Genomic DNA, 72089 nt, shown 5'->3' on the forward strand with positions numbered 1-72089 from the left:
AGGCTATTTGAAAATAGCTGACCTACAGGCTCAAGCTTGTGAGCTTGTAGATCTGCTTTTTGAAATTTTACTTTTGGTTCTTTAAGTATATTTTGATGCAAATACTTTTGCCAATTACTTTTGTATATTTTGAATTTCAGATTTTAATTGTAACAGACTATTTCTATACTGCAGTATTGATACGTTTACTTGTGTAAGTACTTTTTCCACCACTGTTGAGAATCACTGCTTTACGGGTACACATTATTGTGTATCATTATTTTATGCTTTAACTATTGAAAAATAGCAGATATACAAGCTCACGCGGTGCCGCGCTCCGAGCTTGTAGATCTGCTATTTTAGAAAAATCGTGAAAATTTGAATTTTGACCCGATTCTATAAGTGTCTTTTGAATCCTTCTAAGACTTTTTGAAAAACCTATGTTTCTATGTCAGCAATCTGGCCTGCCATCGTCAAAGAAAAGGTTCTTTTCACTTAACTGGAGCTCAGTTAGTCTGTTCTTGAGAGACTACTATGTCAGTGGTTCTCAAACCTTTTCATGTGAAGGACCCCCAAACTGATATTTATTTGGCCACCCGTTTTATTTGGACCCCCGTTCCAGGGACCCCTCAGAAGCAAAATTTGAGTTACAAAAGTTTGCTTTGAAAATACATATATTCAAAGATTTGCACACATTTTCACGACTTTTCCCAAAAAATAGCAGATCTACAAGCTCGCAGCGCGGCACTCGGTGCCGCGCTGTGAGCTTGTATATCTGCTATTTTTCACAGGTTAAAGCATTCAATAATTCTAGGCCTAAATTAAAGCTTCATGGCACCGTGACAGTCAGTCCACAAACCAAACTGAACACCCCCAGATGTCCTCATAACGTTCACATCCACTTCCTCCATGATCTCTGGTGGGGGCTGTTGTTGTCTCACTGTCCACCTCAGGCCCTGCTAATCATTTTAACACACACCTAAGCACTTGACAGATACTGTCAATGGGGAGCTTTCTCTTCTATTGGAAGTATAGTCGGTGCATTAATATGATATCAATTATTTACTGTGAGGAGATACAGTACATTTTGGAATAAAGAAATGGGAGAGTCGGCCAAGGACTAGTCAGAATATCTGCGTGTGTATCTGTAAAGGCCCATTCCCACTGGGCCAGATAACAGATAAAAAAAATCTCTTTCTCCAGATATGTTTCCATTCAAAGTGGATGGTAGATACAGATGAAAAAAAATATCTGCCACATACCGTATATTTCTTTTATCTGTGGCAGATATTTCTTTTTATCTGTATCTACCTTCCACTTTGAATGGAAAAATATCTGGAGAAAGAGATTTTTTTATCTGTTATCTGGCCCAGTGGGAATGGGCCTTAAGCCACGCTAGTGGATGTCTTGCTTTCTTTTTTGTAAAAAAGAAATATGCGTGTTACTGTTAAAAATGGAATACGCATATGGAGAGATCCACGTTTGTTTTAATTTAGAAGGGCAGACTCACTCCCCAGCTTGCGCCGTGGTCTGAAGACTCACCTCTTCAGACTCCACCTTACTCCATAGCACTTAACGTAGCACTTGCCTAACCTCATTGACCATACATGTATTATTACTTATTTTTATTTTAGGGTGCTTGGTCTACCCATGTTCTTCTTAGAATACTATTGCCGTGCATTTGATATATTGATGTTGATGTATTGATGTATTTACCTTGCTTATTGTAAATCGCTCTAGATTAAGAGTGTCTGCTAAATGCCTAAATTGTAAGTGTAAATTGTAATTTTGTGAGAGTTTGCGGCAAAATATCAATTTGGAAAATCTTCAGCTATGAGTGCATAATGATTTATTCGTATTCATGCCACACACACACACACACACACACACACACGCACATGTACACACACACACACACACGCGCGCGCACACACGCATGCTTTAATGATTCCACAATGTGACTTGCATCAATATTCAAAGACATGATGTGATTGAGATTATCTAATCAAGTGTCTCTTCTGGCTAGCATTCTTAATGAGCTCTCCACTCCTAATCAGCTAATTACGGCGTCATTATCATCAGCCTATAGCCCTGGTTCCCTCCAAGATGAGACGGTAGATTAGCTCAGTAAACAAAATGCTGCGGATATGAAGAGAAGAACAGGCAGGGGTGTGCTAATGAGCTCGAGGTAGAGGAGAAGATGGAATGCTGTCAAGTTGACAGTGTCACAGTGTACACTGTGTATGTGTGTGTGTGTGTGTGTGTGTGTGTGTGTGTGTGTGTGTGTGTGTGTGTGTGTGTGTGTGTGCTTGTGCGTGTGCGTGTGCGTGCGTGCGCGTGTGCGTGTGTGTGTGTGACAAAAGAAATCACGATTTACGATATTATCGCCATAATCAAAATCCATTATCCTGGGGTGGAACATTTGCTACAAAATAGCAGATCTACAAGCTCACAATGCGTCGCAAGGCGACGCGTTGTGAGCTTGTAGATCGGCTATTTTTTGGAAAAAGACATTAATAGAGAGTGAAAAAAAAGACTGTATTAAGTAAGTATATTATAAGTACCTTTTACCAAAGGGTTTAAGTGGTACCGGATATGCAGCTTGGGCAAATAAAAGGTGAATTGATCCCAGTGCATGATGGAGGACGATATCACGATAATTTAAATCTCCACGATACGATTATCGTGAGTGTTTTTTATCACGATAAACAATAATATCGCGTATCGTCCCATCCCTACTCTGTGCATGTCAGAAGGGGCAGAAGTTGATAAAAGTGTGGACTTTTGCTGAGCAATGGTTTGGCAGTGATCAGTGTGTCGAGACAGCTGGTTTCTCGTGTGTATAGCCTACCGCAATATGTGAACGCACGCATGTACGCGCGCACGCACGCACACACCCTCCACACCACTAACCATAATACATCTCTCACCAATCTTTCTCTCCCAGATCCAGCTCGCTTTGTTTATCCCTTCAGCTTTTCATTTCCCTCCTTCTCCTACCCCCCACCCCTCCACCACACTCCCCAACCACCCCCCTCTCTTCCTCAATATTTCTCCTCTTCTTTCTTATTGCTTTGTTTTGTGTCTCTCGCGCACACACACACCCACACACACACACACACACACACACACACACACACACACACACACACACACACACACACACACACACACACACACACACACACACAATGTGTCATTCTTCTGGCACGCTCCATCAATTTTTAATACAGCCCCCAGTATCGGCAGTGTCTTCTGGGTGGTGTCTGGCCCCCGCGATGAGAACCTATTGGTTATTACAGATGTCCCTTTCCTTTCCCCTCCGTGATGCAGCGGAGAGCGTCCACTGAGCACTGCAGCAAGGACCCCAGAGCTCCTGCTGTACTAAGCAGTTTGTGAACCGCAAGAGGTTTTTCTGAAGGTTTAAGCCTTCAAGACCACCAGTGACTTTCTTTCCCCAAGGATTATATTTTGTCTTTCCCTGGAATTCATTGCTGTTGCTATGCAGTTTTATAGTCCAAGCCCTCGCTAACTTGCTGAAGCTGTACAGTATTTGTCATGGCATTCTGGAGAGGATAGGAGGAGGAATCTGGGGAACTTGTGTTCTCGGACGTGTGTAATGCGTATTTAAAGAGTCATGAAACCCAAAATCACTTTTTCTATAAATATATATCATATCAATGAGTCACTTGTGATAGGGAGCAATGATATGTTTCAATTTGCCCATAGGCTTGTGGATTCAGAGCTTTCTGCTGTCTCTGTAGCTATTTCTGTGTTCTTCCAGTTTCTGTGTAGAAAAAAAAAGAAAATTGGCGCCACTCATTACATATTTGCTCTCAGCGTAGTTTGGCGTGAGGTGGCTTATCTAATTAATATTAACGTTTGTTTTATATATACAACTGCAGATAACCACTCCTACATTTCAGAAACCACTCCTACATTTTAGAAACCACTCCTAAATTTTAGAAACCACTCCTACATTTTAGAAACCAATCCTACATTTCAGAAACCACTCCTACATTTTAGAAACCACTCCTAAATTTTAGAAACCACTCCTACATTTTAGAAACCAATCCTACATTTTAGAAACCACTCCTACATTTAAAAACCACTCCTACATTTAGAAACCACTCCTACATTTTCTTTTCATATTCTGAATTCTGATAAAACAAATAAAGAGGCAGGGTTTCTCGCTCCTTTAACCACTGAAGCTCGACCCTGCCATACAACATACTGTAAATAGCAGATCTACATGCTCACACAGTGCCCATTACTGGTACTGTAGCTACTAATGTTGCTCACAATCCTGGACAGGCAAATTGTAATTCGTGACCTGATCCCAGCCTCGCATTCGTGACAAACTAGTCTGTTGCTCTCAACATTACATTTCAACTTATTTCGGTTAAACGTTAACTATACTTTAATATTTTACATTAAATATACATTTTTTACTATTCAAGGCCAAGTTTACTTTGACCCAAGGCTTTTAAAAACACTGCATTAGTATGATTTATGAGCTGAAATGGAGCAGTAAAATAGATTGATCTACTGTCTGTGTCCATGGGAGGCATTTTATATGTCCTTGCTTTATGGTGCGTATTCCGGGGTGTACTGTGCTGTCAGACTTTCTTTCTACACCAACCTCACCTATTAGCTCTTCTCTGTCTTAGCAAGGCCACTGCAGTGATAACGGGCTGTAGAAGCAAATGTCGTATTTCTCTTCTACAAAGGTAGAAATGTAACTCAATAGAACACTCTAGGCCTACAATGAAATGAAAAAAAAAAAAAAAAAAAAAATCACCAAGGTCTATTTGATAGTAGGTCAACAAGCTAACAATGCTTCAGGATCATGATGCCTTGTTGAGCTTGTAGATTGGACGCCAGGGTTCAATTAGTTAAACTAGAAGCTCGGCCGCCCGAGGCCGAGCGTCTAGGTCGGAGCCTGGCATGCTCGGAAATGATGTAAATAGGGAATGAATGCCCCACCTTTAATGCAAACACCATTATACCTGTTGTCATAGGACCCGTTTTGACATCATTTGCATTACCACCATTCTGGTGCCATTTCTTGAGAGTGCGGCCAGGACCGACCTGCTTGCAGGTTTCTAAGCAGCATGAGGTCATCCAGTTCCAAATATGGGGCTTGTGAGGTCAGACTTAATGAGATGTGTCGGGTATCTCTATATATGGATTTCAACATTCAATATGTAACCATGGTAACCTGTCAACTGCCCCACCCTTTAATGAGAGATTTTCTGTTGACTCATGTAGCGTATGTGATGTCAGAGCCTTTTATGAAGTGATGTCACAATGAGTCAGCACTTGCTCCGGAACAGCATCGATGTCAGACATCTCTGCATACGGAGATTCCGAACCTTTCGTGCCGGATCCGGAAAACCGCATATCGGGTCGGGTCGAGGCCTAGCTAAGAATGTAGGCAAAAGTCTGAGCTATCTGCGTGCGAAATTTGGAGTCTGTAGAACCAACCATGCGCTGTCAGGGCTCTTTCGTGCGATTCGGCCCAATTCGGCCTCGGCTTCAATTAGTAGTCAGGATACAGTGTTGAAGAATCTGCTGTAGCGGTGGTGGAGTTCCAAATGGACCCTCACAGGTCTGTAATTCTGAGAGCGTACAAATGGATGCAAATGGACCCTTAGGTCAATTTCGTTCAATTTTCCACTCCATTAAATTGAGTGGAACGTGGAAGGAAATTAACTTCATAACAAAGAGTGTAAATGGACAAATGTTGTCAATTTGTACACTGTACCCTGTTATGAGGTCCTTGAAATTAAAAAGGTTTGAGGACCACTGATACTGTATGAAGTAGTAGGCTATACTTTGTCTTCAACAAAGGCACAGCACTGGCACCACTTTACTGTGTATTTTTCTGGTCCTGATTGTAACATCTGTTACTTCAGCATTAATGTCCTTTTTTACCCACATTTGAGTGAGGGGTAATTTTGTGAAGATTTCACTCCAAAGTTTGTAAATGCTTTTTATATAGTTGGCACATTAAACACAAAGTGCAATCAAGTGTCGATAGCGGAGCGTGGCAAAACTATCTTGCAGAAATTATTACACTGACTAGAACAAAATGGAGACAAATTTAGGAATATTACGGATGAAATGGTCCTTTAAATTAAATCTTGACAAAGGCGTTTGACTTGAATTGGATTTACATTTCTTGGCATTTAGCTGACATGTCTTATCCAGAGTGACTTAATGGGTGTGACTGTGGAGTATCAAATTTGAACTCACCAACAACACCACAAGCAGTAAGGACTAAGGAGAGTTAAAATTGCAATGCCACTTCCCTCACAGTCATGGACATTGTTGCCCTTTTCCTTTTCTTTCCAAATGGTAGCAATTTCTTGGTCAGTAACACCGGCTAAACATTTAATGATTTTTTTTACTCGTACAAGAGTGTTGCGCAAAAGTCGACAATTTTGGCTATTGGAACATTTTGAAAGTGTGCTTTTTTAATTATTGAAAATTTGTATCCCAGTTTTTGTGACCCATTTTTTTACTCTCCCTCTGCCAACCATGGGGAGATGCAATGAACTGCGCTCATGCTTCCTTCAATGCAAGAGGTGTCTAAGCGCTTCTTATCACCTGACAGGGGGGTGTTTCCCCTGTAGGACGTTCCGGTAGCACGTGAGAGGAACACGTTATTCCCACTAGTTCCTTTCCCCTCCATCAGGCGCCACGGCTGACCAGGGGGAGGCAGTAGAGAAACCAGGATTACTGTTTTCGTGAGGGCAACTACCCAAGGGGACACAGGGAGAACATGAAAACTCCACACAGAAACAGTGTGTGAGTTTTATGAATGTATAAACAATGACAAGTATTAACAAGAACTTGAAACAGTAACTAAATAACTACATCGGATGCATTGGAACGAATACGTAAAGGAAAGGAACGATTTTGGACATTAAGGTTTCCACCTGACAGCAACGATTATACCATTAGTTGGTTGGTTCTCCCAGTCTGGCACTTCCAGGTTTACTTTAAGCTGCTTGAAGCATCCCCATTGGGTGACTAACCAGCTATCATCCAGCTATCAACCAGCTATCATCAAGATATCCATACACGGACAAATGTGTCTTGGGTCTTGGCCTTGTCTGTGGCAGAGTTTAGATTTTCTGTTTTACACACCATTATAATGTTCTTATTTTCATCATTATACCCAATTACTGAATGTCAGTCTCCAGGTTGTCTTCAGAATATGTAATGTAGGCTAGTTATTATTCAGTAATGCTTTTCTAGATAAAACCCACCGACACACTTAATTACTTTCAGTTTCACACTTTCACAAAATGAAAGATGAAAATCACGGATCTCCAAGCTCACAACCCGTCACATTGGGTTGTGAGCTTCTAGATCGGCTGTACTTTTGCTACTTTTGTGAACCACAGTGTTACGGTGAAGTAGGGCATTCATTTACGAGAAACAAACAAACATAACACGTTAAAATATGGAGATACAAAGTTTCTGCCCGACAGCAACGATATAATGTGTGTGTGTGCGTGCGTGCGTGCGTGCGTGCGTGCGTGCGTGCGTGTGGTTGGTTGTGCATTCTATTCATGGTTATGCTGTAATCCTCTAGAGTCATGTCACAGCAGGGTGAACAAGCACACAAGTTCACAAGTTGCGTTCACACCCATGTCAACACAATTCCCTGCTCTGTTATCCCCATATACCTCCCTCTCTCTCTCTCTCTCTCTCTCTCTCTCTCTCTCTCTCTCTCTCTCTCAGCCAATCATTTGATGGCCGTCCACACCCAGAAAACTTTTACTTTACTTTAGAATATTAAAGAAAATAAAAATAAACTCATGTTAACCTATTAATCTATTTGAAAATGGCCGATCTACAAGCTCACATGGGTCGCAATGCAACTGTTTGTGAGCTTGTCGATCTGTAATTCTTTAAAGATATGTACAATTTTGAAAGACAAAAAAAACAACAACTTATGAAATCAGACATTTTGCATAGTGACTACAGTACTTTCGTACTGTCCGTGTTGATGCCGATACTTTTACTCAAATAGTATTTACTTGTATACAGAGTATTGCTCTCTCTCGGGTGGAAACCTCATATGTAACTGTTACTTTTCAAATTGGAAAGCATCAAAATATCAGATCTACTAACAGATCTGCTACTTTTGTGTAACACTGTAGTGTGATCAAAAGCATTTAACCCATTTAGGCCTAGAATTATTGAATGCTTTAACTATTGTGCTGCGAGCTTGTAGATCTGCTATTTTTGAAAAATCTTGTTTTTTCTTTTCCAAGTCTTTGAATATATTTTTTAAAAGCAAACATTTGCAACTCAAATATTTACTTCTGAGTGATCCCCTGGAACAACATATTTTGAGATCCGTGGCCAAATACATGTCATTTTGGGGGTCCTTGACATGAAAGAGTTTGAGAATCCTTAGAAGAAGGATTTTGAAGACATTTATAGAATCGGGTCAAAAATATTCCAAGACTTGCACAAATGTTCACGATTTGCGTTCAGGCCTAAATGAGTAAATGAACACAAAAAGCTAAAATATGAAGATAAGAGGTTTCTGCCCGACAACAACACACTGCTACAGTATCGCCAAGTCAAACCAATAATAATAATCCGATTACTTCTCCCACCATCTCTCTCCCCTCCCTCCCTCTCTCTGGTTCACTTTCACAACCATCAAGTGAATTATTCACCCTTTCCACCCACACCAGTACAACTACTGCAGCATGAAATGTTTGCTGTTTACCAACTTGCACAAATGTGTGTGTGTGTGTGTGTGTGTGTGTGCGTGTGTGCGTGTGTGTGTGCGTGTGTGTGTGTGTGTGTGTGTGTGTGTGTGTGTGTGTGTGTGTGTGTGTGTATGCATAATGAAAGTACTGGGGGAAAGAAGACACAGCGTGCCACTCCCTCATGGAAATATGCACACTCACTCGTGGAGCAGATTGAAGTCATCGCTGACTCATTTCCCCTGGGACTAATGTAGTGTGAACAAGCACGCAAACACAGACACACATACTGTACTGTTCATCATAATTGTGTCTTGTGTGTGTGTATGTGTGTGTGTGTGTGTGTGTGTGTGTGTGTGTGTGTGTGTGTGTGTGTGTGTGTGTGTGTGTGTGTGTGTGCGCGCGCGCGCGCGTGTGTGTGTGTGTGTGTGTGTGTGTGTGTGTGTGTGTGTGTGTGTGTGTGTGTGTGTGTGTGTGTGTGTGTGTGTGTGTGTGTGTGTGTGTGTGTGTGTGTGTGTGTTCATTGTATGTGTTCATACTGTATGTGGCTATATACACTTCAACTGCTTGTTGAAGTATATGCTGTTTAGGTGTATGTGACACCTCTGCATGTGTGTGTCTGCGTGTGCGTGTGTGTTTGTGGGCATGCGTGCGTGCAAGTTTGTGTATGTGTGTGTCCTTGTGTGCTGTACTTGTATTGCTATTTGTAAGGCTAAATGTCCCCACAAGTATTGAAGAATTTAAGAAATAGACATTGTGAGGATGGGACATAAATCCGGCCCTGGCATCTTGGCCCAGACTGGCCCACCACAACCGGCGCGAACCAAACACAGAAAATCTACAATCCCCTATACTCGTTGAGGCAGCGACGCGTTGTGGGCCTGTATCAGCTGTTAAATGTTTGGGTGGGACTCCTGGGCCACGGTAGCCTGTGACTGGGCTGCTAGGCCAGTATTCAGATGATAGACAAGCCAATGGGCCAATCATGTTATGTCTCTCTGCTCTGTGGGCCGGTGCTGCTGAAGGATGGGCCCTCTCCACTTAGTGGCCAAATATACAGTAACTATCCTGTAACACAGGCCCACTTGTACAGTCGGCCAGCCGGGCATGTGCCCGGTATGCCAGATGCCCAGTCCACCCCTGGTGAGGACCATGGTCCACTAAATGTCCACATGCACGATGTCCATTAACCATACTGTAGGCAATGATGGAAAAAGTACCAATTTTTTTTAAAGTATCAATACTCCAATATAGAAATATTGAAAGTCTGGAATTCAAAATGTACTTGAGTAAAAGTATGAAAACGTTGGCATGAAAATGTACTTAAAGTACCAAAAGTAAAAGTACATGTTTGACATGTTTGAAAATAGCAGATCTACAAGCTCACAGCACGTCGCGATGTGACGCATTGTGAGCTTGTAGATCAGCTATTTTCAAATACCTTAAGTATAAAATAGGCTAAATTGGAGTAATGTTTCAAAATATTATAATTTATATCTACGTAACTGGTAAATATTAACTAAAGTTTTCAAACAAATGTAGTGGTATAAAAGTACAACATTTGGATCCGAGACGTAGTGGATGAGAAGTAAAAGTATTGGAATTGGAAAAACTCAAGTCAAGTACAAATACCTCAAAATTGTACTAACGTAATGCACTTAGTTACTTTATACCACTGACAGCGATCGGGTGTAGAGTTTTCCTTATTTCATACTTAGACGAAGTCACAAAGTAATACAAATATGTTTTCACGTTCATTTTCATATGCATTTAAATGTTTGTAGTTGTGTGAGCAGCAGTGAGCACAGGCCTGCACGTTTATTTATTTAATCGGAGACAGAAGGTGACAAGTGGAAGTGTGGAACACATTGTGTAACTGTATATTGTGTGTGTGTGTGTGTGTGTGTGTGTGTGTGTGTGTGTGTGTGTGTGTGTGTGTGTGTGTGTGTGTGTGTGTGTGTGTGTGTGTGTGTGTGTGTGTGTGTGTGTACGAGTAAGCCACCATGACAAGTAATTGCGACCGTAAGGTCGCAGTTTAGTATCAAAACCTCCACCGGCCGTCCGTCGGTCGGTCGGTCGGTCGGTCGGTCGGTCACACGTCACACGTCACACCTTTGCCCTGCTCATATCTCCGCATCAGTATGACATCACACCACGTGTACACAAACCTTTGTGTACGTTGCTGTGGCAACAGTCTGTTGTTGCTGGTCTGTTATGCAAAGATATGCAAAAGCATTGTCACATATGAATTAGAAATAGTTCTTAGTTTTGGTCTCTTTCCCACAATGTCAGATTGTTTTCTCTCCTTTTTAAAATCATATCAATGTCTAGGGCTGGGACATATTTTAATATTCATCATCTATCACAGTAATTGTGTCCCGGGACGTTCTTTTATATTGCCAATCGTGATAAAAAAAATGTTTTGCTCAATTTTCCAAAAAAAGCAGTTAGAAAGACTGAATCGTGTAAAAGACAGCTCTAGTTTGACATTCCATTACCATGCGGTTCGACGTGATGAATGTCATCTACAGTAGATAATTGGACATGAGGTCTTTCCATACAGATAGAGTAGTATGGTGTTTATATCTGAATTATTCTAATTATTGTGGTTTGTTTTATCTATTTATCTCCCTATCTCTTGTCCAGATTTAACCACTTAAAGGGGAATACCACTCATTTCCAACATTGAACTATGCTATTAACTCAGCGGGTGCCCACGAGGTGTCTACACGCCAATCTCTTTCTGGAGGCCCACGACACGTTGACGTGTTTACTGTATTTACAGTATTAACTTTAAATCTCACCGTTAGGTTGGGGCTGCGCCTGGATGTAGCCCATTAGCCGCTAGTCGCTTCGAGTCGACGCTGAGAGCATCGCGCGGCCATTTTTCTCCGTATACTCCAATGCATTTCCCCATCTTTAACGCCCTTTATCTCTGATGTTTGTTTTATGGCTAAAACTGTGGCGTGGTGCGGCAAAATGTCCAAATTTTGATCGGCAATGAACAGCTATGATCAACACTGGCCCATACAGTAAGTTACACAATAACATCCTGTCTGCGCTCATGTGACCAAGTGACGTCATGACGCATGCATTGACACAGCAGGGCCGGATTCAATACAATGGTGGTGGGCCTGGGCAGCAAGAGGGGATAAATGGGGCAATCCAGGGGCACCCGATGTGTTAATATACCTTAAAGTGTGGAAATAAAAAAAAAGTCATGTGTGATCATTGACATCATGAAGGTGTACTCTGCAAGCCAAAGACTACATGATGTCACTGATCACATGACCCCACAATCAATCCTCCAGTTCTAGGCAACACAGAAAGGGGGAGGGGGAGGGGGGGCTTATTTCTTATTTCCACACAAAGGTACAATGACATAGTTCCCCTTAAACCACATTTCATTGATTGGGGTACCCCTCCACAACACAAGAAGCTACAGTATAGTAGAATTTTGGCTAAATTGGCCGATATCATGGCCTATATTCTCACCGCATGTTTGCATATTACGACCCCCAGAAAAAGAAAGGGCCAGAATAGGGTCGCTAGGGTTTCTTGTGGCTATAACCAACATAGTTTCATAGAGTGAACAGAGAAGTTTGCAACTAGCTGAGCTGTAGGCTACAGAATAGATTTGATGATTAAGCCTATCCCTTCCTGTACTGCTATTAATAATGTGTTTGCTTTGGTCCACGCAGCCTTGTTCCTGGCTCAGTGGACTGGTGCGGTTATCAACCCAGCATGTCAACAACAGCAACAACTGTGAACACACACAGAAAGTATAGTGGGATATAACAATGTGATGATGACGATGATGCAAGGCATCGCAATGAAATCTCACATGGCGCGATGCGACAGCACAGCACAACTCAACACAACTCCACCACTGCAACACAACACAATGCAACGCAGTGCAACACAAGGCCTTTGCACATGCATGGCTTCACAGTGACAGGAGATAATACTGTGCAAGCACTATGCTCCCTGGTTAAGGAATATGGGGAGAGAGAAGAAAAGAAAAAAAAAACTCTCGACACAAATCAGCAGAGGAGAGGAGAAAGAACAAGAAAAGTGAAGAAGAACTGACAGAAAGTATAGAAGGAAAAGCCCTACAGTGCTCATTTCCAGGGGCGTCACACCAAATTCTGGGCCCTGGGTACAAGGATTCACTGCGGGCCCCCCATGAATGTTACTATTGAAAATAGCAGATATACAAGCTCACAGCGCGGCACCGAGTGCAGCACTGCGAGCTTGTATCTGCTATTTTTGAAAAATCGTGAAAATGTGTGCAAGACACCTATGATTCCATGTCAGTGGTGCTCAAACTTTTTCATGTCAAGGACCCCCAAGATGATATGTATTTGGCCACGGACCCCCATCTCAAAATATTTAGTTCCAGGGACCCCCCCAGAAGCAAAATTTGAGTTACAAATGTTCGCTTAAAAAATACATATATTCAAAGATTTTCACACATTTTCACGAAAATAGCAGATCTACAAGCTTGTATATCTGCTATTTTTCATTAGCTAAAGTTACTAGGGCCCCTCCACCTTGGGCCCTAGTAACTCAGTCCCACTCCCCCCCCCCCCCCCCCCCCCAGGGCAGAGAGAGCCCAGGGCATGGCTGTACATCCTGTGTGTTATGCCTCTGGATATACAATGACTTATCTATCTGTCCTTGGGTGGAGAGATGGATTAAAGCCTTTTTTCTTCCTCTGTTTTTTTCTTTTTCTTTTTTTTTTACGAATGAACATCTCCAATCTCACTCTAAAACCTCTCCCTCCAATCCTCAGAAACCGCCTCAAACCCTCTTTTTCCAATCTTGTATAACGGCAGAGAAGGCTCCCGTGGTGATATTAAACGCACTTGATGGAGTACAGTGTATCAATAAGAAAACAAAGCACGAGGGAGCTAAAACAGGAGCTTTCCTGTATTGCAAAATGGTCAAAACGGGTCCTATGACAACAAGTATAATGGGGTTTGCATTAAAGGGCGGGGCATTCATTACCTATTTACATCGTTCCCGAGTAGGCCGGTCTCCCACTAGACGCTTCGGGCGGCCGAGCTTCTAGTTAATTGAATCAAGCCGCATGGAATAGTAAGAACTAGAGTTTTATAGACTGTCACTAGAGTCCATGAGCAGGGTGTTCGTTTATGTCACAGATAATAGTATATCGAACCAGGTCTCCGGTGTCCTTTCACAAAGACAAGAGTATCAAATTAGCTGATCGTCTTACTATCCTATCCCTCTTACAATTAACACAATTCTGTCTGTCCATCCTCATCCATTTCACTCCTCATTGGATTGACTAATCAATCTGAAATTGCACATGGGCATTGGCCATTGGCATAATGCATGGAGTGAGGCAGCCAATTCTTCACTTTTCCCAAATGTAAGCTTTTTTTGTGGTGGTGGATATGTGGTCGCGGTCACCGCAGGCTATGGGATCTGTAGTCACTGCCGCGGGCCCATAGCCTGGACAGACGTTTAAGTTCATTATGTTGTATTATTGTATGAAGTGGGATTATACAGTACATGTACTGTAGGCTATTGACAGACTCTGGGGTTGCATCGTTAATGGTTGGATAACGGAACAATTGCAGTATTGACTATACAACTACCACAGTATCCAGCATGCGTCAAATTGGAGTGAGATCTGCTTCAGATGACCAGGACTCAGGCCACAATTGATGACGTTGTACAAATCAGGCCATATTGGAGAAACCCCTTTATCGTATTCAGACTGAGTGAATCCCTATCATAACTCATTTCTCACCACGATCCTGAAAAATAAGTGACCACACATTTTGGCATTTTAATGCGATCTTATGAGATTTGTCAATCAAACGCAGCACTAAACATGACATTATGGACCCTTCAGCCAATGCGGTGACAGCTGAAATTATGGCAAATCATTTCCCACATGTCATTAGTTAGTGAAATGGACTCACAATGAGCCCGCTGATTGGATATGGAGGGCAGCTGCCACTGTAAGAAGTAATGCATATGATTGTGTAAACCAGGGCCATTAAGATCAGGTCATCCAGAAGAATGATTAAATTGGGGTAGGGGGCACTCTGGCCAATCAACAAACAGCCATGTAAATTAGAATTATGCAAATGCCAACTGTGGAACGGACCAAAACAATTGGATGCATCGTAATGTATGGAGATGAGGTTAAGACTTGATACCCTAGCTGGGCAGTTTTGTGTTGTTTTTTTAGTGTTGTGTGTGAGTGTGTGTGTGTGTGTGTGTGTGTGTGTGTGTGTGTGTGTGTGTGTGTGTGTGTGTGTGTGTGTGTGTGTGTGTGTGTGTGTGTGTGTGTGTGCGCGTGCACTTGTATGCTCTATGAAAAACATTCAGAGGTAATGGGTGTTAGTGTTTTAACCCTGGGTGCAGTGAATTATTCTTCAGAGCAAACTAGACACATCAAAGTGTGAAGAAGTGGTTCAATAATGCAAAACCAGTATGGATATTTTACACTTCAGAAGTTCTACAATATGAGAGACTTTCCCCTGTGTTGGTCATTACTATGTCTCGGGTGCACCCCCCCATTCCGACATGCTGCCATTCCGACATCCCCCCATTCCGACACTAACCCTATACCTAACCTAACCTCTATGGAAGTGCCGCCACTCAAGACAATTAGAAGTCAACGTTGGAATGGCAGCATGTTGGAATGGAGAGCGTCGACCCTATGTCTCTTATGGATGACGGTAACATTTGTTACAGTTCTTGCCGAGGCACCGCGTGGCTTGGCTTTGTGCCTTTCACTTGTCTCTAGTGGGTGCTTGTAATGTTGGCGACGTAGGAATTCAATTGTGCTCTATGCTACCATTGCACTCAACGTGATTCACTCTGTCTGGATGAGAATGTCAGCTAAATGCCAAAAAATGTAAATGAACGTAAACGCACCAATGGTTAGAGATAAGACAGCAATCAAGCTGAGTTACAAACTACAAAGAGGGAAGAGAAAAGGATAGAGACCGAGTGAAAGAGACAGGCGCTTCTGCAACGTAGCAGGAACCATTCTTCTCTGCCGCGGCAGCCTTTGGGCTCAATAACAATCCTATTATCCCACGGAGGTTTCTCTGCTCTTGGCTGCTGCCCACGTCTGGTCAACAGATGCCCGTTCTGTCATTGTTGCCACTCCATTAAAACCCTTCTCTAAAAGCCCACTCTCACCCCCCCAAGACCCAGCAGGCCTCTCTCATCCTCCACCTTGCGTGGCATGACTGTACCCAACAGAGGAGGCCTAACCTGGGCAGTAGTCCCACATGCGTAATGTATACCCCTGACCATAATGAGCGGGAACTTAACAGACTTGGCAATGCACTTGCAATAGAAAGCACATCATTTGTGTAGAGGATTTGTTCCAACCAGTGGGAGGCACAAGAATGAGGACGCCAGTCTAGCAAAGGATATTGGATATACCGGTATACATATTTTTCAAATGTATAAAATGTAACTAGCAGATCTACAAGCTCACAATGTGTCACATCGCGCGCTTGTATAGGCTATTTGTCTGTTTATTTATTGACCGAAATGTATATGGAAGTCAATAGGGCTAATTTACAGTATGTTTTGTAATAAGCTAAATCCACAAAGTAACTAAAGTTTTCAAATAATTGTAGTGGAGTAAAGGTACAATATTTGCCTCTGAGCTGTAGTGGAGTCGAAGTAAAAGTACTGGAAATTAGACATTCCCTGTAAAGTGAAAATACGTAAAACATTTTACTCAAGTACAGTACTTGAATAAATAACACCACGTACTGGTTGCCCACATCTCTCTCACGCCAGTGTTTCTCAAACTTCCAAATTTCAAGGTCTCCCCTTAACTCTGACAGTGACTCTGACTTGTATGAGTCAATTTAGACCCCCCTAAAGGAACCCACAGAGTCCCTGGAATCCACTTTGAGAACCACTGCTCTACGCCAATGTCACTGCAAGAAGTTGTGCACCACACTGTGCAAAGCGGTTCCAATCCTTCCGGGCGTGGGAGTGCTTCCAGCCGTCTCTTCACTACATTGGCCGACATATGGCTATTTATGATGTTGTTGTTGTGCTTGTTGTTTCCAGGCACCATGGTATATATATATATATATATACTCTGACTGCCCACCACCTTCTACCCCCCTGCTGAGTCCTTGGCCAATCGCATTGTTTTCCCGCGTCAGTTTCTGCTCCAGGCAGCAGATCCCTAATTGGTGCGAGCCCCTGCAGACATTAGAATTATCAATGTGTTCTTTGTTTCTGAAATCATAGATAGATAACTTTATTGATCCCGCAAGGGGAATTTCAGTCACCCAGAGGCAGCACAGCAGGTAAGAGTTACAGGTACAGAGAAGAAGGAAAGTACTGTCGTACGGTATACAGCAATACAATACAAAGGCAAGAAAAACAAGAAGAAGCACCGGCAATACAGAACAACAGTATACAAGAGTTGTGTATATTTATACTATACAAGTAAGACGCCCTAAGGCCGAGAAGCGACTGTCAGGTCCTGCTGAAAAGCAGCTGACTGAGCAGCGTTCGGTTAAACAGCGTGTTAAAGGGGAATACCATCATTTTCAACATTGAACTGTCATTAATATACCCCCCCCCCCCCCCCCTTTCTGTGTTGCCTAGAACTGGAGGATTGATTGTGGGCTTTGGCTTGCTTTGATGACATCATCAAAGTGTACTTTGCAAGCCAAACCCCACAATCAATCCAATGTTGAAAATGAGTGGTATTCCCCGAAAGCCACAGCCGATTAGCGACACGCCACAGACCCATGTGAGTGAGTGTTACACCAAATGTGCTACTTACCACTTTTCCCTTCATGGTTGGAATGGGAGAGAGGAACTAAAGTCGATAGGGAACGAAATGTTGTGTATTAGCGGGACACACGGACAGACATGAGCTTGACATTTACATACTAACTGCAACCTGACGGTCGCAACTAAACTATCCTGCACTATGCAGAAAGACACAATGTTACAGTGTCCTATTATTATGTTGGGTTTCCTCTTTGTCGGTTTAAAATGATTGATTGATTGATTGATTGATTGATTGATTGATTGATTGATTGATTGAGAGGGAGGGAGGGAGGGAGGGAGGGAGGGGCAAGGCGGGAGAAATATGGCCTCAGCTACTTTTACAAGTAAAGCAAAGGTCTAGAGAGGATCGAGAGACAAGACTGATTTAGACCTGGGTCGTCCACCTCACTACTAGGAGCACATAGTCTGTGCAATAACAAGCTGAGACACCAGGCACCTCATTAACACTTTGAGTGCCAGCCCCCCCTGGCCCCCGTCCCTTACCAGTGCCACCATTAGGTCCCATTCATTCTGCCCCGATTCCAGGGAATATATTGAAAATGATCCGATATTCACATCGGAACAAAAATGGGAGGTTTGGTAAAAGAGGATTTTTTTTTTTACCAAAAAAATTTTGGAGTGATTTCGGTGAGCGGTTTTGGAGATAGGTGCTCGAGAGTGCGCACTGCGCAAACCAGTCAATAACCTCAGAAATCTAGATTCTGAGATATTTGAGTTCAAAGAAAAAAAACTTTAGGAAGCCATAGCGACAAATTGGTAAATGGTAACGGAACACAAGTACCCTTGACAGAAACAATAGCATGCCTACTTTCATTTTCTGCAAAAAAAGTGAAAAAAATATTGTACCATCGTCTAGTTTCAAGGGGGCAAAGTGAAAAAGTATGAAATGACTCAGAAGGTGGAAATTGCCTTACATTTTGATAGAACTATGCACTGTGAATTCACTGTGTTTTTACCTGGTCTAGAAGGTCAGGAAGACAAAAAGTCAGAAAAGCGATGTCAACCTTTTATTTTATGGCAACATCGAACCCTAACCCTGGTGAGTACCTCACACATCCAGCATGAACATATTTATGTTCAACAATATTTACAAATATTTCCAAAAAAAAAATCACAAATATGACTTCACAAAAATAAAATATAACTGGATAAAAGTAAAATAAAATAAATGTGCAGCAAGTAAAGAATAAATAAAATAATATAAAAGTCAAAAAAAGGCATTCAACAAGCCAACATTCAGGAGTCAAAGGCACCACAAATCAAGGTCAAAGATGGTACTGTTCACCGTGTGTGTGTGTGTGTGTGTGTGTGTGTGTGTGTGTGTGTGTGTGTGTGTGTGTGTGTGTGTGTGTGTGTGTGTGTGTGTGTGTGTGTGTGTGTGTGTGCGCGTGCGTGTGTGTGTACCTCAGGTGCCTCAAAATGGCCTGGTACCTGTTCCTTGCCATTGTTCTGGGAAAGTACGGCATGGCAATGTTTTTTTGACCACTGCATGGCAATCTCCGGCTTGTGAACGATAGCTGTGAGGAAGAGAAGTCCCAGAAAGTTCTTCAGCTCCCCTAGAGTGACATTGGTCCAGGCAGCGAACCTACAGTGTGTATGACCTATGCCTGACTCCTCCGCTCTCGCTATCTCCGCCATCATACTGTCCTCTGCGTTGTCATTGGTCTGGTTGCAGATCGGGCTCCCATCCTTCCTCCATCCAGTCAGACTCCACGGGCCCTGTATATGATAGAAATAAATACAAAATACTAAATGAACGTGCTTCTGTATAATTTGTATGTTCTTTAGCAAAGGCCGTCGCACAAAAGTAGTGAAAACAGCAGATCTACAAGCGAGGCGTTGTGTGCTTGTAGATCGGCTGTTTTCACTAGTCTAAATAATTTCAAATGTATATATGTATATATACGTGGCCACTGAATTCTATAGGCTCTGCTTTGATACAAATTTGATACAGATTTGAGATCGATTTGATAGATTATTATGTCACACACACACACACACACACACACACACACACACACACACACACACACACACACACACACACACTGATTGTATTACTAAACTATCTATCTAGGTATACACACACAATAAAAAACTAAACTATAAAGAAATGTATTCTTACTGGAAGAAGTTGGAGGAACTTCATACACCTACTACAAACCATGGATTGACATCTAGACCTACTGCACATACAGTATGAAACAGAGCTGATACCTTTATGTACTATGAGGAAAATAATGCTGCTATTTGTACCCTGTATATATATAAAATGACAATGCGACATAGCTCTGTTTGAACAATGCTGTACCCCCTCCAACTGTATATTTTCAACTGTTTTTTTTATTGCATTTGTGATACTTGCTTTGGCAATGTAAACGTATGTTTTCTCATGCCAATAACGCTCCTTTGAATTGAATTGTATATTACCAAATGCACCCTACGTGGAAAAAAAACAATAGCAGGTCAGGCTTATTGACATCGGTTATTGATTGATTGAAGAATGTATTACAAGCTTGCATTAGAGTAGACCTACAGATTCATGGCTCATTTCCACAGGAACACACTTTATGCATATCATACAGTGGTGTGTTCTAGACTTTTTTTGAGGGCATACGATCAGCTACTATTCGTTTGGCCAGGGCAGACGCTATAGTACATAATCCCTATCAAATACGCTACTTTGAAAGGTTCACGAGGGCAGACGCCGTTCATATTTTATTGTTCCTCCATCACGGAGGTATAGAGGCCGGCGCCTGGCGGCGCCGTGCCTGCGAGGGTGTCCCAAGTCGGGCGAGGTGTGGAGGGTAGTCCCCGGTGCTATGGAGGTTCCAGCGACCCCCTGGGCTAATCCTACCTGCCCCTGCCTTTTATTTTCCGACAGCAGACGCCGTATACGTGCATTACAGGTAGAACAGAACACAGCACTGATCTCATATAACATTGAAAGACAGACAGACGTATAGAACATATTGAAACGTAAAAAGCATAGCTTTATAATGCTTACCCGGTTCGCTGATCGCAGCACACCTCAGCAGTGCTTCCTTCAGGGCAGGGAGAGAGACAGCACCGCAGCGACCGGGTCGTCCTCCTCGGCTAAATCCACGCACGGCCTCATTTGGGTGTATTAGCGCCCGCTGCAACTCCGCTCTCCGGGGCCATACCTATCGGTGCAGCCGGTGGGCGCCGTTCGATGATACACTGCTCCAAACAGCCTGCCTCCGGTCCGGATCACCGCCGTAGCTCCTCCGTCCACTGTGGATGGCTGGCGACGTTCCTTGGCTCCCCCGACACAGCAGCAAAAACACAGAATTCTCTTCAAATCGCCGGCATCAGCGTTCAACGGCATCACCGTTCATCCTCACGCGTCGCCTCAGTCAAGTCCCAAACGCAGCCGCGCAGCAACAAACGAAAGTCCAACTGGTGCTTCGGGTTTTGATTATGGTCGGTGGCGGCGCTGGGCAGCAGGCTGCGGGCTTGGTGTCCACTAAAGCCTGGTGAGGCGAGGTTAGGTGTCCACGGCCACGGGGCATGGTTCGGCTGCCTGCTTGGTCTCCATGTGCGGCCATGACTTGCTCTCTGATCAGCGGAGCAACGGTCCGGTAACTGGGACGGCGTTTTCTTTTTCTTATTTTACAAAATGGACGGCTTGGACGCCCCCAACCTACAAAGAAACTAGCCCTTCCCTTCCCCCACTCCTCCTAGGTAAAACTTCTACCTTCCGATCTCTCTCTCTATCTCTATCTCTCTAAATAATACTACATCTAATGATTTTATAACTAATTCTAGCTCATTCTCTCAATATATCTCTCTCTCCCTCTGATTGCTGTGTGTCCGGTGGGTTACGGTAAAAGTCACTGAACTTTTGAGACCCTTGTTTCTGGGGGGAACCGGCCAACCAGCATGCTTGAATTTGGTCACATAAGCGTGTGATGTCATGCAGGGGCGTCAATTGGGTATGGCAGGGGTATGCAGCTGCCATACCTTGACAGGGGGAAATAATAAAAATGTACTTTTCATCGTGCCTGTTGCTAAGGTATGGCAACATGACTGGTGTCTTCACCAGACACCAGTCATGTTGCCATACCTTAGCTTGTTCTGAACTGACGCCACTGAATTGTCATGCATGACGACCGTCCCATCGTCCAAAAGGGCTGTATCTTGGTTACCGCATAGATCCAACACTGTACTACTGTAATATGAAAAAAAAGCATCTGGCGTCATATGACGCCAATATTATTTTCTGGCATCATTGCCAAGTGCGTGTCTGACGTCATATGACGCCCTGGCACTCAAAGTGTTAAGAATGTTTTTAAGGTTCTCAATGTGCAATGCAAAGTCTGATCAGTACCCAGCAGCCGAATGCACACCACACGCTCATTATGCCCGCACCTGGCCTGTCTCCAGGCAATTTGTATATCTAATCTGTATGCGAGTGCATTGTACGTGTGTACGTGCATGAGTGTGTGTGTGTGTGTGTGTGTGTGTGTGCGTGCGCGTGCGTGCGTGTGTGTGTGTGTGTGTGTGTGTGTGTGTGGTCTTAAAGTTTCCTTGAAAGATTTGAAGGTTATGTGGTAGTTTCTTCCTTTGCTCATCAAGGGAGAGAGAGGGTGAGAGAGAGAGAGAGCGTGAGAGAGGGTGAGAGAGAGAGAGAGAAGGGGAGGGGGGGCAGCCCAAATAATGATATGCAAAGTGAATACTGAGATAAAGTGGTACGTCTATCCCTCATCTTTATTTATTTTTTAATTTAAGCATTTTCCGGACACTTATCCTGAGTGACTTTTAATGAGTTCAACAGTTGAGGTCACTCTCTCTCTCTCTCTCTCTCTCTGTCTCTCTCTCGCGTTGTGTTGTGAACTTTTAAGATCTGCTATTTTCAAAAGACGGCAGAGGCATTGGGACAGAATGCGCTCTCTGAGTTTTTAGTCAGCCGCAGACAAAAAGAGCTTACTTTGGTAAAAAAAAAGAAAACCAAAGTGAGAGAGAGAGAGAGAGAGAGAGAGAGAGAGAGAGAGAGAGAGAGAGAGAGAGAGAGAGAGAGAGAGAGATGAGGGGGAAACTGTTGAACTCATTGAAAGTCACCCTGGATACGTGTTCAGTAAATGCTTAAAAACAGATAAATAAGTGGGGTAGACGCACCATTTATCTCAATATTCACAGCATATCTATATTCCCGCTGTCTCCTTGCTGCGTGTGTTTGCATACGCGGTGGACAGAGTGATAGTGCAGAAGAACTCTGTGTCATTATCTGCAAACAGGCCTTAGTCCTTACACAGACATGTCAGACTCAGCACTTATTCAACTGATATGACCTCCAGTGGTGTGGTTGTACTTTACTTGAGTATTTCCAATTTCCAATACGTTTACTTCTATTCCACTACATCTCGGGTTCCAAATACTGTATTTTTACTCATTCTTTTTTACTTTAGTTACTTGTTACTTTGCAGATACTAATTATATTATTGTAAATTACACATTAAGCACTTAAAGGAGCTATAGTCAACTTTTTCTTGAAAAACGGATGCTAAAATAAAAATAATGTTTCGAAAATATTTTATAAAAAAATAAGCTTCATATATGTGTTTCAATTAAAAAATGACCACAAAAAGCGTAAAATAATGATAAAATAATCATTTTGGCCCTTTGTTTACATTTACAGGGCCCGTACTTTGTTTACATCCTAGTCTGTAGACTAGGATGTACACCTACAATGAAAAAGTTGACTATAGCTCCTTTAAGTCCTATTTTATATCTAGGCTATTGAAAATAGCCGATCTACAAGCGCATCGCGACACGTTGTGGGCTTCTAGATCTGCACACACACACACACACACACACACACACACACACACACACACACACACACACGCACACGCACACATGCGCACATGCACATGCACATGCACATGCACATGCACACATGCACTTGCACACATACACTTGCGCACATGCATGCACACACTGGTGCTGGTACACCCAAAAAGAATAATAATACGCACACACACACACACACACACACACACACACACACACACACACACACACACACACACACACACACACACACACACACACACACACACACAAGAAGGGCCCGCCATGCGTCAGCGAGGGATTGATCGCTGCTATAGATTAGCCATAGTGCAGTGTCAGGGCCAATTAAGAGGCGGTCATGGAAGTGTTTTGATGGTGAGCCAGGGTGGATCAATGAGGATTCTGGGAATGTGATGAAGGTGGTGGGAGAGAGAGAGAGAGAAAAGCAAAGAGAGCGGCACAGAAGAGAGAGAAATGTCAGAAAGCTAGGCGTCGAAAAAGAGAGACGGGTGAGATTATAGAGCAAGCAGATAGATCGGATAGATAGAGAGTGCAAAGAAGAAGCAAAGCTGTGTGCGCGTGTATATGGGTTTAATACATTCTGTATATATACAGTAGTGTGCCCTATATATATATATGTCATAGTATATTAGAGAAACAGCACATTCGAGACGCGGAGCACTCGTGGTGCGGCACGGGGCGGAGCAAGCGGTCGCCAATACAACGTACTCCAGGCGGTGCGCCGCTCTATTGTCCACGACACTGCGAGCGGCTACCGAAGCCCCCCTGTATCCACGAAGCCCAAACGAGTTACGAGGCCCCCCTGGGTCCACGAAGCCCCAAGCGGCGCGAAGGCCAGCGGACCTTGGTCCTGCTCTTCGCCCCCGAGCGCCGCAGGCGCGAGTGGCCGCGAAGAGCGGGCCAGGGCCGCGCGGCCGGCGGAGCGCCGCGCGAGTTACGAAGCCGTGGTGAATGCAATCGTTATATTTATGCCCAGGCCGTAAGGCCTGGGCAAGCGCACGTTAAACGCCCTGTCCAAGTGACTACAATGGAGCTAATGGCTAGGCTAGGCTAGGCTAGGCTAGGCTAGGCTAGGCTAGGCTAGGCTAGGCTAGTAAATAAAGAGTAAACACTTCCGGTCTGCGGCGAGTTCAAAGCGTGACGTAACTCTCTTATCCAGTGGCTGACGTCGCCATCTGGTGGTGATTAGTGTGTGGTGAACGTCAAAACGAGTGCTCCTTGACAACTTTTACTGGTTTCTTGAACATACTGTAACATATATATATACCCGATGTCTCTGGTTGACATTGGCACATTTCACTCAGGTTTCTTCATCTCACTCATGTCACTTTGGTTGCTGACCTCACTCAGCAAAAAAAAAGAAAAAAAGAAAAAAACAATTCACAGGAGGCAAGCAGTGATGTGCACCCATGATGTGCACTGCAATGTAGTTTCAAATGCACTACATTGCAGATGCTTTTTTGAGAGTAAAAAACTAAAAAAGAAGAAGACATGCATGACATGCATGATCTGAGCAGATTACCCCAGGAAATGTGCCAATGTGAACCAGAGACATCGGTATATACACACACACACACACACAAACACACACACACACACACACACACACACACACACACACACACACACACACACACACACACACACACACACACACACACAGTATATAGTAGAGAGAGAGAGAGAGAGAGAGCTAATTATTTAAACCCTATACTTAGTTGACAGTAGTCCCATGGGCCCTATACTTAGTTGACCCAAGGGCTACACTCTTCCTCGAAAATAGCAGATCTAGAAGCTCACAACGCGTCTCATCTCTACATACACACCGTGAGCTTGTAGATCTGCTCTTTTTGACAAATGTCCCCCCCCCCCCCAGAACAGAGATGCAGAGAGGGCAACAAAGGATGACGATCGGAGGAGGGTGGTGATGGTCTCCGTGACTAAATTGGGGAGAAATTGCAAAAGCTTTTCGAAAAAAACGAGTTGAGGATGAGGAGTGGTGATTTTTATAAAAGACACTTGTGCATAATATTGAGTTGAGAGCTCGGCCAGGCAGCTCCTCTGGAATAATACGAGAACCTGGAGATAATTGAGGTGCACAGAAAGGTAAGGCGCGTGCCTGTAGAAGAGAAGGGAAGGAGACAGAGACAGGGGTGTCGCACCAAATTCTGGGCCCTGGGTACAAGGATTCACTGCGGGCCCCCCATGAATGTCCTTCATAGGGGGAGGGGGTTTAACCCATTTAGACTGGGAATGTATTATTACGCATTATTTTGTGCTTTATCTATTGAAAAATAGCAGATATACAAGGTCAATGAATATTGAATATTTCAGGGTTTTTTGAAAAACCGATGTTTCTATGTCAGTGGTGCTCAAACCTTTTGATGTCAAGGACCCCCAAAATGATAATGATTTTGGCCACGCACCCCAATCTAAAAATATTTAGTTCCAGGGACCCCCCAGAAGCAAAATTTTAGTTACAAATGTCCGCTTAAAAATACATATATTCAAAGATTTGCGCACATTCTCCCAACTTTTCAAAAATAGAAGATCTACAAGCTTGCAGCTTGCACTCGGTGCCACGCTGTGAGCTTGTATATCTGCTATTTCTCAATAGCTAAAGTATAGAATAATTCCAGGCCCCTCCACCTTGGGCCCTTGTAACTCAGTCCCACTCCCCCCCCCCCCCTTGTGACGCCCCTGGACAGAGAGACAAGGAGGGGAACAGGCCATGGCCCTGGAGGTGCTTCACTGTCTAGAAGTGGCGGTGAACCCATGCCTGTCGGATGTGTGCTTTGTTTTTAGACCTTGGTGTCCTCTTTTGCCCTACCTCCCACCCTCCTTCCCTTCCTCCCTCCCTTCCTCCCTCCCTTCCTCCCTCCCTCCCTCCCCTTCTCCCTCCCCTCCCTTTCTCCCTCCCCTCCCTTTCTCCCTCTCTCTGCCCCTTTTTATGTCTCTCTCTCACTCGCCCATCCCGTGCTCTTTTTACTGCCTTGGCTTCATGATCTCTCTCGCCCTCTTACACATTGTCAAGCCAGCTCAGAATTTAATTTTAGTTTGTTTACTCGTGCTTGCAGTTAAACACTGAATACATTAATACGAGACTTAAAGGGTAACTTCCGACCGTTTTAAGGCGCTTTCACACTCAAACAGTTTATTTTTAATTACAGAATCACCAAGGCAAGCCAAGGCAAGTTTATTTGTTAAACGCATTTCATACTCAAAGGCCCTAACTTGCCAAGGCTTTACTAATTAACATACGTTTTATGCCCATATATGGAGATCCCTGTCCCAAAGTCACCAATATCAAGGACATATCTTGGAATGCCCATATTTGGTAATGCCCATTTATGGGCATGTTTTGACATAACATTGTTGACTATCATGCAGGGGTCTCCATGTATGGGTAACTGGTCCGATATACATCACTGCCAGTTTTATTTATTCTGCAGTTTAGTCAAATAGCAGTCATGATTTCAGACATTTGGTATCCGAATAGATAGCCTATTATTGGTTATTTGTGTATTTGAAGTCGTCAAACTAAAAACAGAATGCATGTTCAATCTTCCTTTTTTGCCAGGTCTGGTAAATGGCCATCTTCAGCATCAATCCACAATGTCTTCAACTGGTTGGCTGTATTACCAAAACATCACAATGCTACATATTGTGATATTTGTCTCCACCAGCCGAAGGCATGGGGGAGAGTATGTTTTCGCCCCTGTCCGTCCGTCCGTCCGTCCGTCCGTGCATGCATGTGTGTGCGCGCGCGCGTGTGTGTGTGTGTGCGCGCGTGTCCATCCGTTGGTTACCAGCTAATCTCCGGCGCCGTTGGCTTGGTCTTGGCCAAACTGAGCACACACACCTCTGCCCCACATTTCTCACATGACAGGTAGACTAGCAAAACACACTTTTGGAACGCAATGCCTCAAATCATGCATGCAGCGTCCGATTGCCATGAAAGGTCTAAGATTGGCAAAGAACACATGCCACCCTTTTTACATTGGCCTATAGCGCCACCAGGACGCCTGCCCTGATGGAGACCTGTGCTCGGAAGAGCACTTCTAGTTTTTTATTCAACACGTAGACCACATTTTTATAGACATTTTGATTTACTGGTAGTTCATTTCATTTATTTCCAGCTGTCAACCCTGTGTTTTTTTTGTGTGTGTTTACTTTTTTTTCTCCACACCATATTCGGAGATAACAATCCTCCCACCTCTGGTGATGTTAGGGCGTCTTTGCCACATTGAAAAATCCTTTTATCCCGTTGAGTCATCTGTTTTGATGTGCGCTGATGTCTGATGTCTCCCAAATGACTGTCTGTCCTCGTTGCCTCACATGCACCCATTATTCCTCATACCTCCGCTGTCACATCTCTCTCTCTCTCTCTCTCTCTCTTTCTCTCTCTCCATCCCTCCATCCATCCATCCATCCATCCTGGTTGTCTTCTTACAGTAATTGTAACTTATGTCAACGGAAGAAGATTGCTTTTCTAGAGGGGTACAATGGGGAACAATAGGTCTGCCTGTTGACGATTGTTGATTGGTGTAATTAAACATGATCGTGCGTGCGTGTGTGCGTGTGTGCGTGCGTGCGTGCGTGTGTGCGTGCGTGCGTGCGTGCGTGCGTGCGTGCGTGCGTGCGTGCGTGCGTGCGTGTGTGTGTGTGTGTGTGTGTGCGTGTGCAGTGTGCGTGTATTTACTGCAGGTGCATTTGTCTCTCTCGCCTGATGTGTCCACAGTCCTTCTAGTCTCCCTCTCTGTCTGCTCCCAGACCAGTCAGACGTGTTCCTCATCCATACCAGCTGTTACAGTATTATGAACCTCGCTCGCTCTTGTAACAGAGTATTTATATATTGCAGTATTGATACTTTTTCTCAAGTAAGAAATGGGAGTACTTTTTTCCACCACTGACTATTATGATTAGGCTTGACGATATGCTGGAGATTTCTCTCACTTTTTTACTCGTCATCCTGTCCATACCCTCCCTTCCTCCCTTCCTCCACACCTACCACACTCTCCCTTGCCCTCTGGGCCTATTTTCTCTTCTTTTATGTCCCCCTCTTCTGTCCATCTGGCCTCTCTCTCTCTCTCTCTCTCTCTCTCTCTCTCTCTCTCTCTCTCTCTCTCTCTCTCTCTCTCTCTCTCTCTCCTCTCTTCTTGGTCTGTCACTTGATCATGGCCCCTGCGAGCACCGTCCAAACAAACACTTTCCACCTGATCTGACCTGGAATCTGTATTCACCTCTTGTTCCCCGATTGCATGTGTTATTATCTGTCAGGTTGAACACCAAATTAGTCTCTCCTTACTCACTTGCATCTAATCCAAGGGTCTTCAACAGGGGATCCGGGATCCCTAGGGGGTCCTCAGAGTTACTACAGGGGGTCCTCCAAATCTTTGTGTGATACAGTAGAAACCGTTTTTCTCCTTTTTTATATGAACCACTTGAACCTCGTTGTGAGCTTGTTGTAGATCGGCTATTTTCGGCAAAGAGGTTTGGTGTAGAGGAGAAAAAGAGCAGACTAAGTGCAGAGTGAAAGGTCAAGTATCGACGGTTCAAGTGGTTAAATATCTGAAAACACAAATTGACATGAATGAGTTGTGAGCTTGCTATTTTTGGCTAAAGTTCTCAGAATAATGGACGCTAGGGTTGGTTTATATAAAAAAAGGGTTAAAAAAACTTTCTATCACACAAAGATTTTTCTCCTCTGTTGAAGACCCATGCTCTACAATACTACACAGTCACACACTACATGGTTAACTCGTTTCTTTCTCCCTGGTGCAGTCAAACACTGTCATATAGTTGAGACGTTGCCTCATTGACTGTCTTGTCTAGACCTTGCATTTCTATGATGCCTGTTTTCTTAGTTCCTGCATGGCTGTCCAAGCCGTTAGTAATGACCCCTCCTTCCTTCCTTCCTTCCTTCCTTCCTTCCTTCCTTCCTTCCTTCCTTCCTTCCTCTGTTAGCCTTTCATTTAGCCCACAGCATCCTCTCTGGTCTGCTCTTTAGTCCTCTCTCTCATCTCCCTCTCCTGTCTGCCGTGTCCTCTCTCCCTCCATTCCTCCTCCAGCCACTTGCATTCTTCAGCCTCATTTCGGTGACATTTAACTTGATAATTATCATTCTCTGTCTATGCTCACCCCCCCCCCCTTCCCCCGTCTGTGTGTGTGTCTTTACCCCTCCGTCAGCTGATTTCCTCCTCCTTATAACCTTTACTTTAAACCCCACAATTTGTCTCAGAGATGTACAAAATGGCGATTAAAGGCATTCGGATGCCGCAGCAAAACCTCCTCCCATGCACCGCCCCCTTATTTTATTTTTACTGGTCTTCCCAGATGACTTGGCGCTGACCTGTATACCTACTTTAAGAGGCCTGACATTTTGAGTGAGCCAAGCCCATTTCGTGGCCCAGTGGGGCGGTTGGTTGGTTGGATGGATGCCTGGGTGTGTGTGTGTGTCTCTGTGTGTGTGCGTGTGTGTGCGTGTGTGTGTGTGTGCGTGCGTGCCTGCCTGCGTGCGTGCGTGCGTGCGTGCGTGCGTGCCTGCGTGCCTGCGTGCCTGCGTGTATGTGTTGATGATATAGATGGAGCAGCTTCCTTGCATTTAATACACAGCTAAATTCTCCATGTTAAATTAACTGAAGGGAAACACACACCGGCTGCGGACAAGCGGCGCACATTTTTCACCGCAATGGGGGAGGCTGTTTTGGCGTGCGTCGTCTGCAGCCAGTGTGTGTCCTCCCCTTTAGATGGCATGTTAGTGGACGCTGGGCCACAGGGCCAGGCCTATAGTACCACAATTATTCACACTTATAATACGCCACACACAGTACTATGTTATGTTTATTTGCTCCTTACAATACATAGCATACCTCGCATCAGTAACATAGGCTATACTTGGATAGTCAGGTGTCAATGATGGTGGAGTAGGGACGGGTGGGAAGGGGATGGGACTTTCAGAGATACTACTTAGGATCATGACTCGTATGTTTTCTATTGTTTTTGTATGTATATGTATTATTTATTTATGTTAACTGTTTCATTGTGTGTTTTTGTTAATGTATAACCTTTGATTTTGTGTGGAAAAAATGAGAAAAAAAGAGCATGCATTGTTGCATTTATCTCTGACTTAATGTAATTTGCTTGAATAAAAAACATTTGAAACAATACTACACAGTACAATATTTGTTCACTTGAAGGGCTTTTCGCGCAGGAAGCGGATGGCATGCCAGCTGCCTAGTAATTCATGTTCAATGAGACGTGGCATTCTGGTAGGGGGGCACGGGCATACTGACAGGTGTAGCTTTTGTGCATTGTCTGATGTCCAGTCCAGCATTGTGTAGCCAATGCCATTGTCTCTAGTTCAGGGGTCTTCAACAGGGGGTCCTGGACCCCTAGGGGGTCCTCAGAGTTACTACAGGGGGTCCTCCAAATCTTTGTGTGATAGAAACTTTTGTTCTCTTTTTTACATTAATCACTTGAACCATAGTGTGCATATTCTGAGAACCGTGGCTAAAAATAGAAGATCTACAAGCTCACACCGCCTTGCGCTGTGAGGCGTTGTGAGCTTGTAGATCGGCTATTTTTGGCCAAGAGGTTTTGTGTAGAGGGGGGAAAGAGCAGATTATGTACAGAGTGAAAGGTCAAGTTTATTAAGTATTGATGGTTCAAGTAGTTAAATATCTGAAAACACAAATTGACATGAATCCAAAACACACTGATGATCGTGCTGTCAAACAATGAAACTACTGTATATGGTATCTATGAGAAGGTTGTGGGGGTCCCTGCTTCATCTCTCTCTCAACTAAGGGGTCCTTGGGCTGAAAACGTTGAAGACCCCTGCTCTAGTCCTATATGTCGAAGAAGCCGGCTTCGGAGGGTGGGCTGTATAGGGGGCAGGTGGTAATTGTATGTTCGGCAGTCTCATCATGGCTTGCTGCACTGCACTCGCATCCTGCGCTGTTTGCCGAGCCCCACTTAAGCAGGAGCGACCCCGCGCTCGTTTCATGAGCAGACGTGTTTGTACATGTAGAAAGGGTTTAACACGAGGAGCGCAGCGCGAACCTGTGTGGAAAGCCCTCTACAATACTACACACACTACATCAGGGGTCTTCAACGTTTTCAGGCCAAGAGAGATGGAGAGAGATGGAGCAGGGACCCCCAAAACCTGTACATAGATTCACATAGTTTGACAGCACAATCATCAGTGTATTTTGGATTCATGTCAACTTGTGTTTTCAGATTATTATTTTTTTTTTAAATTTTTTTTGGGGGGGGGGCATTTTGTGCCTTTATTGACCCAGGGTGGTCCAGTAGACTGACAGGAAATGGGGAGTGACATGCGGCAAAGGTCGTCCGGATCGGGAATCGAACCGGTGACGCCGCAGCAACCATGCCAATGTGGCGGTGCCTATGTGGTATGCCCTTGACCAGTAGGCCACCGGACACCCAGTGTTTTCAGATATTTAACCACTTGAACCGTCAATACTTAATGAAGTTGACCTTTCACTCAGTACTTAGTCTGCTCTTTTTCCCCTCTACACCAAAGCTCTTTGCAGAAAATAGCCGATCTACAAGCTCTCAACGCCTCGCAGCACGAGGCGTTGTGAGCTTGCTATTTTTGGCTAAAGTTCTCAGAATAATGGACGCTAGGGTTCAAGTGGTTTATATAAAAAAAGGAGAAAAAAACGTTCTATCACACAAAGATTTGGAGGACCCCCTGTAGTAACTCTGAGGACCCCCTAGGGGTCCCGGACCCCCTGTTGAAGACCCATGATCTACAATACTACACACACTACAGTACATGGTTAACTTGTTTCTTTCTCCCTGGTGCAGTCAAACACTGATACAACGCTGTCATATAGTTGAGACGTTGCCTCATTGACTGTCTTGTCTAGACCTTGCATTTCTATGATGCCTGGTTTCTTAGTTCCTGCATGGCTGTCCCAGCCGTTAGTAATGACCCCTCGTGCACGGGCAGTATATGATCAATACGTCCATATGCAATCAGTGATCAATTTTGATAACATACCATATCGTATAAAATGCTATTTGAAAGTCGTGGGAAAGGGTACTTGGTATGCGTTTACCATGTCTGGAAGATTTTACATACACATTGATTTGATCTCTCTCTCTCTCTCTCTCTCTCTCTCTCTCTCTCTCTCTCTCTCTCTCTCGCAACTCAGTGAACTATTCCAATAATCTCTCTCTTCCTCTTTCCTTTAGCTCCTCATCTGACGTTTCCTGCTTCGGCTGGTGCAAAGAAGATTTCAGATACCACTTGTTTCCATTTCCTAAGACTTGCCTGGACAGCTTGAACAGCAGCGACCGCCCCAGGGCCTCAGGGTGCCCCTAAAGGGACAGCCGAGACCACGATCTCCCTCACACTAAACCAGCATAAGCCACGAGCGCTGGAAGATAAAGGAGTCTAATCATTTGGAGCAGTAAATTCATCTGCACGGACAGACACATCTAACATACCGTATCTCCTTGATATATATTAAGTTCAAGATTCAAAAACACAACACTCAGAAGTACCATCTGACCCCAGTACCAAGTTACAAGGCATCTCTACTGAGCCCCGCTGTAAGCCCTAACCTGGGTAGAAGTCTCTATAAACGCCCGCCGCCTTGTGCTGTTCTGGATGTCAGGTGAGTCGATCTTGTGCCATTCCATCAAATATAAATCCTTTTTTGCGGTCAAGTGTACATCAGCTGTCATTTTTGACTCCCATTAGACTCTAGTGAGGCAGCGGTTTTCTAATAAGTCCAGTGCTTTGGGCGAGGTTTGACAGGGCAGCCAGGCTTGGCTGACAGCTCGGGCCAGGCTGAGGCTCTTTTCCGCGAGAGGACTTGACAGTTGCCCGGTGGCATTTGGAATGCGAGCGCGCTGGCATGTGAAGGATTTCTACGGCGGGCCCCGTTCTGCCAAGCTAGTCCAAGCGGCAAAGTGGATGCCCGTAGCCATGGCAGCCGGTGCCGATCCATATGCATGACTGAGGAATGCACTTTTCGCTAAAGGTTTTTTTGCAGAGCTGTGTTACAAAGAGAGAGAGGGGATCTAGAGCGTTGTTTTGTTTTGGGGAAACAAGTGTGGGTGGGTCTGTGTCAAGTTCAGGCAGCAGTGCTTTTATGCAGTCACAGATGTGCTTGTAAATTCATCTCAGGAATGAGGATGAATGATAAAAAAGTAGTGTGGGTTACTGGTATTATGTTTGCAGCAGTGATGGATGTGATCATTGAGACATATTTAGTCCCAGGTTCTGTTATCATGTAAAAAGACCTCACTGGAAATATGAAATGGCCACAATGGAATTAAGCTATCAAGCTTTTTTGTTGTATTATCCTTCTGACAGGTGCAAGTATTTGTTCATGTACGTATTTATTTGTATTATTATTATATTATTATTTTTAACAAGTTAAGTATGCATCAGAGGTGGCTCACCTCTATTAAACACGCACGCACGCACGCACGCACGCGCACACACACACACACACACACACACACACACACACACACACACACACACACACACACACACACACACACACCGTTTCTGCAATAGCTTGTTAAAATATAACTGACTGTTTAATTTGTTCAAGATGACACTCTCAATTATGAACATCGGATCAATTCGCACAGGCACTTGTGCCAAAATACTTTGCTGCTGTAATTGTCAGCTTAGATAGCCCACTGACTTCTAAGTATCAATCAGAAAATACAGATATTTACACGCCTCAATGGGCATGGGTTGGCTCATTATGGTCATTTGGTTGTGCTGTGTTTTAAATTATAGTTTGGTTAAATGAAAACTAGACTGAATAACATTTTTACTCCAAATGAGCACAGAAGAGACGATGCACTTTCAGTGTAAGTATAATATTCACTCTAGATTTAATGACTGCATATATATACACAGTTGGCTATTAACCACATTAACCCGCCAGCAGTCCTATTCTGGGCTTGTCATAATAGGCACTGTACCCCTAACTGTTCCAGGAATGCCAAAGGTGTAGCTCACCCAAAAACCATCAGTTACACACCCCATGAAGCCTTGAATTCATGGAGAGATTTTAGTTTTTGTCGCGTTCCTGAGCCAATAATTTGATGACTGGGTCATCGGTCAGTAACAGACTCTGTAGGAGACGTCTCCTGACTCCACTGGTCATACATTATTGGCTTAAGAATGCAACAAAGAAGATCAGCCGATGGCTAAAAGAGATTAAAATCAAAATCATACCAAAACTAAAGGCTTCACAGGGAGTGTAATTTATAGAAAATAAGTAATTTTTTGGGGTGAACTCCTCTACTACTGAACTACTACTGGCTTGTGTTATAGCCCATCGTGATTTATTGTTACCAAAATGTCAGTCTGGTGTTGAACTACAAATGGTTCCATATTTGTACACTTTTTTGTTAAATGGACACTTGTTTTACTGTGCGTGCAAGGTTTCACGCCATTCTGACCCGACAAAGAACAAACAGATGGATATAGGGCTGAAAACATAATCTCCGTCTCCCAGAGATTAATTATTAAACAGACCTATTATCAGCGGCACGTGTAGGCATCTTGTCAGCCCATGTAAACACAAATATTAATTGAATAGCCTGATGTGTAACAATCCCTCAATTGTTATTCTGGGGCGGAATGAAAATGCCACATTTAATTAGGAAACAGATAGTTCCGGTACTTGATTATGATTGGCTGAGCTGCATTCAAATTGCCATTGTAAAATGCTCTATAAACACACACCTGTGACTGAATGTATGGGACTGAATGTATCTCCTGAATGAGCTGTATCAATGTTACACTGCCAACTGTTTGTTTATAGTTATTGGCTGTCTGGGATCCACGCAGATCGGCATCAGTGGTGTAAAGTAACCAAGTACATGTACTCAAGTACTGTACTTAAGTAAAATGTTGAGATATTTTTGAGCGGCGCTAACCACTCCTACAGTACTTCTGGCTTTGTGCGTAGTAGGTCCCTATGTCCCTACCGGTATGTCCCTATGTCCATAGTACAAGACTAACGTCACATGAGACTAACGTCATAGAAAGTTCGCAGAGACTGACATCACCACAGCTGATGTCACAGAGAGAACGGCCCATACAAGGAGTTAAGACAAAACATACTGTACTGTACATTAACCAACTAAGCCCTATGTTGTACTATAGCTATTTTAACTCATTTGTAGTTTTCGCCCATAAATCCTGCAGATTTCTCTATGTCTTTCACTGCTGGCTTCTCCTACCTGTTAACGCGGGCGCTCATCCAATTCCCATCGTGCGCGATCGGACACTGCTATGCATCGTGTGTTCGCGTATTCCATCAGCTTCTCAAATCCGTTGAAATTTTGAAAATTGATCAATCCGTTCTCCATCTGTAAGCCGCGGAGTTCACACAGTAAGCTAACGGGCCAAAATAGAGGACGGACCACCCGCTTCCGGTTTAGGGCTCAATGTTAAACTGGTCCGCTCAATAATGTGTCCGTGTAGAAACGATGATCACGGAACATTAGTTCCGGAATTTTAGTTCCGCTTCGATAAAAAAATTTTTTTTATTAATTTTTATTACATTTACGGGTTCTACGGGCATGGCAGAGAAGGGGGTACAAAGGGGTATTGTTTTGGCAGCATATGAGTTAAAATAGCCGATCTTCTAGCATGTAGATCTATTGCATTATTTCATTTACAGTATTTACATTATACTGTATATGAAACTAGTGTGAGAGTTATACACTGTGACATCACTATCATTCTGAGAAAAACAAATCTTTCTCATTGTCTCATCTCAGATTCATGCCTACATTATATTTAGTCCTTTACCCACCAAATGATTAATGATTAATGAATAATGGAGTTATTCTACCTACATTATATTTGAATGATACAATAATGGAAATAATAAATGTCTAGTAATTCATGTTCCCTCGTCAGTCTGAAAGTTTAAAACATCAGCAGCTGCTCTCCCTGCGGGTGTAGAACACGAATCGTAATTAAATGTAACAAAAGGGGGCTTTTGTGTTCACTAATCTCCAGCCATACTCCTGTCCCAGAAAACAATACCTGGAGCACGAGGTGAGGAATAACTCTCCTTTGTTTTCCGCTGGAGCGAGAGGCAACTCTCCATTGGAGCGTCTCACTTCCTATCTGCGCACAACCGTACCTTCCGTTCTGTGAGAACACAAAATGGACCAGAATTTCTTTGGCTGGGAGAAAAGTCTCCCAATAGCTTAGACAAAAGATGCCACAAGGGACTTGCCTGGCTCCAGCCCCTAGACCCGCCCACTCTCTGAGTGGACTGTTTCTCTGGTCTGGTCTGGTGTTGTAATCTGAATCTGCAGTTTATCCGTCCGAAATGGCAGCTCCTCCAATGAGCACAGGGGGTGGGGGTGGGTCAGGGAGTGGGGGCGGGTCTAACGAATATCCAATCCGCGCAGCAGTTGAAGCGATTATATTTCAGGAAGTTCACACACCAGGCAGGCACACACACACACACACACACACACACACACACACACACACACACACACACACACACACACACACACACACACACACACACACACACACACACACATGCTGATGATTTCACCAAGCTGTTAATGTTGATTACATGTTTCTGGTCGCAGTTCTGTATGGAAGCAGTCACTCGCACATACAGACAGACACACATGCTGCGCGCGATCGCTCATGGCAGCGTGTATTCCTTAATATTATGTATTGCCTGAAGAGGTCTCCAGGCAACTGCATGGAGCACTCACCCTACAGTACGTATATGGCACTGCACTCAATAAAGACAAGGCCGTCCGCCCGCAGCCATGCCTGCCCGTCCGTCCATCTGTCCTGTCCATCCGTCGGTCTGTCCTCCGTCCGTCCATCCATCCGGCCATCCGCACGCCTGTTTGTCTATTCTAAAACGTATAGGTTCCGGACGGAACCATGTTTATTTAATACCGGAGGACAAGGTCCCCCTATGGGATAACCAGCGCCATCTGGCGCTGCAACAGAGTAAAACTCATAAGCTCCCGTACGAGAAATATCCAGCAAGAGCCGTTGGCCGCCGCGTCCACGTCCATGGACGCGGCCGTGGACGCGTCCATGGACGCGGACGCGAAAAAAACGTCCGTGGACGCGAGGCCGCGTCCACGGACGCAAACGGCCGGCCGTCCCGGCCGTGGACGCGGCCGTGGACGAGGCCGTGGACGCAGACGGCCGGGGACGCGGCCGTGGACGAGGCCGCGGACGGCCGGCCGTGGACGAGTCCATGGACGAGGCCGCGAAAAAAAGGCAGCGAAAAAAAAAAAAAAAGGTGTCTATTGTATGTATTTTTTGATGGAGAATTCAAATATGACCTTCTTTTTTGCATAGGACAACTCTAACCTGCATCAATTGGTATTTTATAATTGCCAATTGTACCCTATCCATCTGAAAAACAAATTGGATGTCTATTGTATGTATTTTTTGATGGAGAATTCAAATATTACCTTCTTTTTGGGATAGGACAACTCTAACCTGCATCAATTGGTATTTTATAATTGCCAATTGTACCCTATCCATCTCAAAAACAAATTGGATGTCTATTGTATGTATTTTTTGATGGGGAATTCAAATGTTACCTTCTTTTTTAGATAGGACAACTCTAACCTGCATCAATTGGTGCATCAACCTACTATCTATCTATCTATCTATCTATCTATCTATCTATCCATCTATCCATCTATCCATCTATCTATCCATTTATTTATTTATACTTCACCTTTAGTCCAGAAGAGAGTTCAGCATCAGGAACTTGCACACATGTAACTGTGTCATGACTGTGTCATGGAGCTAAAACAGGGCTATGTTAAATACTCAAAATGACTCTGATGGACCAATCAGGGTGGTGGTGGGGGGAGGGATCAACAATAGACAGAAACTGGATAATGCTTTGTTAACTGTCCCACCTAAGTCCCTGCTAGTCTGAACAAACATCACCTTCCCTCTCATAACACTACTACTACTACATTTATATAAAGCTGCTCTTGCATTTGAATTCAAGTCTGACACAAGTTAAGGTTAACTTAGGTAGTATTTCATTTTGCTGGCTTTTAGGGTCTGTGTGTGAGTGTGTAGGCTCACAAATTATTATAGTTGTCATTAAGTGACTCTATCTATCTATCTATCTATCTATCTATCTATCCATCTATCCATCTATCCATCTATTTATTTATACTTACTGTTTACATTTTCTATAAATATTTATTTCTATATAAAACTCAGTTGTGTGGAGTTATTGTGTGCCTTTTCTTGTAGCTAAAGAGTCCATTTGTTCACTAGACATTAAGTCAAGGTTACTATTTTGAGTTGAAGCTAAGTGTTTTATTGCTTTGTGGTTTAACATGATTTAAAAGGCAAATGCATTGTTATGGTTACTTTAGAAGACTGCTTTTGCATTCATGAGTTAAAAAGAGAGCCAAGCTAATTTAAAGAGTTGGTAGCACTTTACAATAATGACCTGTTATAAAGCATTTATAAACATTTATAACACATTAATAAGCAACTTGTAGATGAGTAATAATGAATGAACAAGCGGTTAATACATGTTTATTTAAACATTTATAACTATATTTAATAATCATTTATAAATTGTTAGTAACTAGTGAACTATTCATGAATAAGCCATTTGTAAACAATTATAAATATATTTTAAATCATTTGTAACCAAAGTTATTTAGTATTTATAAGCTATTTAGAGATAAATAACTAATCATTTACAAGCTATTCATATACATTGGTAAATGTTTAGTAAAACATTTATAACCCTTTTTATGCCTTTGTAAATGATTATTAAAACATTAATAACACAGTTATAAGTTATTTGTAGATAAGGAACTAATCATAGACAAGCTATTTATATACTAATTCATTATTTACAACTGTCTATTTATGTGGCCTCCATTTTTGTTCATGTTTAACAAATGCTTTGTAAAGCATTCCTAAATTATCTATAAATCATTGCTAGATGTTATCAAGAGCCCTAATGTAAAGTGAAGACACTTCATAATCTACAACTGTCTGTTAACGTGGTCTTCACTTTACACTACCAATGATTTATAGATATTTTAGGAATGTTTTACAAAGCATTTGTTAAACATGAACTATCTGTTAACGTGGTCTTCACTTTACACTACCAATGATTTATAGATATTTTAGGAATGTTTTACAAAGCATTTGTTAAACATGAACAAAAATGGAGGCCACATTATTAACAGACAGTTGTAGATTATGAAGTGTCTTCACTTTACATTAGGGCTCTTGATAACATCTAGCAATGATTTATAGATAATTTAGGAATGCTTTACAAAGCATTTGTTAAACATGAACAAAAATGGAGGCCACATAAATAGACAGTTGTAAATAATGAATTAGTATATAAATAGCTTGTCTATGATTAGTTTCTTATCTACAAATAACTTATAACTGTGTTATTAATGTTTTAATAATCATTTACAAAGGCATAAAAAGGGTTATAAATGTTTTACTAAACATTTACCAATGTATATGAATAGCTTGTAAATGATTAGTTATTTATCTCTAAATAGCTTATAAATACTAAATAACTTTGGTTACAAATGATTTAAAATATATTTATAATTGTTTATAAATGGCTTATTCATGAATAGTTCACTAGTTACTAACAATTTATAAATGATTATTAAATATAGTTATAAATGTTTAAATAAACATGTATTAACCGCTTGTTCATTCATTATTACTCATCTACAAGTTGCTTATTAATGTGTTATAAATGTTTATAAATGCTTTATAACAGGTCATTATTGTAAAGTGCTACCAAAGTTAAGTTAAAGGAACACAAAACATGACCTAACTCGCTGCCATTGGACAGACAGTTACAACATAGGCCTACTCTTATCTTTCACAGAACAGACAATTATCATTTGTTTTATCTATTTGAGACTATGTAGCTGCTCTATTGGAAATAGAGCATTATATCAGCCTATTCAATTGATAATGACCAATGGGTGCCAGTTTCTAAGTAGTTAACCATATTAACATAACAATATATGTGGCCTAGACATGGATATTGCCCAATCAACTCGTAATCTACAGAAATGTCCACCACATCACACAGTATAAAACTTAGTAGGCTCAGTGGATTCACCTATGTTAAATCATGTCAGGTTAGTTTGGTTCAAGGTTCAAGTATAATAATTTATGAGACAAAAATGTAAACAGCACAAATGTACAATCACATCTCGGCTAGAATGATAACATAAAGTCCTGACTACTCCTTGTTATTGTGGTCCTAAATACTACAATGATTAATTTGGATGCATTGCTTCTATCATGTCCAATTAAAAATAAATACATTACATACATACAGAAATCTGCCTTCTCCTGTATTGTATTAGTGACATTCATTATAAATAGTAAAATAACAGGACAGAGCAAAAAAGGCCTCTGTTGTGTCTTTATCTGATCACATGCAATCAGACACTCACACTGCACAGCAATATATAAACTTTATTACAGGCTCAAGGCCCACAGGGTAAGAAGACAATAAATTACAAAGATAATAATTTAAAAAAACAACAACAGAGAGTACATTCACAAAGCCCCACCGGAGCTAAAGAGGCACTCATGCCAGTGTCCTCTAACGGTAGACGTGTACCTGACAGAGCTTTCCCCACATTGGTTACAGATATAAGGTTTCTCTCCGGTGTGAATTTGTTGGTGTATTTTGATATGTTCCAGTCTAGGAAAGCTCTTTCCACACTGGTCACAGCAATAAGGTTTCTTTCCAGTGTGATTTTTCTGGTGTGCTTTGAGATGATGCATATCACTGAACCTTTTCTCACACTGGACACAGCAGTATATGGCTTCTCACCAGTGTGGATTTTCAGGTGTCTTTTCAGAGCCGTCTTCAGAGTGAACCTTTTCCCACATTGGTGACAGCAGTAAGGTCTCTCTCAAGTGTGAATCTTCTTGTGTTGTACGAGGCTAGATTTTACAGTGAAACGTTTGCCACAGTGTTCACAGCAGTAAGGCTTTTCTTCGGTGTGAAATCTCTGGTGTACTTTCAGAGCAGCCATTAAACTGAACTTTTCCCCACATTGGACACAGCTGTATGGTTTCTCTCCTGTGTGAATTCGTTCATGTATTTTGAGATAAGACAATCGAGTAAAGCTTTTCCCACACTGGTCACAGCAATAGGGCTTCTCTCTAGTGTGAATTCTCTGGTGTTCTTTTAAAATCCCCTTTTGAACAAATCTTTTCCCACACTGGTCACAACAATAAGGTTTCTCTCCAGTATGTGAACGCTTATGATCTTTTAATTGTCCAGACCGAGCAAAATACTTCCCACATTGTTCACAGCTGAATGGCTTCACTCCGGTATGAATTCTCTGGTCTACTTTGAGATAATAAATTGAGCTGAAGGCTTTTTCCACATTGGTCACAACAGCACTGTCTTGGTTTAACTGAGGACAGCACAGGACAGGGAGAGAAAACACACACCTGATAAGAGCCAGATTCACACATTGATCAGCATTTAAGTAACATCATCATTATTATTGTTGAGTCTGAAAAGAACAATACAATGTGATAGATCTTTACACATCTGACCCATAACATTATTAGCAATTCACATGGTTACTATAATAGGTGAGTCATTAATTCTTTCTCTTACTAAGTGTAACATCCCAGTTCTTAATTGTATATTATTTGGAAAGGGTTAGCAAAATGTTTGCCATAAATTCAATGCTGAGTTGCATTTGTTTTCCTACATTTTCCCCTTCAATGTATTATTACAATGTATTTACTATTTCTTACTTAGGTCTACTTAACTTTGTATTTTTACATTATTATATTGATCAACATTAACACATAGTGTGTGTTAGGTTAGGTTAGTTGCAGAGTGTCCACAACTGTCCAAAATACACTGTACATAATAGACCCCAGACTTCAAGTGAAGATGAAATCTCTAGACGGCACCAGCGGCAATTCTGATGAACGGGTGGAACCCAAAGACCATCAAGATCTCTGTAAGTCACAGACTGAGTAAGTCTCCAGATAAACTCACACACATCAAAGTGTTTAAACATTACTTTTATCATTCATGACATAATATCATGTTACTGTTACCTACATGCCTTTATATGGGGAGAACCAAGCAACTTTGACCCAGTTATGATTTTGCTTTTAATAGAAAGGAATCCCTTACATTGTTGTATGTTGAATTACTTTCTGATCTGTTTGTGTTCATTATAACAGCCACAGGAAAGATACATTGTTTCAGATTGTTCCAGAGACTGATGACAGACCCTGGATGTAGCTCTGTCAGGTACACGTCTACCATTAGTGGACACTGGCATGAGTGGCATGAGTGCCTCTTTAGCTCCGGTGGGGCTTTGTGAATGTACTCTCTGTTGTTGTTTTTTTAAATTATTATCTCTGTAATGTATTGTCTTCTTACCCTGTGGGCCTTGAGCCTGTAATAAAGTTTATATATTGCTGTGCAGTGTGAGTGTCTGATTGCATGTGATCAGATAAAGACACAACAGAGGCCTTTTTTGCTCTGTCCTGTTATTTTACTATTTATAATGAATGTCACTAATACAATACAGGAGAAGGCAGATTTCTGTATGTATGTAATGTATTTATTTTTAATTGGACATGATAGAAGCAATGCATCCAAACTAATCATTGTAGTATTTAGGACCACAATAACAAGGAGTAGTCAGGACTTTATGTTATCATTCTAGCCGAGATGTGATTGTACATTTGTGCTGTTTACATTTTTGTCTCATAAATTATTATACTTGAACCTTGAACCAAACTAACCTGACATGATTTAACATAGGTGAATCCACTGAGCCTACTAAGTTTTATACTGTGTGATGTGGTGGACATTTCTGTAGATTACGAGTTGATTGGGCAATATCCATGTCTAGGCCACATATATTGTTATGTTAATATGGTTAACTACTTAGAAACTGGCACCCATTGGTCATTATCAATTGAATAGGCTGATATAATGCTCTATTTCCCATAGAGCAGCTACATAGTCTCAAATAGATAAATGATAATTGTCTGTTCTGTGAAAGATAAGAGTAGGCCTATGTTGTAACTGTCTGTCCAATGGCAGCGAGTTAGGTCATGTTTTGTGTTCCTTTAACTTAACTCTTTAAATTAGCTTGGCTCTCTTTTTAACTCATGAATGCAAAAGCAGTCTTCTAAAGTAACCATAACAATGAATTTGCCTTTTAAATCATGTTAAACCACAAAGCAATAAAACACTTAGCTTCAACTCAAAATAGTAACCTTGACTTAATGTCTAGTGAACAAATGGACTCTTTAGCTACAAGAAAAGGCACACAATAACTCCACACAACTGAGTTTTATATAGAAATAAATATTTATAGAAAATGTAAACAGTAAGTATAAATAAATAGATGGATAGATGGATAGATGGATAGATAGATAGATAGATAGATAGATAGATAGATAGATAGATAGATAGATAGAGTCACTTAATGACAATTATAATAATTTGTGAGCCTACACACTCACACGCAGACCCTAAAAGCCAGCAAAATGAAATACTACCTAAGTTAACCTTAACTTGTGTCAGACTTGAATTCAAATGCAAGAGCAGCTTTATATAAATGTAGTAGTAGTAGTGTTATGAGAGGGAAGGTGATGTTTGTTCAGACTAGCAGGGACTTAGGTGGGACAGTTAACAAAGCATTATCCAGTTTCTGTCTATTGTTGATCCCTCCCCCCACCACCACCCTGATTGGTCCATCAGAGTCATTTTGAGTATTTAACATAGCCCTGTTTTAGCTCCATGACACAGTCATGACACAGTTCCATGTGTGCAAGTTCCTGATGCTGAACTCTCTTCTGGACTAAAGGTGAAGTATAAATAAATAGATAGATAGATAGATAGATAGATAGATAGATAGATAGATAGATAGATAGATAGATAGATAGATAGATAGATAGATAGTTAGTAGGTTGATGCACCAATTGATGCAGGTTAGAGTTGTCCTATCTAGAAAAGAAGGTAACGTTTGAATTCCCCATCAAAAAATACATACAATAGACATACAATTTGTTTTTGAGATGGATAGGGTACAATTGGCAATTATAAAATACCAATTGATGCAGGTTAGAGTTGTCCTATTCCAAAAAGAAGGTAATATTTGAATTCTCCATCAAAAAATACATACAATAGACATCCAATTTGTTTTTGAGATGGATAGGGTACAATTGGCAATTATAAAATACCAATTGATGCAGGTTAGAGTTGTCCTATTCCAAAAAGAAGGTAATATTTGAATTCTCCATCAAAAAATACATACAATAGACATCCAATTTGTTTTTCAGATGGATAGGGTACAATTGGCAATTATAAAATACCAATTGATGCAGGTTAGAGTTGTCCTATGCAAAAAAGAAGGTCATATTTGAATTCTCCATCAAAAAATACATACAATAGACACCTTTTTTTTCTTTTTTCGCTGCCTTTTTTTCGCAGCCTCGTCCATGGACTCGTCCACGGCCGGCCGTTTGCGTCCACGTCCGCGGCCTCGTCCACGGCCGCGTCCCCGGCCGTCTGCGTCCACGGCAGCGTCCACGGCCGCGTCCACGGCCGGGACGGCCGGCCGTTTGCGTCCGTGGACGCGGCCTCGCGTCCACGGACGTTTTTTTCGCGTCCGCGTCCATGGACGCGTCCACGGCCGCGTCCATGGACGTGGACGCGGCGGCCAGCGGCTGTCTCTCGAAATATCATTTGTCGGTAGGGCTGTCAATCACAAACGAGGGCACCGCCCCCGAGTGTATATAAGCCCTGCGGGCTATCATAACTTCCTCTAAAGCCGCACCTCTGCGCCCGCAACTAGCGAACCGAGGGGCTTTATTCGGGGGACCTTGTCCTCCGGTATTAAATAAACATGGTTCCGTCCGGAACCTATACGTTTATTGTCATACCTCCAGACAAGGTCCCCCTATGGGACTCATATACTCCCCGAGAAGCCATGAACCGACAAGACTGTCGTGCACACCGACCACACCCGGAAGGAGGTCCCGTCAACCGACGTGACCCCTTTCAGGACTGATCCGACCCAGACCCACAGGGCCTGGGCGTGTTCAGACAGAAAAAAGACCCTGACAGACCGAGGCCTGCCTTATGCACTAAGGGCAGACACAGGTCCACCTTATAAAATTGCAATAAAATAAGGGAAAAACTCAGGGCCCCCCCCACGTATCCTAGAGACAGCAGCATGCTATCTCCGGAAGGGGAGAGAGCCGCCCCACTACGTAGTAGGAAAGGCAGCAGCACCCAGAACCGTATGCGCCATAGCAGAAGGCGCAACGTCCAGGTGATAGTAGGTCGCAAAGGTGGACGGCGAAGACCAATTCGCCGCTGCACAAATCTCCTCAATGGAGACACCTTTGGACAAAGCCCAAGAGGTAGACACACCCCTAGTACTGTGGGCCTTAAGTGCTTCCGGCACTTCAGACCCAGACCGGGTGTAAGCCAACCTAATCGCATCCACAAGCCATCTCGACAGAGTGGGCTTGGACACCGCTTTCCGTTGACGGGCATTCATGACCACGAAAAGCTGAGAAGTAGACCTGCTGTCCACCGTCCTATCACAGTAGGCCTTCAGGGCCCTAACTGGACAAAGACAATGAAGACGCCTATCCTCCTCTGATGCAAACGGAGGAGGATGGAAAGCCGTCAAAACAACAGGTTCCTTCGGGACCACCCGGTTCTTAGGAATAAAACTCAAATGAGGTTTAAGAAGAACCTTGGAGTCATTATTGAGAAACCTCATACAATCAGGGCTCACAGAGAGCGCACGAAGGTCGCTCACACGCTTAGCCGTAGACAAGGCAAGCAAAAGAGCTGTTTTGAAACTTAAATGTTTCAAAGAGGTCCTCCCAATCGGTTCAAAGGGTGCCTTGCAAAGGCCCTCAAGAACCACTTGTAGATCCCAAACAGGAAACAAGGCTCTGGTCACAGGTCTCAAATGGTCCACACCATGCATGAACTGGACCACCTCAGGGATTTTAGAAAGGCCTTTGCCTGCCACCCCCAGGTGGCAGGCATCAATAGCCGCTAAATAACCCCTCAGTGTAGAGAACGCCAGACCAAGGTCCAGGCGGTCCTGCAGGAAATCTAACACCCTCTGGGCCGAAGCTATATGAGCCACCACAGGTGGCTCCTGTAGCTCACACCAGTCCAAAAAGGCATTCCACCTTCCATCATACACAGCCCTAGTAGAGGGGGCTCTAGCACTCTGAATAGTGGCTACAACCGTCGGTGAGAAGCCTGCTGCGAGCAGGTTCTCCCTCTCACGGGCCAAACCCACAGGTCTAGGCCCCGTGGGTCTGGATGGAAGATCTCGTCCCCTGCCTGGCGCAGCAGATCCCTGTGCAAGGGAAGCCGCCAAGGGGGTCGAGAGAGCAGTGGGGTGATCAGAGACCTCCACACTCCCCTGGATGGTGTCACCAGAAGAACCTCCTGGTTGGAACATCTGATCCTCTCCAGAGTGGGAAGGATCAGTTCCAGGGGTGGAAACGCGTAGAGAAGACCTTGTGGCCATTCGTAAGCAAACGCGTCCATCCCCAGAGGAGAAGGTCCCCTCACTGAGAAGTAAAGGGGACACTTCGCGTTCTCCTGGGAGGCAAAGAGATCGACTCGAGGTCGACCGAACCTGGAGAAAATCTGCCTCACCACCGCAGGGTGGAGAGACCAATCCTCGTAACGAGGCTCCCCCCTGGACAACAGATCGGCGCCGCCGTTCTGAAGGCCCGGGACATGGGAGGCTCTGATGGACCTCAACCGAGGCAAGCACCAGAGGGTCATCTCGCGCGCCAGCTGATCCAGCGTACGCGAGGAGAGGCCGCCCTGTTTGTTGAGATAATACAGGGCCGCCGTGTTGTCCGTCCTGACCAGGACATGGCAACCCCGGAGAAATGGTTCGAAATGCTTGAGCGCCAAGTAGATCGCCATTAACTCCAGATAGTTGATGTGGTACTCCAACATGGCCTGGGTCCACAGGCCCCTGGCTGAGCGCCCCTCGTGGGTGGCGCCCCACCCTGAGCGGCTGGCGTCTGTGGTGATCACCTTGCGTGACACCACTTCGCCCATGGAAACCCCACTTGTCAACAACGCCTGGTCCCTCCATGGGACCAGAGCGTCCATGCAGACCTGGCTGACTGTCACCTTCCTGTACCCTTGCAGGGAAGGAATCCTGAGCGCCAGTGACCACCGCTGGAAAGGTCTCATATAAAACCTGCCCAGACGCAGAAGTTGCACCGCTGACGCCATCAGCCCAGTCAACTTCATGCACTCCTTGTACCTGACCACCTGGTTCAGTCGGAAGGAGCCGAGACAAGTCAGAAACCTGTCCACCCTCTCCGGGGAGAGGCGAGCGGACATGGTGGCCGAGTCCAGAGATATTCCTATAAAGGAAATCTGCTGGGAGGGTGACAACATGCTTTTGCCAAAATTGACGTTGAAACCCAAGGCCTTCAGGTGTGACAACACCAGATTGGTATGGCGCGCCGCTTCTGAGCAGGAGGCGGCGGAAATCATCCAATCGTCTATGTAGTTCGCCAGCCTGACTCCCTGATGCCTCAGTGGAGCAATGGCTGCCTCGGTCACTTTCACGAAAACCCGAGGGCTCAGGGAAAGACCGAAAGGGAGGACCGTGTACTCGTACAGGCGCCCCTCGAAGGCGAACCGCAGGAACTTCCTGTGTGGGGGATAAATGAGGATGTGCTGATAAGCGTCCTTCAGATCCACTGAACAGTGGAAATCCCCCTGTCTCACTGATTTCATCAGTGACTCTGACGTCAGCATCCTGAATTTGAACTTTTTCAAGTGCTTGTTCAGAGCACGTAAGTCCATAATCGGACGCAGCCCCCCTCCTTTTTTCTGAACCAGAAAATAACGGCTCCAGAAGCCTAAACGGCTCTGGTCGCGTGATAACTCCACTATAGCGCCCTTGCGCAATAGTGAGCTTATCTCCTCCCTCAAGGCATCCGCCTTCAAGCCGCGGGCTCGAGTATAAATAACCTTGCTGGATAGGGAGGGTTTTTTCGCGAACTGTAGTCTGTAACCCCGTGTCACCGTCCGAAACACCCAGTGATTCGGATTGCAACGCTTCCATTGCTCTGCACACTGTGCTAACGTGTTGCTGAGCAACGGAGAAGCCTTGGGGTTGTACCGCCTGAGCGGAACTACTGGGCCGGGAGGGAGAGGTTCCGTATCCGGGCACGTATCCGTATCCGCTAGACGCCGGGCCGGAAGGCGCGGAGACACCGGCGGAAAGAGCGTTTCCGTTTCCGGTACGCTTATTTCCGTATCCGGTGGGAGACGAACACGTGACCTCCAAGAAGCCTCGCTTGTTAATAATACAGGCGATACATAACGTGGAGCCCGGGGGACAGGGTTCATCGCATAAGTAACATAATCCCCGGCTCGGGGAATTGTATTTACGTTTATAACCTGTGCTAAGGCCTTTATATGCTTCCTTGCGGGAAGACGAGGCCGACCCTGGGTGATATGTGTTGGCTTCTTCCCTGACGCTAAGACCAAACTCCTGTCCTGAACTAGAGTCGGCATAACAGTGCCGCTCGGTGGAGACAGAGGGGTATTGCACACTAGTGAGACCATACCAATGTGAATAGGAATTAGCTTGTCTGGGAACATTTTGCAAAGAGAAATATTCTGCTTGTAACCTGTCTGCGTGACTGGAGGAAGCGATATTTTCTGAGTGGAAAGAAATTCCAGCCTGGACTTCTCTACACTGGTTAAATTCATGCAAAATGGGGTCGTCTGTACTAAAGCAGGTGGGTTTGAAATAAACAGGCATTGTTTTATCAACACACTTTTTATTACAGGCACTGGAGGAGAGCACAGAGGAGGAATAAACATTAATTTCTTGGCATAAGAAAAATTGTTCGTATTGTCCAAACGTCTGCACTTGCAAGGGGGGGTCCCCTGAATTTTCAGGGGGACCCCGCCAGAGTCCAGTGTCACTTTCGCGGCGGCTTCCCACGGGCTTTGTGGGAGCTGGCCGGTATCCCGTGCCTGGGAGGGTGGCGGGATTGAGAGCGGGCCTGAGCCCCCGCTGCAGTGCGAGGGGGTCCCGCGGAGGAAGAAGAGGGGGTCCTAGGGGGATTGTTCTGTTTCCCCTGTTTGGAGGAAGAGCGCCCCCTGTCAGCCTGACCAGGGGCCTTGCTCCGTCCCTGTCTCTTTTCCTTTCTGGGTACCTGGGGGTCCGTCGTGGCCCCCAGGAGCTCCAGAGTGATCTTCTTATCCGCCACCTCCTGGCGGAGAAGCTCCAGTCCACCGCCCATGAGGGAGGAAGGGTGGCCGGGGAGGTCTTGCAGGACCTTCTCGGTCTCCTCTCCGGAACTGCCAGGACACTTTACCTTATCCAGCCACCTGGCACGTTCCGCCTGGATGCAATAATCCATGCCGTGTCCAAGCCACTCGATTGCGTGGACATTCAGGTCCATCAGCATGCGCAGCGACTTGTCCATTTCCTCCACCAACACGTCAGGCACCTCCCGCATCTCGCTGAGGAGGCGCCTGGTGGAGAAAAGCAGCAGCTGGGTGGCGTTCATCGTCCTGGCTGCCAGCGCGGATGCTCTGTAAGAGTTCCTAACCCTGGAAGACTGCTTGTCGTCAAAGGGGATGGCAAACCCAGGAGGCTTCTTACCCACGGCCAGATTGAGGGGAGGGCGGCCTCCAGGACCGGTCCGCTCATGACCTGGCTTGAGGCTCCCTACCAGGGACTGGGCCATCAGCTTGTCCATGGGAGGGCACAAGGGGATTCCCGCCTTCTCTGCGTCGCGGCAATCGACCAGGAAGGGGAGCTTGGGGGGGTCCTTGTGTGTAGTCCAGGTTGAATGCAGGGCCTCTGCAAAGCCTGGGACCAGTGGGAGCTTTTCCATCCGAAGCGGGGGAGAGGAATCCACATCCTGGCCAAGGAGGGGAATCCTAGCCCGTGGTCCGAGTGGCGCGTCTCCGAGTGGCAGCTCCAGGCCACAACGGATGGTGGCACGTTCCAGCACCGAGAGCTCGTCCATGGGGATGGAGTCTGGGTCTTGTGCCGCTGCCCCTCTCGCCCCAGCCGGCATGGAAGGGGGGAGAGAGGCAGAAGGGGCTTGGGAGGACGCGGCGGAGATGGAAGCCTCGGCATGAGGAACCACCCTGGCCGCGCCTCCGCCCTGTCCGGAGGGGAAAGAGGACTCGTCCTCCTCCGAGTACTCACCCTCCGTGTCCAACTCCTCCATGTCGTAGTCCTCTAGCTCCGGTTCGTCTCCGTCGCTAGCATGCCAGGAGACGGGGCTAGGTGGCCGCATAGCCCGTAGCTGGGGGACGGAGAAGGAGAGAGGAATGTCACCGACGACTAGAGGGTGGAATTCTTTGGGGGGGACGGTCCAGGTTGCAGCTGGCGGAGGAGCAACGTGGGCGGTCTTGCATGTTCTCTTCTTGGGCACGGCACCCGTCGAGCCCGTCGGAGAAACAGCAGTGGAAACAGGGGCCGCAGACCCGCTAGCAACGGGGCTACCGAAGCTAGCTGAGGGCGAGGCCGCTGGAGGCCTAACCACGTGGCGAGAAGCAGCGCTGTGGCGTGCAGCGCTGTCCGGCACACGAGGAGAGGTGTCTGGGAGGGATCCGGCGGAGACCGTGGTGTGAAGGCCGTAACCAGCGCCAGCGATCTCACAGCGGGCCTCGAGGGCTGGAACATCATACTGGAGGCAGTCAGTACAGTTCACCCCCATGGCCGGGGCCGGAGGGGACAGAGAGGCCAAGGCGTGTCCTACCCCCATGCAGACAATGCAGAACGGATGAGTATCTTCATTGGCGATGAGGCCTTTGCAGCTGGGAAGGCCGCACTTCTTCGGTACCCTAGCTAGCAGGTTGCTAACTGTGGGCCGACGAGCTGCCATCGTGAGCTAACCGAAGCTAAGCGAAGCTAAGCTAAGGCAGGGAGACACGTGGCAGAACGTACAGAGAAGAAGTAAAGACTCAAAGCGAAAGTGAAGAAAAAGACCGAACTGTTAGGAAGAATAGAAGTAGAAACGTACAGGAGAATAATCTATAAAGGCCAGTGGCCGACTTCCTAGTCAACGCTTAGGCTAAACTTTACAGAAATTATACTTATATGGCTGAGTTCGCGACACTCTAGTTGCAGGTAAGCAGAGGTGCGGAAGAGGAAGTTATGATAGCCCGCAGGGCTTATATACACTCGGGGGCGGTGCCCTCGTTTGTGATTGACAGCCCTACCGACAAATGATATTTCTCGTACGGGAGCTTATGAGTTTTACTCTGTTGCAGCGCCAGATGGCGCTGGTTATCCCATAGGGGGACCTTGTCTGGAGGTATGACAATAAACAGCAGATATACAAGCTCATAGCACGGCACGAAGTGATGCGTTATCAGCTTGTAGCTATTTTTTCTTTATTCTCGAAAGTGTGAGAACTACTGATTTAGAAGGCATTTTGTGGAATCTGCCTCAGGTCTTAATGGGTTAATAGGGTTGGTTCTAAACCCCACCACTTGTTGATGATTCCTTCCCAGACACTTACTGGTCCAAATGGTTCTGTTATGTACACACTCAGAGCTGTGAAATAAAGCACCTGTTTATCATCCGTTGACTAAAACGGCCTGAGGCCGAAAAAGTATTGTAAATCCTGACAGTTTCCTGAAAGACGTATGTTGAAGAAGAAGAATTTACCTACGTCCTCCCACAAGGGAAATTCAGTTTTCAGCTTAACCCAGCTGACCCCCAGTGCTTCACACAAGGCGCGCGGGGGGAGGGGAGCAGTGATAGCTGGAGCGGGGAATCGTACCTGCGACCTCTGGGATCTCCGGAGTCCTTTATGGACACTAACCACTCAGCTATCACTGCTATATCAGTCACTTTCCCAGCTTAAATTGGTTTAAATGAGGTGCTGGAGCTGAATAAAATCAGTGTGAAAGAGAGAAAGAAAAAAACTGCCGCACACTCAAACACTGTGCAGGCATATATGTGAGAGTATAATGCAGCCTTCTTCAGGCTACACTACACTCTCCACGAATGTTGCTGTGAAAGGTCATTCTGCTCTCTGTTCAGCACGAGGGGGCCATGTTTTGACACCTGTCTCCGGTCAAGAGGCTATTTCTGCATTCATGTATGTTAACCGGTAGGGTGTATAGTAAGTGGAAGCTTGTGTGGAAGGTATGAATGAGTACGGTACATGTCATATGGCTTTGCGTGTGCATTGGCTCTGGTCCAGGGGCAGGTTGCACCACCAGAACGTAAGTTCTTCCCTAAGTTAGGGAGTAAAGTCCTTACTTGAGGCTTAGTAACTACTAGTTAGTTTGTAACTAAATGAGTTACTAACAGGTGTTGCACCACGACTGCTTAAGGCATAACGTAACTAGTAATGCGTAGACGGTTCCTAAATGACGTCATACCTCCCGAATCCAATGAAAACAAACAGTTTCTAGTAAGGAAGTAAAGCTTGTATCTAGGGATGTTAATCGACGCATTATTTGCGAATCGACGCGTCGTGGCCGAAAATCGACGCGTCGATCGACTTTTTTCACTTTTTTTTCCGCTAAAGCAGCAGCTGAGAGGAGAGCAGCACAACGGCGCATTACTTTAAACAACACAACGTATGCTGCACCCATCAGAACTTGCATCAAAAAGCCCTAATAATAATGATAATACATAATTGCTCTTCCTTGTTAGCATGGAGTCTGTTCTCTAGAGACTAGAAGCGGATTGACAATAAGTCCATGGAACGTGCGGGAGCGCTGACCGCTCGCTCTCATATATCCCTGGTGTGTCGCATTAACGTTAACGACGAGTAGTGTGGTTTGTGATCATCGCACACAACGGCGACGCTGCCATTAACAAGCGAGCTTGTCAAGCATGCATGCATGCAGAGGCAGGAGGTAAACAAAACGCATCCAGTCCATAGAGTCGCACTGCTATGACGCGCGCATCATCCCGGTCCAGCAGCAGTGTTTCTCAACCAGTAGTCCGCGGACCTGACTAGCGCCGCATGCATGCATGCACAACAGTCTCCGACACAGACACACACACCCGGTCCAGGTCCTCTCACATTTGGAAAACATTAACGCTTATAACCTTTTTGAACAACGATTAAAACAGTCATTTTTGGGGGAAAAACTTTAGAAAAATAAAAAAATATATATATTTTTCGATTTTTCGACTCGTACTTTTTGAGTCGCGGTGAGCATGAGTCGATCGACGCGTCGATTTTCGATTTTTTTTCACATCCCTACTTGTATCGTCTTTTGTCAACAGGCAGAGCTCCGTCTCTCCACTGGCATGTACACAAAGTCATATTGATACGCGTGCTCATGGCGAGCACATCCCTGCAGGCCTGCACACGGATTGTATCACAAATTATATTGGCCCCGTTGTGGAGTAACGCAGGGCAGCGCATATTTGGAGGGGAGAAGAGCACCGTTCAAGTCGCTGTTGTGCTCTATGTCTGCCGCGGCTATATGCAGTGGTTGAAAAGTACTCAAATTAATTAAAAAAGTATCAATCCTGCAATATAGAAATACTCTATTAATAGCAGACACATCGTGAGCTTGTAGATCGTCTATTTTCAAATGGCCGAAATGTATATAGGGCTTGTATGTATGTTTTAAACAGATGGGTCGTTTCATTGTTGAATTAATTAAATAGACAATATAATGCTGTCTGCCAAGTTAGTAATGTACCGGTAGTTGCTCTACTCCCATAGAGATATGTTACTTAGTAAGGACTTAGTGCTGCCCAAAGGCTGGTGTAAATATTTAGTAGTTACTAACAGCTGAAATTTTAGTAATGCGTAAGTCTTGACTTAGAAGCAATTTACGTTACAACTAGGCTACGTTTGAACTTAGTGTGAGGTGGTGCAACCCCGCCCAGAGCTCTCTGACAGGCGGCTGACTAAAAGACTAGACCAGGATTTCTCTACCCCTACGAGGGCTCAACTTCAGTCAAAATAAACAAAACTACTTCGCTACTCACCTAACCAAAGGTAGTTTTGAGTTGTTGAAAGTCTGTTCTCTGCGATGGGAAAACCTCTCGGCACCCCACCCACTGTAACATTATTTTTGTCATGAAATAAAACGCATCCAACTCGACTGCTGCTTATATCCGGCTTGTGTCTGCGGTGGCTCGCTCCCGGCTCGAGGTGGGTGCATTTTATTTCATGACGAAAATAATGTATTTTACAGAGTGAGTGGGGTGCCGAGAGGTTTCCCACTGCAGAGAATAGACTTTCAACAACGCAAAACTACCTTTGGTTAGGTTAGTAGAGAAGTAGTTTTGTTTATTTTGACTGACGTTGAGCCCTCGTAGGGGTAGAGAAATCCTGGTCTAGTCTTGCAGGCGCCTGTCAGAGCGCCATTGCAGCTGATGCTCTGGACCAGAGCTATGCGTGCGTGTGCGTGTGTTTGAGTGTGTGTGCGTGCGCTCGCATACATTGCCTATAGTACGGTTTTGCTACTCACCTGCTATTTATCTGCATGGTAATAGCTGTGTGTGACAGACGCTGAGTTTGCTGTGAGTGAGCACACGCGTGTGTCTTTTGTGTGTTCCTCTCTCTCTCTCTCTCTCTCTGAATTACTAGATCAAGGTTGTCCATTATCTCCCCTGCTGATGTCTGTATTTCCCTTCTTTTAAGTATATTTATTTACTTGTCTTTTCCTTTTTCTTCTTTTTTTATCATCTTTCTAATGCAATCCATTTCCAGTGACATATGGTAATAACAAGTAATAATAAATAGGGATTCAAAAAGGACTCTCTGTGTGTCCTCATTTCTGTCTTTCTCTCTGTCTTCCTGTCATCCTTTTGTCTCTATCTTCTCTGCTTCTTTCTTTCGGTCCATCTTCCTGTCATGCTCTCTCTCTCTGTCTCCCCAACTGTAGTTTTAAACCCTGTCCTGAGTTAACCTAAAGGCAGTGCTGTTGGATCTTAACTTGAATGATTAACTCTGTAAAGAAGGCTATTTATTGTCTTTGTAAATCATTTACCTTATCATTCCTAAGTGGAATGATGGACTCCAAGAAAGCCCAGAGTCATGCATCTTCAGCACACTGATAGATTCACAGAACGGCTAATTTTGACTGGGAAATTAGTCAATGGACTGAAGTATTGTACCAATTTGGCTGAAATATACAGAGGCTCTACTAATCTTTAGCTTATATGAGAGAGAGCGGAAATTAGGGTTATTTTTGCCCTCTTGATTCATTATTGGCTTCTTGTAATAATGAATCATGACACACAACTCTAAGCTTTTCTACGCTCGTGTTCTAAGTCTCCCTTTTGACCCAGAGAGAGAGAGAGAGAGAGAGAGAGAGAGAGAGAGAGAGAGAGAGAGAGAGAGAGAGAGAGAGAGAGAGAGAGAGAGAGTTCAAATAGAATCTACATCGACACGTTGTGAGCTTGTAGATCAGCTATTTGAACTATTTAAAAATGATTTTCAAAATTGTAAAACAAGCCAAAGAAGTTTAGGAATAAGGGGTAAGGCATGGGCGAAAATAGGGCCCAATGACTTACAGTAGTTGACAATAATCAACTATACTTAGTTGACAATAGTCCCATGGGACCCTATACGTTGACCCAAGGCTTGGCTCTTCGTCGAAAATAGCAGATCTAGAAGCTCACAACGCGAGAGAGCATTGTATACACAAGTTTCCAACGTCCCATTGTGCATTGCGCAGAAGGTGTGCGGCAGTTTCCGGCGTCCCAGCCGAGAGTGATCTACAAGCTCACAACGGTTGCGTCTGTGACGCGACGTGAGCTTGTATGTCTGCTGTTCTCCGGAAGTGTCCCACAAATAATTATACAAATTATCGCGGAAACAGGTGGATAGTGTGTGTTTTGAAAGGCTAGTTGCCTACCAGTGGGCAAGCTGGACAATAAAGCCCCAGGTAGTCAGGATAATCTCTCTTTCATCACGGCATCCCTCCATCCTCCCAGACTTTCCCATGTCTTCCCTCTTGCCTTTCTCTCAGTCAAGGACTACCAGTGCTCCAAACACACTGGAGCTCTGACACACACACACACACACACACACACACACACACACACACGCACACACGCACACACGCACACACACACACACACACACACACACACACACACACACACACGTCACACACACACCAGGCCAAACTCCCAACAAAGGCCTCTCCTAGCCGGGAAGCTCCTTGCCGTGTTCCCCCGTGTGGCGCAGCCCAGATGGAACCGAGGTCTTTTCTAGTTCAGCCATCTTGCAATTGGCAATTGACTCGCCTCCCTTCGGTACCACCTGGCTCCTCCTCTCCCCTCTCTCTGCGTGTGGTGGGAGACTAATGTGACATTTGTTGGCCCACATGCGTCACTGGGAACGAGGCTGAGTGTCATTCGGGGAAGCTAACGGAGACAGCGATTGGCCTTAAGAGGCTATGGCACCCGAGGGGAAGCACAAACCTTCTTTAAACTTTCTCTTTATTCTTTTATTTGTCAGTGGGCTGTCTGGAGGATGAGATGTTGGGGAAATTGCTACTCCGAGGAGATGAATGCCATACTGAGAACACTCCTGTGGTGTGTAACTTGGGCTTTCAAGGTGCTCACGTTGCTTTCCGCAGCTGACAGTGAAATGCAGTTGTTTTATTTTTTCCTATTTTTTAATGTTTCCTTGTAGCCCATCATCGCTTGGGCACTTTGCCTCCTGTTCAAGAGCGCCGCGAAGCTCTACACCGTGCTAATCTCATTATCGCAGCCATGATTGAATCCCGTTCTACTTCCACTGCCTCCCTGGGAGAAGAAGGAGCCCGTACATTATTAAAGACTTTGCTCTGTCGCAAGGGAGATAGTGGTACAGGAGAGGGAAATGATAGACAGTGCAAGCAAGAGAGAGAGAGAGAGAGAGAGAGCAGGGGAGAGGTAAGAAATGGTAAGAAAGAAAGAAAAAAGCAGAGTAACAATAAAATAAAAGAATGAAAGACAGTATACGATGAAACGAGCGAGTGACTGACATTTGCAAACCCTACAAAACTGGGAGAGTGTAGAGAGGAGAGTAGGCACAGAGGCAGTCAGAGAATGGAGAGCTGACGGAAGAAAACAGAGAGAGAAATGTTGCCACATAGAGATTAGAAGGTGTTACATGTAGAGTAAGTAAGGAAGAGATGTCAAGGACTGGATTGGAAGAGGAACTCTGCAGGAACCAAGCTGCGACCAGCTCTCATTTGCACTTGGAAACTTTGGAAAGACATCGAGGCCGACTGACTGACAGACAGACCAATCCTTTTATTTCCCCCGGGCTGTTTAGAATAGAGTTATTTATTTAGTTATTTCCCTCTGCCTTGTTCTCTCTCTCTCTCTCTCTCTCTCTCTCTCTCTCTCTCTCTCTCTCTCTCTCTCTCTCTCTCTCTCTCTCTCTCCTACTACTACTCCTTATTAATGGCAGATCTGCCCTTTTGCAACATCCCATGTGGACCCACGCATCGCTGGACACCAGCCTTTATTGCTGCAGGTTGTCCAAACAAACATTCTTCCTCCTCTCTCCTTCTCTCTTTCTCATTGCCTCCTGTCTCCCAGAGGAGCAACTGGGCCTGACGAGTTTAAGACGCACCAACTGTTTTTCCTACCCTTTTTGTTTTGGGAGCTGATCTAAACAATCCGCCATCTGCTGTCCAGATTGGTTCTTTCTTTCTTTCTTTCTTTCTTTCTTTCTTTCTTTCTTTCTTTCTTCTTCTGAGTTTCAGTCAGTCAGTCAGTCACTCGTCAGTCAGTCAGTCAGTCAGTCAGTCAGTCAGTCAGTCAGTCAGTCACTCGTCACTCGTCAGTCAGTCAGCCAATCAACTAGCAAATCAACTAGCCAATCGTGGAGGAGTCGTCCTCCTTCCAGTCGCTAGTTCAAGTCATTTTTGCATTACAACCCACAAGTGGTAATGTAATGAAAAGCAACTTGATTACCATCTCTGTTTGGTGCTTGTTGTGAATGCGGTGTGACTGTTTATTGTTAACACACACCAACCAGCTCAATACACTGGGAATGAAAACACCTGTTCCAAACAATCAATGCTTCCCTTGTTCAGTGGCTATACGGACATAATCCACCTCGTCAGGCATTTTGCTTTTATATTATATTGCTTTATATTAAAGCAAAAGTTACTTCCAACGAGAAACGGAACAGACGGATCAAAAGTGTTTACGCATACTTATGGTGGATGTGCTTCATAGTCGTGGGCCAGCTGCTGAGGATGTACAGTAGATCGACAGCATTCCCTTATTATTATTTTTTTAAAGATATGTTTTGGGGCTTTTATGCATTTGATTGATAGGACAGTAGACAAGAAATGGGGAGAGAGATGGGGAGTGACACGCAGCGAAGGTAGTCAAACCAGCGACACACTGTCAGGCTACACTGAGCATATGTGGTATGCGCCTGGACCAGTAGGCCAGCAGGCATATTGTTTTGATGCTAATATTAGCCTTAGGAAGTACTAAGTTGTTTGTATTTGCATATTTGCATATGCATTCCATACATTAGGGCTGGACCACACACGGACAAATGACATCATCAACAGGCATTGTCCCCATTGAGTAAAAGATTACGAATTTCATATAGGGCAATTATAAGGCATAGATAGCCAGGGATCCTTTTTAAGTCCAACCACACAAAGTGAATCAACCATCAAACAATTTAAGATGCAAGCTTAGCCCAGCTATCGTTAAACATTGCAATTTGATTTTGAACAGTGAACAATGGCATGTTGATATTCTATATGGGATCCTTGGGCCAAACCATTAAGTGGACTGTTGGGCAGACGTTTTAATATTCAAACTGTTATTCCCCAAAACATTTTATGTTTAACCCATTAAAACCAGGAAAGCATCCGTGTCATTTTAGATTTTAGCGTTGGCTGCATGGAAACTCCCCTTGTGGCAGAAGTACAGAAAATACAGAATAGTCAGAGAGGGGGTGGGTGAGGTTCTGAGTAAGTATATCGTACTGCATGCTATTGACTTAGAATACTTTGTTCTTAAATAAAACATTTCACCACAAATGACATTATCTTTGTATATTATTCTTATTATTATATGTTGGAAGGCCGGGAGATGGAGATTACTGTATGTTAATCACCATTTTGTACACAGAATGGATGTTAACTGTAATTCTTTCATGGCTGAACTTCAAACAACCAAACGCAGCTCCATGAAGAAAGAGAAATACACACATTATGTACATCAGCTCAAAGAGATCATCTGCCCTTGTTAAATGAAAAAGATTGACGCGAGAAGCAAAGGGCCCATATGCTCTTAAGATGGCTCTCAAGAACAAAGTCGGCTACAACATGAGAGGCTTTTATTTACCTGGCTGAGTGAGTAATACTGTTGTAGTGTTAAGTGTTCAAGTACCGTCACGCTATATGTTACCGACATCTACAGTACAGTAGATGTCTGTGCTGGGCTGTTTCTTTCTGTGACCTTCCCTATGGCTGAATATGCTGATCCTAATGCACCTTTTTCCTCTTTTGTCTGTGCATTATGTGTTGTTTGTCAGATTGTATGTTTCTTAAAACCATCAATCTGCACTGGGGCTACAGATGAAACATTTGCCTGTATGGCTCAATCAGCCACATTTATATCGTTGTTGTCGGGCAGAAACCTTGTATCTCCAAGTTTAAATGTGTACTTTTTTTTTTCGTAAAGTAAAGCCCTGCTTCACCACACAATACTGTCACGCAAAACTAGTGAAAATAGCTGATCTACAGGCACACAACACCTCGCCGTGTGAGACGTTGTGTGCTTGTAGATTGGCTATTTTCACATGGTTTTTAAAATAAGAAAAAAGGAAGGTTTTGGACATACTGTACAAGGTTTCCAACTGACAACAAGGGTATGGTGCATCAAGTTCTCATTTTTCTCTAAATTCCAGGAAGATTCTGTATGTCAGCGTGCCCATGTGGTGTTCCATTGCATCTTGAGAAGCATTCATCCAATGAACTTCACATTTCGCGTCGAGTGTGAACTGCTCTCCTGGCATTGATGCATGTATGTTAAAGAAAGGTTTCTTTGTGTGTGTGTGTGTGTGTGTGTGTGTGTGTGTGTGTGTGTGTGTGTGTGTGTGTGTGTGTGTGTGTGTGTGTGTGTGTGTGTGTGTGTGTGTGTGTGTGTGTGTGTGTACTGTGTGTACTGTGTGTAATCATTCATGAGTACAGCAGAAGAAAATATTACAAATCATTTTAGTAAGCAAGGCAAGCAAAAGAGATTTCATACTAAGTAATACAAACAGTTATCAGAACACTACCCTCTGTCCGCCTCAAACCCTTCCCTCCCTCCTCCCTCCCCTGTGTTTATATTTCCCCCCCGAGAAGCTTCTAGCTGTGTCTTTGCCGCCCCATTGGCTCCCAACCCTAGAATGACTTGTTGTTTCAGTGGACCACGGTTGGTTGGAGTCAAGGCCTCGAGAGCTTTCTTTCATTGTTGTCGTGAGCGAGATGCTCACGCACTGCAGCCCCCCTGCTGTCACCAGCTCTCTGTCTCCTGTCGCTCTCCTGTCATAGATGAGGTTATTGTCATGGACAGGTGACTTCGACCCTGGCTCTGCCCCACAGGGACCGAGGAGGAACACGAGCATGTCCTATACCGGTGACGCTCACAGTTAGTTACTTTTGGCAGGGGCACACGGGGCGTTCGGCTCAACGTTTCTCGGAAACGAGACACGCCGAGGGAGTGTGTGGTGAATAGATCAGGGGATTTCAAGTTTTTTTTGACTCGGTTAAATAACTTTCTCATCCAAGGCACCCCTGAATTACAGTTCATTTTTGGAATCTTACATCATATTACATGACGTAAATATGCAAATGTTTCCACCTGAGATACGGTAGGCTATAGCCTATTTCACTGAGAAATATCCATTGCCATCAGAACTGTCTGAACATAACTTTATACTTGACGTTTAACTGCTTAAACCCCCGGCATCCCTAATCTGGGGGGAAGGTTCACCAACAATAGCCAATCTACAAGCTCACAGCGCATCACAGCGCATCACAACACATCGGCTATTTTTGGTGAAGAGAGTTGGCCGTACAGTAGATGGAAAAAGAACTCATCGAGTACAGTGCAAATCAGGTCTGTTTACTAAGCATAGTGATGTGATATTGATGAATAATATTATGAAATGATTCTGCGGCACCCCTGGACTGGCATCATGGCACCCTATAGGGTGCCGCTGCACCCACTTTGGGAAACCATGGAATACATCTCTTGTTTCTAAACGGAGTATGGAAGTGCAATGCACGTAATCTTGAAATGAAGAATATAAGAGCTGATTTATGCGTGGAAAAACCTCATCTAAAGTAACCAATAATCCATTTATATTTCTCTTTCCCTTCTCGCCTCTACTGTGCTTGCTTTGTTTGGTGTTTCCAGTGTCATCCGCCACCGTTGATCTTATAATATAAAGGACGTCTCACAGAACTCTGAAACCACTGCGGTCACGGCACTGACGGCAGGGCTATTATTTTCTTTTATTATGTTCACCTCTCATTCCCTTTCATTTTGGTGGCTTTCTATCCCCAGACACTTTTCCCCCCTATCTCCCAACATGCTCTGTTTTCATTTACTTCGCCTCTGTGACCTTTTCTTTGCTTTCGCTCCTTTGCCACCTCCTTAATCTCTTCTTTCCCCTGTACCTGTACCTGTCTTTTGCTTTTCTTTTCTTCCACCACTTTCTTCTTGCCCTCGCTCTCTTGCCTCGCCTCTCTGTCTGTCTTCTCTCTGTCTGTCTGTCTCCCCCCCCCCCACCACCACCACCAGGCCTGTCATAGGTGTGTGGGTGATGTGTGTTTTCTTCCAGACCTTTCACAGGGTCATGCTGAGGTAGAGACATCGCTCGGGGAACAGGTTGAGGGTCCCGGGGAGGGAATGGCCGTGTTACTTCCTTGCTCTTGTCTGATGTGCGATGTCTGATGGCATTTCGTGAATTATCACAAGAGACTCCTTCATTTTCTCCCTGCCGTTACCGTGTGTTCTTTTCCCTTTCACTGCCCTGCTTTAGCCTTTAAGATTTACCTCTGCCTTTTAGTATTTCATTTACTGCAGGTGTGTCTTTTGATGGTGTCACCCTAAAAATATATATAGTACTGTATGCATTCATCATTACCCTGTACCTCTTTGGCACAGGCTTGTATACGCCTCCCATAGTTATGGGGTGACATTGGGACAAACGCAGGCTCGTAATCTGATAATTTGTCATGTAAACCATAGCCCTGTTTATTCACAAAGATAATGAGAAAATGGCTTTTTGGGACTTTAATTGAATGCGTTGATTTCATGTTATTTTGTTTCGCACATGTAGTGTACATTACAATCCATTATATTATACTTAGTTCAGAAATTCGATATCTTACAGTACAACCATGAACGAAAAGGAGCAAGCAGAAGAATAAATTCGTATAAATCCCTGCCCCCTATTCAAAAAATATACTAATGATTGCTGCGAGCTTGTAGATTTGACCCGATTCTATGAGTGTCTTTTGAATCCTTCTAAGATTTAAAAAAAAAAACTATGTTTCTATGTCAGCAATCTGGCTAGCCATCATCAAAGAAAAGGTCCTTTTCACTTAACTGGAGCTCAGTTAGTCTGTTCTTGAGAGACTATATGTCAGTGGTTCTCAAACGTTTTTCATGTGAAGGACCCTCAAAATGATATGTATTTGTCCACGGACCCCCATCTCAAAATATTTAGTTCCAGGGACCCCCCAGAAGCAAAATTTGAGTTACAAACGCTTTGAAAATACATGTATTCAAAGATTTGCACACACTTTTTCAAAAATAGCAGATATACAAGCTCTAGAATTAGTGGGAAAAGGGGGTACATTCTTGGCAACCAACCACTCTGTGTTTTGGGAATCCGTATTTCACCATGCTTTTTGGCTATGAAAAATATGATCAAGACCGTGGGAGGCTAGCTGCCTGAGAACCAGAGAAAGTCTTCATCCCATCTTAACTCACTGAAGATACCCATCCCTTTGCACCTTAGATTCAAAGGCTTTGATAGTTCCTTATCTGTGGGGTAATAGGCCTTTAGGTGGGAGACATGAACAACGTGGACGTCTTCTCCAGTGGCCTCTTTCATCACTTGATAATTCATGGGTCCCGTCTGGTTTAAGGAGCTGGTAAGGGCCTTGCCACTTGGGAGCTGGGCTGTGAATTTCTTTGGAATAAGGATGATCATGTCCCGGTATACCACACTTATTTGAACTGATCTCTCCGCTTCCTGTTAATACGTGCGCTTTTGCCGCTACTATGCTCTTACACGTGCTCTGGGAAACCAGTTCTTTGAAGTCACTCAGCTGTGGTGTTTTACCACAGAACATTAGCCCAACAGCCCTTGGCTATATTATAGCCAAGGGCTGCTGGGCTTAATGTTCTCAGGCTGCAGGCATCTCTTATTTCCAGAGGTGCATTTTTAACAACCAAAACAAACATCACATTCAATAAATCAGTAAAGTATTTTCATGTGCATGGGAATATGCCCGTAGACCAAAGGAATGCAAACAAGATAGTATGCAGTAGGATGTAGTATACGACTTATTCTTTCTAGCAACCAAAGGTTTTTGTTCTGTCTCAACCATAAACGGAGTAGTTCACCGCCAAAATTACACATTTTCTAACAATTTCACACCCCAAACAGCCCAGAACAAACTGATTAGGGTCGTGCTTGGTCTTCCTCCTTGGGCCCACCTCACCGCTTATCACTACATAAGTGGCTTACAGTAGCTGACATAGTACAGCAGCTTACAATGGGCCTGGTGTACAAGATACACTACACCTCCAAGATACCCATGTACCTGACAAACTACTTCCTAAAGGTCAAGGATGTCCAGAGCCACGTAATCACTAATCATGTTCAACGTACATTTAACACTAAACAAGGCTCTAATTCGTTCTCCAGCTATACCACCAACATGAGGAGTTCAAATCCCTAGTCTCCTTCAAAATTGGCCTGAAAAGTCACCTTCAGACGGCTGCTACTCGTGACTTGTAAAATGACTAAGCCCCCATCTGTTATGTTTATTTTTTTTCTTTTCTGCTTTTGTAATTAATGTTATCCTGTAAAATACTAATCAATCAATCAATCACTAAGCCTTGAATTCATGGAGAATTTATGTTTTGTCACATTCCTAAGGCAATAATTTGAAGACAGGCGATAACCGGCGGAGTCTATCTGATAGGAGAGACAATCTCTTACTAAGCAGGTCATCGAATGATTGGCTTAGGAATGCCCACAAAAACAAAGAAGTATCCATGAATTGAAGGCTTCATGGAGAGTGTAATTGTTAGAAAATGACATTTTCCGGGTGAACTACTCCATAATCCCCAGTCAGAATCAGCTGTATAGTCGCATCACAGGCGGTTCGGTGTAGTAGACGTAGAAGTATGTGAAAATATTTTTCGTACAAGCTCCACCGTTTGTAGTTTTCAGTACAGTGCAAGAAGAATAGAGACAGAAAAAGAGGAAAACGGGATTGAAACAGGTCAGATAATCAAAAGTTCCTACTAGTAAAGTGAAGAAAAATAAATAAATACAGTCAAATATTCATGATGTTAAAATATGCTGTTAAAATATGCTAAATTCCACTCTTGCTTTGCACTCTTTGTAAATCACTTTTATCTATTCAAAAAATATGTTCAAGGAGTTAGTTTAGTTTAGTTCCAAATGGAGATATCCATGTGTGATGCCGACTCTTTGCACGGTCCTACATGGATGAACGAAACAACAAAAACAAAACAGTGTGACTTTCACACATTTCACACAAAATCCAAACCTATTATTCTGCCATTCCTAAAAAAAGAATGTGCGACAGAAGGAAATGAAACTCCTCCAGAAGGTGAGGGCAGCGATACACCTGGGCAGCTTCCCATTTGTTTCATTCAAGCCGTCACCCCTCATATCAGCACCAGCAGATTAGGCCTAGAATTATTGACTGCATTAACTATTGAAAAATAGCAACAAGCTACGAGCTTGTAGATCTGCTATTTTTGAAAGATCGTGAAAATGTGTGCAAATTTTTCAATATATATTTTTCAAAGCAAACTCTGGTAACTCAAATCTCTGCTTCTGGGTGGTCCCTGGAACAACATTATTTTGAGATGGGGTCCGCGGCCAAATACCTGTAATTTTGGGGGTCCTTGACATGAAAAAGTTTGAGAACCACTGATTTAGAGGAAGGATTTAGAAGTCGGGTCAAAGATCGGGTCAAAGATATTCAAAGACTTGCACACATTTTCATGATTTTTCAAAAATAGCAGATCTACAAGCTCACAGCGCGGCACTCGGTGCAGTAGTGTGTATTGCATTGTGTTATGGGTGAAATTAATGTATTTGAATACTGAGTACTTCCGAAGGTGCACTGTTGTGAACTTGAGATAAAACAAAATGCGGGTTGAGGGCTATAGGGCGGAGTGGCTCAAGCAAAGGTGGATGGAGCTCCATTGGGAGCTCCATTGGGATACAGCCATACTGTAGCGGTAACCAATGACAGATGATGGGCCTACACTGTATCTTTTTTGTAATTATTCTTGAGTTAAATTGTTTAACTAATTTACCTTGCTCCATGTTGCCTAAATGACGCTTCGTTTCGGCGTCTTTTGGGCAAATCTGAGCTGCAGTTCATCTTCTACAACTACTTAACCTCGCCTCACCAGGCTTTCTCCGTCGGTTTTATCCAGAAGCGTGGTAGGAGCGACTGGATCGCTCAGTGTGAGTAGTGCAACTTGTGCTTGCTGTGTGTAAACGAAATACACACACATAGCACGCGACAAGCTGCGGTGCGGTGTCGCGCTGTGAGCTTGTATATCTGCTAAACGGGAGATTTGCGGAGATATGTAAATGTAACCATTAAGCAAACACATGCACTGTAGCCTAAATCCCTCTATCTGAAAGTCGGACAATTAGGTGTCCGGCCAGAGGCTGCGCTGGGCGGAGGACAGCGCGGTCAAAAAGCTGACTGTCCGGCGTAAATCCGGACAAATGGCCACCTTATATCAGCGTTAACTGTTACACTTGTTGCATCGAGGGCAGCCATGTTGTTTTGAAAATGCCACAGCATGCATCTACGTCACCATCTACACATGGACCAATCAGGGGAAGCTTTTCACTTGTTGTGCGGACAGCAGTTGAAACACAGTCACTGATTTGCCCCGATCAGAAAATGATTGGGGCCAACTTCTCATACTCGGTGCTTATCTGCTGAAGTCCAGACCTCATACTGTGGGAAGGAGGAATGAGTGAACGCAGTGTGAGGGATGGCCCGCCAGGCTAAAGTATACAGAGAATGAATGACTGGTGTTCCTTCCCTGTCATCATGACATGGCTGAGGCACGCTGGAATTCCCTTTCGTTTAGATAGTCAGAGTTTATGCCTTTAATCTGACAGAATGATTAGTGTCTTGGAAGATAAAAGCTTTTATCCATTTTAACACCCTTGTTCGTAAACAAAAAACAAAACAAAAAAATCCATATTATTTTTACAAATGAATCCTTTCATTTGTCTTTTTTATTTATTTATAGGGTTTTGTTATCAAATCCTTCTGTTCCCAACTCTTTTGTGGAAACACGATCCGACGGTTAAAACTTTCGACAGTTTCATCCTTGGTCATACTTTTACATTTTCTCCTTCCTTCCTCTCCGACACTGATACCTCGTTGTGATAAAGCATAATATACACAATATGCTCTGTTTCACACTGCCTTGTTCCCCCATAAATCTGCCTCTGCCTTCCTATCCGATATCTTTGTTTGTGGCTTCATTATAGAATTTATTCTATAATGAATAATGTCCTCTCTGGTCTCTGTTTTTTTCTTCCATCATCTCGGTCTGCAGATCTGTCTCTCTCTCTCTCTCTCTCTCTCTGAGTGTGTGTCTCTGTCTGTCTCTCTCTCCCACTAGCTTGTGATTCATTTTCTTAATTCACATTAGCATAATGACCCCCCCGAGAGTTGTCTCTCTCGCTTTCTTCATAATCACCCCCCCACTCATTTCAGAGAACATTAAATACTCTCTCTCCGTCTGTCTCTCTTTCTTACTCTGTCTTTCTTTTATACTGTTGCCAAAAGGTTGTACTGTAAATAGAAAGGTGTTTGAGAAAACTAATCTCTTGTTGCCACAAGGCAAACAACATGACTCAAATGAAAAGGATACATAATATATATATATATATATATATATATATATATATATATATATATATATATATATATATATATATATATATAAAGATAGATATATAAAGATATATATATATAAATAGATAGAGAGCCACTAATCAAGAGCCACAACCATGGTTGGCAGAGGGAGAGCAGTGCCCAGGATTACAGCTTAGGCAATTGGCACTAGGTGAAAAATGTCTGTCTGTCCGATGTCTGTCTGATATACACTCATGCTGACATCACTGATACTAAACAGTGCCCAAATGTGGAGATAACTGACATCACTGATACCGCAGCTGGGTTCTCCTACATTACTTCTGAGACTCCTACATTCAATCCCTCTTATCGTCGTTGTCGGGTGAAAACCTTGTATGTCCAAAACCGTTCGTTTTGCATTCATTTTTAAAATGATTTAAACTAGTGAAAACAGCCGATCTACAAGCACACAACGCGTTGTGTGCTTGTAGATCTGCTGTTTTCACTACTTTTGTGCGACGGCTTTGTATGATGAAGCAGGGCTTTACTTTGCGAACGAACATACAAATGTGAAACTTGGAGATACAAGGTTTCCACCCGACAGCAACGATATACTGTGCACACCCCATAACCCAAACTCTGCACATAATTCGGAGCACATAAGTGTTATAATATTGATAGATAGATATATTTTTTGATTTACAGCTTACAGCGTGAGTACAAAGACCCTCACAGTCAGCATCCGATATCTCCTCCTTGGTTTTGTTCTTCTTTTCATGTCATCCAGTTATCAGTTCTTCTCTCATCTGTCTGCGTTGATGGCTGAATTCTTCCTCTGATGGCTCTCTCCTCCTCTTCCTCCTGCAGGGTCACTTGCATCCATCTTAAACGTCTGTTGTAGTTTTATTTGTCACGCTTTCCCCCAGAGACATACTAGAGTTAGTGATTGAAGAACACGCCATGCACACGCACGCACGCACGCACGCACGCACGCACGCACGCACGCACGCACGCACGCACGCACGCACGCACGCACGCACGCACGCAAACTCTCTCTCTCTCTCTCTCTCTCTCTCTCTCTCTCTCTCTCTCTCTCTCTCTCCTGGCACTCCAGCAGATGTACAGACACTGGGGATGTGAAACTGTTTTGTGTGTGTGTGTGTGTGTGTGTGTGTGTGTGTGTGTGTGTGTGTGTGTGTGTGTGTGTGTGTGTGTGTGTGTGTGTGTGTGTGTGTGTGTGCGCGCGCACACGTGTGCATGTGTACGTGCGTTTGTGTGTCTGTGACTACTTGGCGTGGGTGGTATGTGTGTATGTAGGCATTTAGGACAATATGTGGCATCTATAAAATGACAAATTGCTCTTATCAACTCATCAGCATCATTAAAAATAGCTAGAGGCTATGGTGTGTGTGTGTGTGTGGGCGTGCGAGTGCGTGTGCGTCCGTGCGAGTGTATGTGTGGGCATTTGTTTTCTACAAATGTGTCAGAGACAGATAGACAGTGAGGGTGTTTGGTGTGGGGGCCTTTCATGTAAATGCAACTAAATGTGGGTGTGCTCTGCTCATGCACCGTACAGCTGTCCATATTTACATGTCTAAACACTGCCGTGGCCATAAAGAAACGACATGTACCTCACAAAGTGCGTCAAAATGCCACACAGGGGTGTCGCACCAAATTCTGGGCCCTGGGTACAAGGAGTCACTGGATTATTTTGTGCTTTAACTATTGAAAAATAGCAGATATACAAGCCCACAGCGCGGCGCTTGTAGATTTGCTATTTTTGAAAAATCGTGAAAATTTTGTGCAAGTCTTTGAATATTTCAAATCCTTCTAAGGTTTTTTGAAAAACCTATATGTTTCTATGTCAGTGGCGCTCAAACATTTTCATGTGAAGGACCCCCAAAATGATATGTATTTGGCCACGGACCCCCCCATCTCAAAATATTTAGTTCCAGGGACCCCCCAGAAGCAAAATCTGAGTTACAAATGTTCGCTTAAAAGATACATATATTCAAAGATTTGCACACATTTTCACGACTTTTCAAAGATAGCAGATCTACAAGCTCACAGCACGGCACCAAGCTTGTATATCTGCTATTTTTCAATAGTTAAAGCACAAAATAATTAAGGCCCCTCCACCTTGGGAGTCCACCCCCCCCCCCCCCTCTCCCCCCTTGTGACGCCCCTGATGCCACACAAAGAACTTATTTCTTCCTGAACGAGTCTTCTGCTTCTGCCGTAATGCCTCGTTTGCACTTCATCGCTCACATTAGCCCCAGAGTTTAACATCTGGCGTAGGCCATCTTGTTTCCCTATAACTGCCTCCTCCTCAGCTCATCTGTTGAGCTCCATCGAGCAGTTTGCATGCGTTCCTAACGCACGGAGACCAGAAAGTAGCTGCTGTGTGGAACATCGTCTCGTGTTCGGGTGGAAAAACTCATATGTCCAAAACGGTTGCCTTTCGTGATTCCAATTCAAAAGCAGCTAAAGTGGCAGATCTTCAAAGTCGAAACACGTCGCTTCGTGGTGGCAGCGCGCTTCTAGATCTGTTTCTTTTTCTACTTTTGAGTAGTGCTGTGGTATGATGTAAGGTGTTGATTTACGCCAAAACTGAAGACATTTAGAATATGGAGATAGGAGGTTTCTGCCCGGCAGCAACGATATGTTTCTTTTTGATGAACAGCTCGTTCTTCCTGAAGCGTGGCGACGACACGGCGTGTGGCTGCTGCTCACATGGTTTCCAGGCGCAATGGGCTGGTGAGTCCAGAACAAAGTTAGAGACAGCTAGAGAGACAGAGAGAGACAGAAAGAGACAGAGAGACAGAGGGAGACATGCAGGTCAAGGCAGGGTGAAATATTTGTTCGCAAGAAGACTTTCCCCATGAGGTTGTTCATTATTCTGAGTTTCTGACAGCCCATTATTCCGACATCCTATGTATTACTAACCAGTGGTGTAAAAGTACATTTACATACCGGTAAGTACTGTACTTAAGTACAGTCTTTAGGTATTTGTACTTTACTTGAGTATTTCCAATTTTCAGTACTTTTACTTCTACTCCTCTACATCTGAGGCAAATATTGTACTTTTACTCCACTTTTTTTTTTGTTTACTTTAGTTAGTTACTTTGCAGATATAGCGGACCTCCCTGGGTACTGTCCCTGCAGTAAAGTGAACTGACATACTGAATAACCTTCCTGCCCTTTTCTCATGCGCACGCACGCACGCACGCACGCACGCACGCACGCACGCACGCACGCACACAGCTGCCAATGAGCTTTTGAACCCTACAAGTATAAGTGTGTCACATACAGACAGCCTGATGGGGGACAACAATGTCCTAATTAAAGTCGCTTGTCATGTGATAATTAACGGTCTGAATTACTCACAAAAGAGGTGCAAGGAACCAGAAAGCATGCAACAAAAGATGTGTGCAATGAGTGTGAATCAGTGTAAAACACAAAGAGAGCGACAGAAATACACAGGGTCATGTAAAATACCGCTGCTGTCGGGCAGGAAACTCACATCTCCGTATTTCATCTTTTTATGTTTTATTTTATTTTTTATTTTTTTATGGTCAATTAATCTCTACTTTGCAAATTGCCATACCACAGTTTCACAAAAGAAAGTAGCTAATATTAATATAGCCAATCTACATGCTCACAACACGTGATATGACTCGTTGTGAGCTTCTAGATCTGCTTTTTTGTGACGTAGATGGTCCAGGCTGACAGGCCTGAGTTCCCTGACTTATTTCAAATTACAATTTAGGCATTTAGCAGACGCTATCTACAGTAGTACTCATGTATGGTCATTGAGGGAAGGGGAGTGTTACAGTAGTGCTATGGGTTTAGGTGGAGTCTGAAGAGGTGAGTCTTCAGTCCAGTTGTTCTAAGTGCGACAGGGAGTTTATTCCACAGTTTGGGGACCAGGAGGGAAAATTGTCTTATTGTTTTATTTCACTGAATTAATAATCACAATGGTGCGCATCTGCTGTAAAATAATCTGATCTAGTTTCCAACAGGAAACAGGAAGTAGGCGTGATAAAAGAAACTGATCTCCATTCACTCTAATACATTTTGCAGGAAATCTTACTTGAAATGGATATGCTATGACTAGGCCTACTTTTAAAAAGCAAGAAAACTAAAAAATAGCTGTCAGGGAACGTCATAAGTCAAAAAACAATGTTAGCAGTCAATGAGTTTTAGGTGGGTTTTATTAATATTGAACCAAAAGTATTAACCCAATACTTGACTAAATAATAACTACATTGTATCCACTGGAATGCAGGTCCTTTTTAATTTTCGTTTTTTAAAGTAACAGTTTTGGACATCTGCCCAAAAGCAACGACATGGAGAGAAAGTAAATAAGAGTCAAATTCAGAGGAGAAAAAAATCGACCGAACTCTGGATTTTGACTGTGCCGAGAAAAGACAGTTCCTGTAGTTCCTCAAATGGGAGAGGAGGAGGAGGAGGAGGTGAGAGAAAG

This window comes from Nannobrachium achirus (assembly GCF_963921795.1).
Source record: "Nannobrachium achirus genome assembly, chromosome: 3".
NCBI classification, from domain to species: domain Eukaryota; kingdom Metazoa; phylum Chordata; class Actinopteri; order Myctophiformes; family Myctophidae; genus Nannobrachium; species Nannobrachium achirus.